Source organism: Cucumis melo, chromosome 4 (assembly GCF_025177605.1).
Source record: "Cucumis melo cultivar AY chromosome 4, USDA_Cmelo_AY_1.0, whole genome shotgun sequence".
NCBI classification, from domain to species: Eukaryota; Viridiplantae; Streptophyta; class Magnoliopsida; order Cucurbitales; family Cucurbitaceae; genus Cucumis; species Cucumis melo.
Genome location: NC_066860.1, coordinates 4,327,673 through 4,399,761, shown reverse-complemented (window position 1 = coordinate 4,399,761; position 72,089 = coordinate 4,327,673). Strand labels below are relative to the sequence as shown.

Sequence of the window (72,089 nt, the reverse complement as noted above, 5' to 3'; positions counted from 1 at the left end):
AACACATAAACAAGTCTCTAAAAAATATCTTCAATTTTTTCCCATAAAAGGTTTCACGCACCTCATCATTTGTACGCTTGTCTGTAATCCAAGCTCGAAATCTATTTAAATCGACGTCAAGTATTTTGTGCATGGGATCATAAACAATTGGTTCACACTGAGAGGTAGTGGTGGTTAATGTCATAGACCGTTTAGGTAGAGTTGTGAATGGGGTTGATAGGTAAACACTTGCACGCTTCTTACGGGCGGGTCGAACGTGTGGTCGTTGAGTGGGAAATGGTTCTATATCTGTGACGTCTGAATCAAAATGAGTACGAAGTCTTTTCCCACTATCCTCAATTTCAACCTCATCGTCAACGACATCGATTGACTTCTCTAACTCAATATTAAACCTGAACCAAGGAGGGGTACCGACGGTGTGAAAATCTTCGTCGCCCTATGGAAGCTCATAATGCATTAATGTGGATAATGATAGAAATTAAAAAATCAATATTAGCAAGAACATGAAACCAAACCTTCTTTTTAAGTTTAATGTGTTTCGCCCCATTACTTGTGTCATCCTCCTTTGGCATCCAATTAGGGGTACCGCCTGTGTCAATATCTTCGGTCTTAGCATTATCCACTTCTTCATTATCTAGTGTATGATCTACTAAGCCTTCAAACCCCTTGCGGTCTCCTTCGTCACCCTATGGAACCTCAAAATGAATTAGTGTGGATAACAATAGAAAGTAAACATCAAGATTAGCGAGAACATGCAACTTAACGTATGAGTAATTACCAAATATGAAACAACTAACGTCAATACAATTAACAATTTGATTCCTAACCTTTCTTTGAAGTCCAATGTGCTTCAATATGGTTGACACCATGCCCTTCAATTCGACAATATCTGATTTTATACTAGTAAGTTGCCCTTCAACAACCGCTACTCGATCTTGGAGATTCCAAATAGCCTTTTTCATCTTAAACTTCGACTTCTGTTTCTTACTCTTTTTGAAGTCACTTTCATCATTAACAACTTCTCTTCCTCTTTTTGAACCACCATTCTTCGACTGAACAATGGTAGATGAGCGGAGGTTTTCAAAAAGTTTACTTGAAGCAATTTTCTATTGCTCCTCTTCAGATGTCATCTCAATGACCGCCTTAATTATCAACTACAAAGAGAAAAGGCAAATGTATTTAGGAAAAAGAAATAAGCACAAAATCATGCGATCCTTAAGTTAGTTACTATTGCTTGCTACTTACCAATGGCGAGCCAAACACCTGACTTATAGTTTAGGACTTTGGTGATTGTTGGCACACCCACCTCAGTATTCGTGATATGGCATCATCGTTTACTTTATCTACCCCACATCCAATGATGGTTGATATAGACTCATATGCCCAAACCTATTCCACATTTGACAAACAAGTTTAGGAAGTGCCACAAGATATATATAGATATATTAAAAAGTGGTTTCACGATCGTTTAAGTATAACTAAACGACCGTCTGAAAACAACTAAACGATCGTTTAACATAACTAAACGATCGTTTAAAATAACTCAACGATCGTTAAAAAACAACTAAACGATCGTTTAACATAACTAAACGATCATTTAAAATAACTCAACAATCCTTTAAACTAACTAAACGATCGTTTAAACTAACTAACCGATCGTTTAAAATAACTAAACGATCGTTTAATTTTAAAGTAAGAAGTAAGAAGTAGCATACCTGTAATGCATGCGGAATTCCATTGATAGTATAATTTTTTGTCTTAGTTGATTTGTTCTTTCCCTTGGCATATTGCTTGTCTAAGGCTCTTTTCAAGGCACTTAGTGTGTGTCCAAAAAAAATTCCGCACCAATCATAATTATTAAATGTATTCCAATCATCAGCAATCTTGAAAAAACCAATGTCGACTTTGGTTCGCCTATCTTTTCCTAACAAAGATAGCTCTATAAAGTAGACTAAAGCTAATTTCACAATATCATTGTCATCATCCTTGTATTCCAAAAATATATCCTCTAAGCCGCTTACATAAATACACTCCTTGTCTTTGAAAAACTTCTCCAATAATCTACTATTCCCAACCAACTGAATAGACTCCTCTTCAGGACCCCATAGACCCGTTATAATGTTAAACTCTCTCTTACCAAAAGTACAAACAACCCCCCTAGTAAGAAACTTATATAATCGTTTCCTTCATCTTCCACCTCCCTTAACAATAAGTAGTGGATGAGTGGCCCATTAAAGACAATATTTAGGTAAAAAAAGTGCCCAAACTTTGTTTTCCTAAATAAGGCTAATTGATCGGGTTTGAGTTTGGCCTTAATATTATGTGTTGTCTTTTCTAAATGAGACAAACAACTTACTAGGGCATAAAAATGATGGAAAAGATTAATCTTGTACACGGGTCTGTCAGTCGATGTCGATGTCATAATTGAAGTCTGAACAAAAAAGAACAAATTCAGAGTTAACGAATAGATCCAAAGAAAAAGGAGCAAAATGTCAACTATATTTAACTTCAATTCATTTCATTACCCATTTAACTTTCTAAGAATCTAAACCAAACTTTGACTAAACTAATTTCCAGCAAATAAGTCAATTAAAAAAAAAACTAAACCAGACGGATGAAACTCACAACAAATACCTAAACAAAACATTTACAACAAATAAATTGAAAATGTGTTAGAGATAAAACTAAGTGAAATAAGAGAAAATGATCAAAGTTGATTGAATGGTTCAAAAAGGAGAAGCGGCGAAATGCACTGGAGGATCGACGAACGACAAGCGACGAACAGTTGTAGTATCTTCGAAGAGCAGAGCGGTAAATTTCAAAAGCCAACAAAAGGAGATTTTTTTTTTTACTTCAGGTGTTCTACGCGAAAGAGAAGGGAAAGCGAACGTGGAAGAGGGAAAGGAAAAGAGAAAGATAAATTTAATGAAGGGCATTTTTGTCCATTCACACCTAAATTGTCCTAAAACTCTTCATTTTGAAAAGTTATCCCAAAAGTCATTTAACCCTCATTTTTTAACCTATTTTTGGCAATTTCCCAAACCAATTTAACAAATTGAAAACACAACCTTTCATTCATAAAATATACAATGTATTATTTCATAATACTATTCATAAATAAATTTAACATATCCTCCCCATTCAACCACTTTTTCATACAATTCCCTAGATCTTCAATTCTTTCATCAAAGTCTCTACATCGCAAACATATTTAGTTTTCTTCAATATTACATATACCAGAGAACATTAAATATATACTATAATTACGTGAAATATATGAAAAACAATGCAAAATAAAAGGAAGAATGGATGGAGAGAGAGATCGGTAGGGAAATTTTTTTTAACAAAATAAAAAAAAAAATTAACGAGTAAATTTGATTATAATATTGCCATAATAGAATTAATCATTTACCATATTTATATAGAATATCTAATAAATCACTTACCATAATAAAATTAATTACTTACCATACTTCACGCCTATGTCCATGCACTTTTATTTATTTATTTATTTCGTATTCTTAATAAAAATCGATACTAAGGTAAATAGGTCATACATTTGTGAAATTTGTAGTCCATTTAGGACTTTTCTAAATTTTTTAACGAAAAAGGTCCATTTTGTAAAATGATATATTAATTTAGGCTATTCTAGTTGAAATGCAGCCTAATATTTATGGTTTGGGTTGGATAATTCGGGTTGGTCCAGTGGATTTTTTTTTTGTGCTTGAGAAATGGAGTAGAGTTTGGGCTTATAAATTTAGGCTCAAATAAGTTGGGCCTGGTTCATGAACGTGGGCCTTGCTCATCGGTGGACAGCACCTCGCTGTTGTTCATGATTCTGCAGAAAATCTCAAGTCCCTACTGTGAATTATTTCCGTTTTTCGGGATAATGGTATCAATTCTTTCTCTTCCATCTTCTTCCTCGTATGTTGTTCATGACAGAAGTTTCTCCTTTAGCTTCTTCCCCAAGAGGTCTGGTTCTACTCTCGGTTACTCTTCAATTTCTGCTCAACAATCAATTTTCTTCATCTCATATCCCTGTTCTTCTTTTGAAGTGACGACGTTAAGTCAATTCTGCACATACTGAATCTTATTTACCATTTCTTATACAAACTTCTACATTTTTTTGACAATACCTCATTAATTTTGTTATCCATAGGTGTTACCGAAACAGAGGTTTCACTGGGAATTCGAGCTACTGCTCAATTAAGTGCAAATTAGCTAGGGTCGTAGATTCTTCCGCCAACCCAGCTACATTGACAAAGGAAGCTCATAAGTATTTTGATCAGGCTATTATAACAGTTCGTTCAGGAGATGGAGGCCATGGTACAGTTCTTAGCATGCCTAGTCAACAAACGAGCAAGTCCCAAGGAAGAAATGGGAAGGAGAAGGAGAAGGCGAAGAAGAAAAGTTTGTACAAAAGGGACTTTGATGGGTCTCTAATTCTTCCCATGGGTGGACGCGGTGGAGACGTGGTAATTTATGCCGATGAAGGGAAAGACTCGCTGCTGGAGTTTCATACCAAGAGCCGGTATAATGCAAAACGTGGTGGCAATGTTGATGCAATGGGCGTTTTGACCTCCCAATTGCATAATGGATTTGCTGCCCCTACTCTGCGTATTCCGGTTCCTATAGGTTTGTTTAACGCATTGTTGATTTGGGTTCAAACTTGATAATGAATGCAAAGAGATGGGATGAATTGAATTAGTTCTTGAAATTCATAGATGTTACTTTTCACTTATTTCTATCCATTTTTTGCTTTATGATTTGCTGGTGAAATGACTACACATATAATTGCAGTTTTTTTCTAACTGTGTGAGTGGGTTTTTATATTATAGGTACTGTTGTAAAACGTAAAAGAGGAAAATTGTTAGCTGATCTGGTTCATCCTGGCGACGAGATTCTTGTAGCTAGAGGAGGACAAGGAGGGGTATGATTATGATGAACCTTTCTTGTTTGTTCACTTTTTACTAATCCGAGCTTAATTTTTTTAAATAAACTTTTAATATAGTTTTGGTTTATTAAATGTTTCCATAGTTTTAATTTGGTTCTTAAACTTTAAGAACGTTATTTCACTCCCTCAAGTTTTAAGAAACTTTAATGTAGTCATTGTGATTAAATATGAGTTGAAAAATATGTCATGGCATTCTGGAATTTCAAGAGATTAAATAGAACTTTTTGAACTTCAGGGACCAAATTTATAACAGGGTGAGCTTCAAAGACCAAATCTTTCTAACAATGGTTGATTATCTTCCTGTATTTGAAGACATTCTATATTTTTATGTTATTGAAAATTCCTTGAATGGGACATGTATCTGTAAGACTCTTGAAGTCTGATAACTCAAGAATAAATTATTATTATTATTTACAGACATTCTCAATTTTATTTAACTTTTGTACAGATAAGCTTGATTGATACACCGGAGAACAGAAGGAAAAAGATGATGTCCCTGACCTCCAATGTGATGAGAGATGAAAGTGATAAGGTTAAGATTGTGAACGTTTATATATTTGTATTAATTCATGTGAGATATTAACAAGTTCCCTACCTTGATAAAGAAACGAAAAATTCACACGAGAATTAGTTAAAATGCAACGATTCTTCCAAAAGAAAACTGTCTCTGCATAGCTTTGATGTTTTTCTTAAATTGCTGTGCTGTCTAAATCTTTGTTCACTTATTAACCGGAAATAATTTATTTTTAGGTTCTGGTTTTTGGTCAGCCTGGGGAAGAGGTCAGTTTGGAGTTGATTCTTCGAGTAGTTGCCGATGTTGGACTGGTGGTGAGTACATCCAGTTCATTTATTCCTATTTTCTATCTTTCTGCAGGGTACATATCTCTGTAATTTCACTTGTAAATACAATACAACTCTTACCCTTTATCTTCAAGGGCTACATTTCAGAAATGAAAGGGTGGTTCGTCAAACCATTTGTGAGGCTCTGAGTCATGAGTTTGAACTACTTGTTACAATTTTTTTCTATTTAACAACAGATGTTTATTCCGCTTTTGTTTGTTGTAGGGACTTCCCAATGCTGGAAAATCAACACTTCTTGCAGCCATTACGCTTGCAAAACCTGATATTGCAGACTATCCTTTCACTACTTTAATTCCAAACCTTGGACGCCTTGATGGCGATCCCAGTTTAGGAGCAGGAATGTATCAATCTGAAGCTACTTTAGCTGATTTACCTGGTCTTATAGAAGGTGCTCATTTGGGTAAGGTATTGCAATGGTTTATTTTGTATTTTTTTTTTCTCAAACAAAGTTTGTTTGGAAGCTTCAAATTTCCAACCTATCAAATTCTTAGGGCCTTGGTCGCAACTTCCTGAGACATCTGAGAAGGACCCGGCTGTTGGTTCATGTTGTCGATGCAGCTGCAGAGAACCCTGTCGATGATTATAGGACTGTGAGAGAAGTAAGTTTTCATCTTTGTTTTGTTATTCAAAATTGCCCTGCTGCCTGTGTTAATGATGCTTTTTGGTTCATTCCTCAGTCTTCTCAAGGTTGTAATGTCTTGTTGTATATTGTCTTATTGTTATCGACCAACGTTGGTTGGTTAATCATATGATGGCAAGGCCGCATTATTGAATAAGATTTATTATTCATGGATTTCTTTGATGAAGTGTAAGTAAATATTCTATAGGAATTGCGGATGTACAATCCTAATTACCTTGGAAGACCATATGTTGTGGTGCTAAATAAGATTGACCTTCCTGAGGTTTGTGCTTTCTATAATCTTCTATCACTTGTACTTGGAAAGTTGGATGTTGGATGGTTACTACAGTTATTATTTCAGTTAACTTTTAAGCCACGCTATAAATGTTTAATTAACCATTTCAGGCCAAAAATAGGCTTCCATCCGTAACTGAAGAAATCTTGAGAATTGGAACTGACGATCGTTATCCTGAGCAAATGGGATCTGAAAACAGTGTACAATCATCAGTTCTAGAAGACGATCTTGCAACTGTTTCGTCTTCGGAAATTCCAGTTGCTGATGAAAAGGATAAAGAGATTGAAGACTATCCTCGTCCTCTTTCAGTCGTAGGCGTTAGTGTTCTGTAAGTTCAACTCAACTTATTTAGTCTTTAGACATGATCACATCATTCCTTTGTGTCAATACATTTTCTTTATGCTTTTGGATTCTTCTAATGCCATTCTTCCAACAAGCAGGATCTGCAAAACTCTCCCTCAACGACTGATTAACACCTTAAAATTCTGTATTCATGTTCACCATGCTGTTTGAGTTCTTGTTCATTTTGCCTTTTGACCAATTAGTTATCACCTCTTAAACCCTAAACACGTTTGTTTGGGCATTGTCATGCTTCACATCTCAACTTGGGTGTGTATATGTTTTTAGCGCAGCACAATTTTAGATACCATGAGTGCTTTGAGACATGTACAAGAAACGATGTTTCAGATATGGTATAATGACAACCCATCTTTAGAACAAATGTGGACTGCACCTGATGAATGATTTAGAGGAGTTATGTTTTCCTGGGCTCATGGGTTTGCTTTTCAACCCATTACAAATTCTCTTCTTTCTGGAGTTCTTAGGAAAAGACTTAAATAGGATTGTGATTGAATCCGTGTTCTAAGTATTCACTACTAAGTACAATGGTTGAAACTCAAACTAACTGCTAAAACGTCATGTTCGGTCTCATGCCATTCTTACCTATCATAAAACATTAGGTTATAAGTAGGACTTCGGAGTGTTGATTATTTTTGCAACATCTTCATTCTTCTCTGTTGCCCTCGTTCTGTCCTGAAAAAGTGACATTTTCATTTGCAGGAAAGGTATCAATATAAGTTTAATGTTGAAAGAGATTCGAGCAGCATTGAGGAAGTGTAGAGATCCTGAAGGCATGTCGATGAATGCAGGTGGTTAACTAAAGTCGGAAGGAACTATAGTTTAGATCAAGAATAACTGAGCTTCCTCGTAATATTTCTTGGTGTTCAATGAGAATGTTGCACATGATTTCACTTGGGATATCAGGTAATTGGGTGGAAAATTAACATTTGGCAGTGTCTTTTCCTTTACCCCATAAAAATGATATCATGAGCGTAAGATTTGTAAGTTCTAATTTCTTAAATATAAAATAACACATACATACATATATATTCTTTTGGAGAAAATATCTAATCCATCTTCTATTATCTATATCTATAGTATATATAAAAGCTTGAATGAGGAGAATTTTTTTTCCCATTTTTGACCTTTCTTTATAAGTAACTTCTAATAGATGAAGAAATGAGGTTATTTTATGAATTGATTAGGCAATTTAATTGTAACTTATGAATAACTAATAGCTAAAAAAACCGAAAATCTTTCCAACTTCTAATAGCTCAAGAAAACGAAAAGTTGTAATTAATAAACAATTTTATAGCTAAGGAAATTCAGAAGTCATCTTCTAATTGGAAATAACTAATAATTCATTTAATTATTAATTCTTACCCAAAATACAATGAATGAACCTTTAGAAATTCTTAAATATGGATGGCTATAAAACCCCCCTTTTTACCTTGGAGTTTGCACACAATTTGGATGGTCTTCCAAATAAAAAGGAATATCTTAGTTCATTTCCTTATTATTCTTTTTTTTTTTTTGGTTTTTTATGCTTTTCTAGATGTGTTTATTTTAAAAATATATCTCTTGAAATTTTTTTTCATTTCATCGATGTTTCAAGTTGATACATAAAACATACACTTTAGAATATCTCCATTAGTTGCTGAGTGTTCGATCGATCTACCAACCTAAAGGCTAGGCTAGGTTGATCAAATCTAGAAGTTATTGGGTTTGATCCAATAAATCCATAAACATCACTAAAAATGAGAGCATATAAGGGCATATACGAACGCCAATACAAACAACGATAGAAAAAGATTCTAGTGATAGAAAAAATATATATTGTTCTTTTTTTAAAAAAAAATTATCTCATCAATTGAAATAAAAATATCTATTATGTACTTACATAAGAAAAAAAACTTAAGGTTTCACCCTCTCTTAATTTGTATTTTCCTATTCACTCATCAACTCTCTTCTTTAAAAGTTTCTAGAATTTAGAATGGTAAAGCGACGTAGTATAGTTAATTTATTTTTCTAATAATTACGCAGAGTAGAATTGTCAAACAATCATCACATTTTAGAACTATTTATGAGTTTAATCTTAAAGAACAATTGGGAGGAAAATTAATCAATTGAAAATGAAGATGCTTAACAAAAAAAATTGTTAGGAAAAAAAAGAATAAGCTAGCAATAAAATGAAAATGAAACACAAATGTCATATGCATGGCACATGTTAAGAACTAGTTGTAAATAAAAACCCTATATGTTTTCAATTTTACTTTTTTTCTTTTTTTGTATTGTAATCCATTATGGAAGACTCCCTCCTTGCCCCTACTCTTAAATAATATGTAAATTAAGAAAAACGTTGGAATCATGCAGATTTAAAAAAAAAAAAACTTAAAAATTGTGAAAAGTTGGAATTTCATTTACTTTATAGAAATTAATTAAAGATTAATGATTAATGCAACTTTAAAGACTTGAAACTATAAAAAATTTGTAACATGAAGAGTTTGTTGATTTTTTTTTTCTACCAACATCATTGAGTATTTTTAGTTTATTATTTTTTCTCCTAAATTGTTTTACAAAAATTTAATGTTTAGCATGTGAACATGGAAACTCATCTAAAAAAGATTGAGTGCACATAAAGAGAAGGTAAAGATGTAGTTCATTTTTTGACACCCATAGCTCAGTTCATTTCTTGACATCCATAGTTCAGTTAGCTATGCTTACTAGAAAGAGACAACCTTATTTTTTACTTTATTTATTATTTCTTTAAAGTAACATAGGAAAAATAAGATGATGGAATGTGTTGGCTCTCACATAAAGCTAATCTTTTTAATTTATATGAATATATATTTATTTTTTCAAAAGAATCGTAAGTTTTAGTTTGAATTTTAAGCATAATTGCAAAATGAGAAATGTTTACAAAATTATACATGGATATATATTTCTTTTTCCAGATTTGTAAGTTTTAGTTTGAATTTTGAGTACAATTGAAAAGTGAGAAATACTTATAAAATTATATAGACATGTTAATCTTTCTTATAAATGTACAAGATAATTTAACGACATAAAAGATGAGAAACAACAGCTTAGCTTCTATTAAGATAATAAGATCTTTTTTATATATAAAAATCAAGGAGTTTAAAATAACAATAATATGTATTACAAATAATAATTTAACATTAACTATAGGAAAGATTAAAAAGTATATGTAAGATAATATATTAAGTGAATCGAGAATTACGTAGCAAATGAGGAGGGAGTTGAGAAAACTTATTTTACATCGATGGGATTTAAAATATAACAACATGCTCACTTCTCATTAACATTATCTATTAACGAAAATACAAGACTTTTGATGAAAAATTTTAAAGATGTCATTATCAAAAAATATTCATCCAATTGTGAGTTCGGAGAGGAGAGGGGAGAAGATAAGCAAACAAGTTGCGTGATATCATTCTAGCGAGATGGCTAGGCGATTAGATCCATTAATCTCCACATATAAACTGCCATCCTAGGAGAGATGGTTAAGAATTTTGTTATAATCGTCACACACTTGCCACCATTGTTGAGATGTAATAATGATATTAAATTCATTTCTTTAAATACAAAATCTTTATGACCACCGTTATAAAACCGTTTTTATACTTAATTTCAAACGTTATCTTATCTTAAATACAAACGTTTCCATAATGAATTTTTCCAATTAATTCCTAACGTCTTTTTTTAGTCTCCTCATCCTATAAAACACAGTTCATTCTCCATTTTGTAGGGGTGAGAAAAAACAAGAAGTTTTCTTTAAAACTTTCTTTGTGAGATTTTCGAGCAAAAATTGTTTATTTGAGTATTGAGATTCCAATTAGTTTCTAGTGCAAGATTGATTGGAAAACATAACCGTTTTATCCTGGGGATGACGAGACTTTATAAATCTGTTTACAAAAAAGAGCAGAGCCGCGAAATGTCTTAAAGAAAGCGAGAACTACGACTCAACCTTCTTTCTTAACTTGTTATTATCTTACAGTAGGTGTGTTAACAAGAGGCTTTTTGACCAGGTGAGCTAATAATTAGGCGAACTAATTAGTATGTGAGAAGTTCCTGTGAGCAGATTCTTAAGTGTTATGATCATAACACAAGGCAAGACATCAAGTGTCCAGACAAGGCAAAATACAAGTTTCACCAAGTGAAATTCAAGGTGAAGAAGCATGCATATAGTCTAGACATTCAGTCTAAGCGTTAACTTTCAATGGGATACATTCAACTATAACAAACTGGACCAGCAACTTTGATTTCATATGGTAGGTGAACGACAAGGTGTATCATTACGTCGAAGAAGACATGTGGAAATATTCTCTCCAATTTACAAAGTGTGATTATGATATTTGATTGCAATTGGTTCAAAACACTTATACGTATCGTTCTTGCGCACAAGTCAGGAAAAAACCACACAATTAAGTAACAACAGTGGATACATTTTTCGGTAGATATGCTCGAACACCAATAGGAGAAGTCAATGTATTAAAATGTGATAGTCTTGTGTTTTAAGACCTAATATTTTTCTGTCTTTGTCATTCACACATTGTGAAATATTAAAAACGAATCCATCAAGAAACTTGATTGATTTTAGAAACTTACAAAATGCAATTTGCTAGCTATTAGTCAACGTGTACGTTGCATGTGGTTTTTTACAAATCTGTTACTGACTTCTCTTAAGTGTAAATCCTTTCTTATTTTCAAATCTTGTAGGTCCAATGGAGCATTTGTGGTATCTTTCATGTTTCCTTCAATATTTAACAATGTACCAACCAAGTTGTCACAAACATGTTTTTTAATATGCATTACATTCAGTTATTATGACGTAATAGTAGTCTGCACCAATAAGGAAGTTAAAAAAAGATACTTCTCTTAGTCCAAATGAGAGTTCGCTTTCTTTTCTTATCTTTCAGGGAGAGACGTTTACTCATAACTGGAAAATTCAATGGATCTAATTGTTCTAAGATATCATCTTCATTCATTGCAACTGGAGGATGCCTACTCTCTACCTTTCCATCATGTAGCTTACTTCTACAACAAATGTAGTTTTTTGGAAGATAACGACGATGTCCCATGAAAGATATTTTCTCTTTTATCCCAAATGACGATTTATCTCTCATGTATATGGGATATGCTTGATAGCTTTTTGTACTCCACCAAGATAAGCCACCATATGCAGGGAAGTCATTAATGGTCCACAACGAGACTGAATATAATTGAAAGAATTGACCGATAAGAGAAACATTAGTATGCATACCAATAGTTCATAACTATTTCAGTTCTTCAATCAACGATAGTAGGTAAACATCAATTTTCTTACCAGGAGATCTTGGACTAGATATGAGCAATGAAATGAAGAAGTTGGCCTCTTACATGCATTTTCAAGGTGACAAATAATATAAGGGATTATCACCATAAGCCACATACTGTAGGAGGTACTTATATTCCTAAACGGATTAAACTCATTTGAAGCTAATCCAGAACGAACATTTCGTGAATCTAAGCGAATTAGAAAATTCACAATCAAAATGCTTCTAGTCCTCTGTATCAGTTGTATGTCTTAATAGATCCTTTGTTACAACTGGTTTATCTTTATGCCATCTCATGATAGAAGAGCCTTCTTGCGATGCAAACAATTGCGTTAATCATTGTATTAACGAAAAGTGGTGCAATATTTTATTCAGGATTTTTTTCCTTTGTTATCATTAACTTTGTACTGAGACTCACAAAAAATTCGGCAATGTTGCAAATCGCCACAGTCCTAATACAATATGCAATCGTGCTTACACCCATGAATAGACTCATATCCTAGGTATAAGTATGCAGTTTTCGTTTAGCTTCGTAGAATGAAGTAGGTATAGTAATACCCATTGAAAATGTTACTTTTAAAAATTTTAGTAACTTGTCAAAGGATTTGTTACTCCAATCGTTGAGAACCTTGATATGCATAAACTAAACTAAAAAGTTCAAGAAGGAAAATTTTGAACAACTAGGGTATAATTCATTACGTGCTTCATTCATTAAATCCTGAAATGAGTTTACTGTATCTTGTTCTACACCATTAAAGGACATTTCATTCTCCAAAACTTCTTCCATTTCTTCTTCATGTTCAATTGGAACTTGTAAATTACTAAGCAGATCCAACATTTCATTTTCTTGAAAAAGGTTGTTAGTTCCTTCTCAACTCTTTCTATACCTTTACGCAAGTTCTCTAGCTCTCCATGATATACACTCAACCTGTATATGAGGGGGATATTCTAATTGTTAATAAATGTCGCTCCACACCCTCTAATAACTCCCAAAATGAGTTCATCATTTCTTGTATGGACACCATGTTCGTCTGTAATTATCCACATGAAACTTTGCAACATTTAAAAATTGGGATACTCACTCTCTATACTCAACCGACAATCTATTTCTAAGTTTAATGCAATCCTTGTTCATCATTAAAGACCTAAAAGATAAATAGGTTTGATTATTGAAAGTTAGAAAAAATGGAGTTGAGAGGATCTAAAATTAAACTATGGATCTCTTGATCTCTAGCACATATAAATATAAGTTTTAGTTAACTTCTAAACATCTTATCTAAACCTCATAGAGTTGTTATTAATTTTCCTAGAAAACAAATTTAGACCTCACACTTATAAGTTCTCAATGACTATTGTGCTTTAGTGTGGCACTCTAAGCATTTTAAAAAACATCGATTTCGTGCCTAAATATTACACCAAAACCAATAAGAGGATTAATTTAGTTTTCAAAATGAATTAATGAATTTTTAGGACGACTTCATCAACAATTCATCAAACAAATTCTAGAATTCTCCAATTCATGAATTCATGAAATTCATTAAACAAAATCAACAATTCATCAAACAAATTCTCCTAACCTAATTATGTCATTTTAGGGAAAAATCAAAATCCTAAACTAAATATGTCAAGCATAAAAAAAAAACATATATCATCAACCTTAAACCAAAATAAAGAGAAAAAAAAAACCAAAATCATTTTAAGGCAAAACAGAAACATAACCTAAATATCCCAAGCATAAAAGACATACATATATCATCAAGCATCTAAGTGTAAATCCTTAAGTTAAACCAAAATAAAGAAGAAAAAACCCATTACCGAAAGAAGGCGGCAGCGGTAGGGGACGACCCGATACTAAACGACAAGCAACGAGCGATGAAAGGCGATAACGGGTGGTAGATGAACTTTGTTGAGGGTGAATGATGAGCAACGATGGTCTCTTCGTCTTCGTCTCTGTGCCTTTTTCTCGTTCAGATCTGTAAATGACAGATATGGAAGATGATTTTATAGGAGAACTCTCGATGCACCATGCTAAACATTGAGAGTTCCCTAACATTCTCGACACCATTAAGAAAACGTCAGAATAGTCCACACAACTCTTAATGCGTGTAGATGCATGGCATCGGGATAAACACAATCATTATTTAAATGATTTCTTTTTGCTGGCGCTATGCATTTACATGTCGGGAGTTGTGTAGGCAGTTTTGACGTTTTACTAATGGTGTCGGGAATGTTGCCCTATTTCTCCATGCATTACACTCGACGTCGAAGGATAATTGATATTTCAACGCTCTTGTTACGACATCAGAAGAGACCCTATCTCCCGATGTGCTAAAGAAGCGTTGGGATATACTGATTTTCTGGTACTGAGTTACTTTTGCCTATGTAAACTTCAAGAAATTCAGTTTTTAGTGCCGTACAAAAAACATTATTGAAACTAAAAAACACTACTAAAAGTATTAGCGACGCCCAGACCCACATTGCTAAAATTATTGTAGTATTCGTGCAGCTAAAAGTTTTAGTGATGCAATAAACGCATGCGCTAAATGTGTACATTTACTGACATAAGCACGTTAATTAAATGCTTACTTGTAGTAACATATGGCTTGTCATTTTTTGTTTTCTAAATATTGTTAATTTTTAGCAACATATAATATTGTTGCTATAATTTATGGCCATTATTACCCACATCTTTTGCAACATATTTAAGCGTTAACAAAATCAATAATTTACGCCATTAAAAATTGGACATTATTTTTTTTTTAGAAAAAGATATGATTTATCGACGGCATAGAAACCATCAATAGAAGTATTTTTTTAATTAAACCTGTTATAAAATGTCAAATATAATAATCCTAGGTACTATCATTAAACTGTAAACTTTAGTTTTATGATTATACAATAAAACCCTAACATTGTATCTAACGATAAGTGTCAAGATCTTTGAACTAGATGATTTTATAAATTAAATTTAGTTAAAGAACAACTTACCTTTATCCATGAATGATCTTCTTGAGGAATCGTGTTTCTCTCACTTGACATTCCTTTAGAACTTAATTTAGGTTTCTTGATGGGAAAAATAAACTACTTAATGAGGCATCGGAAGGACCAATCCCTAAGGTTCTATTTATAGAGACCATCCATCATGATGTTTAATTAGAACATTATCTTTTAACCTAATGGGCCTAATACAATAATAGGCCCGAAAGAGATAGATAACATATAATGCAATTGGGCCACATTAATAATAATATCATATTTAAAATAAATCTAACATTCTCTCACTTGGCCTATTAACATTATTTACCATATACTTCATAGACATAATGCGCAAAATTAAACTTCGTAACATATCATGCCAAGTCAAAGAAACTACTAAAGAATCATGGCGGTCATACATCATTGCATTAACATACTCCCTTCCATGTATCACTAAAATAGTTCCTCTATTAACATGATCTATAATAAAGATAATCAATAATGGTCCAACAATAAGTGTCTTTATCAAAGATGATGTCTTGTTTGGTTTACATAATTTATTTATGTATATACTAATCATAAGAACAGAACCATAAGATAAAATTAGAAACAATAAATAAATGAGCTCAAAGTGTCAAATAACATAATCTTGATTTCAATAATGATATTTACTAATGCCCACACGTTTAACATGATCATTGAATGTCTATGGTAGCAATATTTTAATTAGTAGATATGGAATCATAAGTTTAGTGCTAATGTGTTTGATTGACACTCTTTGTTTCTGAACTTCTTTTTTAACAACAAAGTATTTTACATCCATACGTTTAACACCTTTAGAATACTTGTTATTTTTCTTACAGAAGAAAACTGCTGTAAAATTATCACAATAAATTCTCAATGGTTTGACAATACTATCGACAATTTCAAGTCCTGAGATAAAGTTCTGCAGTCATAAAACATGAATTGTAGCCTTAAAGCATGCTACAAATTCAACCTTCATAGTGGATGCAACAATAATACACTACCTCGCACTTTTTCATGAAACTCCTCCTTTAGCTAATAGGAACATATACTTAAAAGTAGATTTTCGTGTATCCACACATCTGGCAAAATCTAAATCTAAATATTCAATCACCTCAAGATGATCATATCTATTGTAAGTAAGCATATAGACTAAGGATTATAATTAAAATTACTCCTATCGATTAACGATGTTTTCTTTAAAATCAAAAGATGTGATGATATCATTGCACTTAAGATACCATTGTTTGGAAGCTTGTTTAAATCCATAGATGGACCTCTTTAATTTATACATCATATGTTCCTTTCCTTCAACCATAAAACCTTCAAGTTGATCAATGAATATTTCTTCATCTAGATTCTCATTTAGAAAGGTAGTTTTCACATCAATTTGATAAAGCTCTAAATCATAATGAGCTACTAAAGACATAATAATTCTTAATGAGTCCCTTTTCAAGACTGGAGAAAAAGTCTCTTTATAGTCAATGTCATCTTTCTGAGTATAGCCTTTGGCAACAAGTTTAGCTTTGTGTCGTTCGATATTGTCATTTGAGTCATGTTTGGCCTTAAAGACCCAATTACACCCAACTCTTTTACTTTCCTCTAGGTAATTCTACAAGGTCCTAGACTTCATTATCATTCATTGATTTTGACTCATTTTTCATGGCATCTAACCATTTGACAGAATTATCTTCTTTAATGGCTTGTGAAAAAGAACTGAATCATTATTAATACTTAAGTCAAATTCTGACTCATGCAAATAAACCACATAGTCATCAGAAATAGCTGATCTTCTTTGTCTCATAACTCTTATTAACTCTATTTATTGTGGTCCCTCAATTACAAGTTCATTTGTTATGACATCATTATGGGGTGTTTGACCATTAATTTATTCTTCTTGTAGATTGCTAACAGAGTCAACAACTATAACACCAACAACTTGAGAAGAAATTATAGACGAAAGAATTTCCACTCTAACTTCTTGAATTTTCACTTTACGTGGTTTAAATCTTCCACTAATTACGTCATTCTCAATGAACCTTAAATTTTCAATATCAACTATTCATGCACATACTACGGTTAGGACAATAAAATCTATACCCTTTTGATTTTTTCGGATAACCAATGAAGAAATCACTGGTTGTTCTTGAATCTAGTTTCATTTTGTATGGATTATAAATTCTTACTTTCGTTTGACAACCCCAAACATGCAGGTTCCTTAAACTAGGTTTCCTTACTGTCCACAGTTCAAAAGATGTCTTTAGAGCAGACTCACTAGGAGCCATATTTAATAAATATTAAGCGGTTCTTAATGCATACATCCACAAGGACACATGTAAAGACAAATTAATTAACGTACTTCTAACCACATTCATTCATGTACAATATTACGTCTTTTTGCAACACCATTTTGTTGTGGTGTTCATGGTATTGTGTATTGAGCACATATACCATAACTTTATAGGAATTTAGCAAATGGGTCAAAATGATGTGCTTTCTCATCATATTTTCCATAAATTTTATAAAAACATTGGCATTTTCAATATTATAATTACGGACTTGATATTGTTTACTACAATCATTTGCATAAACATTAGGCTCAATTTATTTGATCTTTTTTAAGAATTATTAAAAAAAAAATATCCTCATCACTGCTAGCAGCTCAAGTAAGTGCAGTAGGTTTCTCACCTAAGAGTGTCAAATAATCAAGATTCAAAACTCCAGAATGGAATCAGATTTGTTTGCACCAATCAAAGAAATTGAGTTCATTAAACTTGATTATAAATGTAGCATGCCACTACTACAAAATATACTTTACTTGACACTAAGTATTTTTACAAACTTGACGTTTTTGTTAAAAAAACGTCAAGTATATTCTAAAAAAAAGCAGATTTTCACGGAGTTTTCTGAATTATTTTATGGTAACCTTTACTTAACGTTTTTTTCGTGCCAAGTATAAAGGACATTTTACTTGACGCTTTATTCACGTCAAGTATTACAAACATTTACTTGACACGAAAACAACGTCAAGTATAGTTTAAAGAAGACAAAAATTTCATCTAAATTTTTGAATTATTTTACGTTAGCTTTTACTTGACGTTAACTTGACGGTGTTTTAACGTCAAGTATAGTGCCGATTTTACTTGACGGTATTTTAGCATTAAGTATAGTGTCGATTTTATTTGACGGTGTTTTAGCGTCAAGTACAGGTGACATTAACTTGACGTAGAAATAATGTCAAATATAGTTAAAATTTTGATTTACTTTCAAAATTAATGTTTCAAAATGTGAAGTATAAAAATATAAAATTATAAAATATAAAAATATTTTTTATTTCTCTCATTCTATTAAATAAACTTTTTAAGAAAAATTTATAAAAATAAAGTTATAAAATAAACTTACTAAAATAAAATAAACTTATTAAAATAAAGTTATTAATACAACCTATTAAAATAAATTTACTAAAAGAAACTTATTAAAAATTAATTTAGTAAAAGAAATTTATTAAAATAAATTTAGTAAAAATAAATTTATTAAAATAATTAAATTATTTTATTAAAAACAAATTTATTAAAAATTTCCCTCCAAACCTCTTATCTCCCCCTTTCTCTCCCAAAACCCTCAATCTCTCCATCTCTATCTCCATCTTTAGTCTCTCTATCTTCAGCAGCCGTCCACTACAACCCACGCAAGTACTCCACCGTCGGCTACCATAGATGCAACGTGCTTCAGACGACATCTCCAGGTGCGAGGGGCTTCGTCAGACAGCATCTCCACACGCGACGAGCTTCAGACAACGACCTTAATGGGCTTTGGACGGTGAACCATGATCTTCCAACGGCGGCCCACAGACTTCCGACAACGACCCACATCTTTCCGACAGCGACCCACTGCAGTTCGACCGCGCCCACACAAACTCCGACCCACGACGAGCCCGACCCACATCTTCACATTCCTCGTTGGTAAATCTCATCTCCTCTATGCATTTGCTACATTTAATGCTCTGTCATTCACTGGTATGAGATTCTAAAATATTTGTTGTTCAATATGATTTGGTTTCTAAAATATTCTAAATTTTTGCTTAATGAATCTTGCATTAGAAACTTAAATTAATGGGTAGTGTTGGAAGTAATGAATCTTGCATTAGAAACTTAAATTAATGGGTAGTGTTGGAAGTAATAAGTATGAATTGGTTCTTGGCTTTTGATATGTTTATTTTTTATAATTTTATTTTTATTATTATTTCCACTTTTGGTTTGAATTGGTTCTTTTTGTTCAACTAAATTGAAATTTGGTCAATTTCTTTTGTTAGAGATTAAACACCAACTTCATAAAAGTAGTTAACCAAAAAATTCAATTCAACGGTTCAAATCGAGGTTTAGAACTTAATTAAGAGAAAATCGATTGGAACTTATTTTCTTAAGAAAATAAACCAAACCATTACAACACTTTTTAATTTGAACTTGATTTCGATGTAAATGATCTTACTAACTAGAACACCTAGGCTAGATTGGGATTTGTTTGTTGATAGGATAGTAAGTTGCATGAGGTACCTAATTTTGAATATTGTAAATTTCTTTTGTAGATCCAAGATTATCATATTATAAGTATGGATAAATCATAGATGTCAAATAGTAGATTATCTAAAGAGTTTGAGTTGGGTGTAGAGAACTTCATCATATTTGGATTTTCCAATACAACTAATACTTCTATACGTTGTCCTTGTTTAAAGTGTGAAAATTGTTAAAAACATAAAGCCAATGATATAAGAGATCAATAACATTGATGAAAGTTATAAGATTTAATTTGGTTTTGGTATGGTGAAGAACTTCCTAATTCATCATTCAATGGAGAATCCTCTAAGTGTATGTATGAAGAGAATGATGTTGGTAATATCAAAGAAATGGTTGAAATTGCTTATGAGCAATATTCAAAGGATCCAAGTGGTTTTGAGAAATTGCTTAATGATGCTAAGAAGCCGTTATACGAAGGATGCAAAAAATTCAGTAAGTTATCTACATTAGTGAAGTTGTATAACTTAAAAGTTAGACATGGATACTGTATTAATGTAAAGTAATCCAATCTTTGTAGTAGTGTTCGAATGAATAGAAATAGAAGCAGATGATGCAATTACAAAATACATATGCTTATACATTATTGTTTTGAGAAACAAACATAAAGGTACAATACAAATTCAGATAATATTAAATAATCATTAACTTATACATTGGAGTTCTTCTTTGGAAGGCACAACAATGTACAATATTTATACTTAACCGATACTAGATTTAGTTTCATATAATTGGTAATTTAAATGCCCAAATTAGATAGATTTGTTAGCTTTGGATATACTAATAATATCTACCCAAACACCTCAATTAACCACAATAAGATTCAAAATTATAAAACTATTGATTACACCTTTGGGCAAATTAAATGTTTTATAATAACAAAAATCAATACACTCATGACAAATTAATAATGTTTCATAATATCATCTCATTCATTAGCGCCAAATGAACCTGAGTAATTGAATCAAACTGTTCAAATTGTTCTAAAGATTTACCAATTTTGGCCATTTTGGTGACTAACAAACCGTTCATAACATAGACATCATGATAAAACAATTTCAATTAACCATAATAATTAAGATTCAGAATTATAAAACTACTAATTATTTTTGGGCAATTTAAATGTTTTATAATAATGAAAATCAATATACTCACAATAATATTTTTATGTTTATAATATAATATGATTCATCATCATCACATAAATATGAGTACGTAATTGAGTTTAACCTTAATTTGATATCTATTCAACTTACTAATTTGACTACTTTAGTGACTAACAAATTCTTCATAATATAGATATCATATTAAAATAATTCTAAATAATTATTCCTTAATTTGCAAAACACTATCAATTAAATATCTATAAAACTTACTAATTTGGTCACTTTGGTGACTAACAAATTATCTATACTATATATATCAAATAATCACAAACAAGTACATGCTTTACATTATTTGTGATTTAAACATAACACAAAAGGACAATAAAACATAATTTTGATTGTACCAAACTTTATGAAATTTAAATATGCATAATTTATTATATTTTAAATTCAAGTAACTCAATCATGAGAAAAATAGGTAACATTAATGGATTAATTAAGGACGTAATTAAATTTGAGATAACTTTAAATCCAAAAAAAAAAAAATTGAATATTGGAAAATCCTAACCATGATAATGTGATTATTTTGGGTAAATTCTCTTAATAATATCTTTATCTTCTTTTTCTTTATTTTAGTTTTCTTTTTCATAATAAGAAGATAAAAGATTTTCCACATATAATTTTCTTTTCTTTTTTATAATAAGAAAATAAAAGCTTTTTCTTCAATAACTTATTTGTTTTTCCCAATTAAGTTTAATTTGATATCTATATAACATACTAATTTTGTCACTTTGGTGACTAACAAATTATTCCTAACATATAGATATCGAATAACATAATTTTCAAGTGATTTTAATCGCAAAATTTACAAAAATATTAATATTGGAAATAATTATATCAAAACTCTTATTCAATCTAAACGACATAATTTAAACCACTAAGACAAATAGATACTTTAAGACATAATATATGCATAACACACCAAATATAATTAACATATGATCATCAACTTATGACCTTCCAAATAAAACTTTGAAATTAATATGAAAATTCACTAACAATCTTCTAATTCCTTTATTTAGCTAGGTATATACTCCATTGGATCTTAATGCCTTAAATTACTACTTCTTCGTTAAATTAGAAAGTTTATTTACGGATTAAACATGGAAGAAACGAAATAGTGCAGCCTCCGGTGAGTTTTGTGCACATATTTAAATTACTTTCCTTTCTCCCAGACTTTCAATAAAATTCAAATTCACAATCGATAATTAAAAAATCTTTAATTCAAATGATAATTGATAATTAAAGAATCTTAATTTAAATCTAAGAAAACATGTAGCAAAAACATAAAAACAAACTATTAATCATCCATTTAAAATTACAAGTTCTTAATCAAATCTCTGATACCACATGTAAACTTTAGTTTCATGATTATACAATAAAACCTTAACAATATTGTATATAATATTTATCCATGAATAATTTTCTTGAGAATTTATGTTTCTCTCACTTGTTCTTTCTTTAAAACTTAATTTAGGTTTTTTATGGAAAAAATAAATTACTTAACGAGGCGGACCAATCCCTAAGGTTTTATTTATAGACATCACCCATCATGATATTTAATTAGAACATTATCTTTTAACCTAATGAGTCTAATAAAATAATAGTCTCAACAGAGATAAATATCATATAATGCAATGGGTCACATTAATAATAACATTATATTTAAAATAAACCTAACATAAACAACACGCAATAACACTAACTTCCTCACACAAGTTTACATGAGAATAGCTTTGTCAAAAAATATCTAGCACCATTTAATAAATTTTTAACCAAACTAACAAGCAGCAACAAACAATTCCATCATCCACCACAGCAACAGTTCACTTTGACAAGAAAAAGTTCTCTTGCCCAAATTATCTCCATAGCTCAAAGTTCCTCTTAGAATTTGTACGTCACGAAGTTGTTTATCAATCTACACAAAAAGTTATGTATTGAATACTGATGTGTATTAGTTGAAGTTGGTAGCTGATTATCACTTGGTCAATTAGTCTATTAATCTGCTATTATTCAGTCACAATATCTTTAAGACTTGATAAGTATTAGAAATATCACCACTTATACACGTTAAGTTTTGTGAGATTGTTTTGATACCATAAAATAACTAAGAAGAAGACAGTAATGAAGAAATGATTTTTGCTTGATTATTCCAGGATACATTATTGGTATTTATGCACGTTACATTAGAATATATGTGGTAAAAATTACAATACAATGAAATATATAATTAACGCTCGACTAATGACTAAAGGTGGTAGGTCAAGGAGGAGATTATGGTTCAATAAATATGGTCATTGAGAATATTGGAATATTCAACTACGTACCAGAATAATAATATTTTTTAAAATTTTTATTCTGGCCTTGTGTAGAAATGTGTTTTGGCTTTGCCTACTTTTTGGACTTAATACACTTGTCAATTTCAAAGAAGAGAAAATAAAGAAAGGAGGGAAAAATTCTCCTTTTTCATCTTTGAATTCCATAATTAATGAAAATTTTATCTAGATTTGCAAAATTATAGACATAAAAACGACAGAATTATTTTAAATGAAAAAAACTTCAAAAAGAATATTTACGATGTTGAACAAGAAATTTTGACCAATTAAATCGTGTCACGTCATCACAACAAAATTATGATGATTATAATTTGATTAGATTTGAATAGTCAAATTTTCTCTTATCTAGCCCAATTCAAGCCCCTGATGAAAAATTGCACCAAAGAAATAATATGCTCGAACCCGCTAAACAAGTGGGCTCGAGTCCGAGCCCACCAGGCGCATGGGCCCAAACCCAACAAGAAAATTGGCCTAAATCCAAGCCCAACAGTTAAATGAGCCTAAAGCCATGAAAATTCTCTATAAATAGAGACATTCCCATTCATTTTGAAGATCTTTAGTTGAAGGAAGAATTGAAGTTCTGAAGAGTTGAAGTTTCAAACTTCTAAAAGCTCTCAAGACGTGCAAGTTCTTATCAACCTTGAGATCATCATCTTCTGAAAGATTGAAGGCTTGAAAGATTAAACTTTCTTTGAATTCCAAAAGCTTGAAGCTCAAGTAGACTTACAACCACAACTTCTTGAAAATCGAAGATCAAAAAGTTCTAAGTCTTAATTTGTATTTGAGAGAAAGCATCAAAGGAGTACATATTAGAGATTGTATCCACTATATCAATCAATATACAAAGTTCTATTCCACGAATTACATTTCTCCTAAAATCTTGTGTGAACAGTTTGACACACTTAGTGGGACCATCTCTACCTTTCATCTCTTTCTCTTTTTGAAGAACATTTAAAGAAATCATGACATCTCAAAGCAACACTTCCAAAGCTCTGAGCGACATTAGTAAACGGCCAAAGACTCACAGTCGCTCAAGGGAGACTCAATCATATAAGGATATGTCACCCTTTGAGGTCGCAAATAATATTTGGGAACAGTTTTCAAAGCAACCAAAAGGTGGAATTATAATCAAAGAAAATCTTGTGATTAACAAACACAACTCGTCTTTTGAACTCTCAAATGAGGAGACGCCTCACCCAAATATAATGTCAGTTATGGCGACAGACATGGATACAAGTGAAGATAGAATGACAGAGCTTGAAAAGAAGATCAACATGCTCATGAAGGCCGTTGAAGAAAGAGACTATGAGATTGCATATCTCAAGAATCACGTCGAGAGTCATGATGTTACTGAATCAAGTCATACATATACTACCAATAATGCTGACAAAGGGAAGGCAATTATGCAAGAAAATCAACCACAAAATTCAACCTCAATTGCATTGTTATCTATTTAGCAGTTGCAAGAAACGATAGTAAATTCCATCAAAACTCAATATGATGGATCTGCTCAAACTTTTGCTTTGTATTCCAAGCCATATACGAAGAGGATTGACAATATGAGGATGCCACATGGATACCAGCCACCCAAGTTCCAACAATTTCATAGAAAAGGCAACCCAAAACAACATGTTGCTCATTTCATTGAAACATGAGAAACAGCTGGTACAAGAGGGGATTTGTTGGTCATTCCATTGAAAGGGCAACCCAAAACAACATGTTGCTCATTTCATTGAAACATGCGAAATTGTTGGTACAAGAGGGGATTTATTGGTAAAACAGTTCGTCCAAACTCTAAAAAAAAACGCCTTCGACTAGTACACCGAACTGGAGCCTAAATCCATTGATAGTTGGGTGCAATTTGAGAGGGACTTTCTCAACTACTTCTATAGCACTCAACGTATCGTCATCATGATGGAGCTTACAAACACAAGACAAAGAAAGGGAGAGCCAGTCATCGACTACATCAACCGATGGAGAGCTTTGAGTCTTGACTGTAAGAATTGTCTCACCGACCTGTCTGCAATGGAGATGTGCATCCAAGATATGCATTGGAAACTTCTTTATATTTTGCAGGAAATAAAATTTCGCAGGGTTTGAAGAGTTGGTGACTCGCACCTATGATATGGAATTGAGTATCGCCAACAGAGGAGCAAAAGATTTCTTGGTTCCAAAAATAAGGAGTAACAAGAATAAAATTGATGACACTAAAAATATCGCAAATAGTGTCATGAGAAAATCTATGGTTGTTCATGGAACTCCTTAGAAATCTTTCTCTAAAAGAAAAGAAATAAAAATTAAAAGAAAGCATGATGGCGATGAAAAGCGACGCTCAACTCTTAAAGAAAGATAGGAAAAAGTTTATCTATTTCCTGACTCTGATGTTGCAGACATGTTAAAGCAGCTACTAGAGAACCAACTTATTCAGCTGCCAAAATGAAAATGACCAGAACAAGCAGAAAAAGTAGATGATCCTAAATACTTCAACGGGTCATTGGTCACCCTATTGAAAATCATTATATCCCAATGCGGTTTTATGATCAAAGGAAAAGCTTAATTCAATTTGGGACTTTTGAACCTATAGTTGTCCAATTCCATCAAAGGATCGTGATGATAGACTCTCAAAACAAAGAAGAGCATGTTAAAGATGATGACGAAGGATGCATAGTCGTAACTCGTCAAAAAGGGAGACAACCAATTTCCATTAAAAAAAAGTCGTCATTTCATTAAAATCATGCAAAACGAAACATCTCCCATAAAAAGAAGGAAAAAAAGAACAAGAAGATATGGAAGCCAAAGCCTATCAAAGGAAAAGATGAGGACTTCCTTCGATCTTGACGGTCGATAACTTTGACAAAATTCCTCCTAAGAAGCTCCCTTAATGATCATCTAGAAGAAGTATTACAAGTTAGAACATGTCATGCTGTCAGTATAGTAGAAATCGACAATAATTATGCATATTATGAAGAAATTGACAATTCAAATGAAATTAAGCAAATGACTTCTATCTTTGGTCATATCAAGCCTTCAACTACTCGATCTTCAGTCTTTCAAAGATTGAGTATAACCATGAAAGAAGAAGAAAATTGATGTCCAACTTCTACTTCCATTCGAACTTCAGTTTTCAAAAGGCTAAGTATCTCCGCATCGAAGAAAGATTGACTTTCAATATCTGCTTTTGATCGTCTAAAGATGACAAACGATCAACATCAAAGAGAGACAAAAAATTTGAAGGCAAAACTATTTCATGAAGAAAATAATAAGATTCTCAGTCATATCCCATCACGTATGAAAAGGAAGTTGTATGTTGACATAAATACACAAGGTTCCTTGACCGTGAAGCCAAGACTTATTATATTCACCAATCCTACAAACAAAGAAGATGAACAAATTCTTGATGAAAATAAAAGCTGTTAAATATGCATGCTCCTAGCCCACAAGAGATTAAAAGGTGAATGACAAAAAAAAAAAAAAGTTGAACTACGTTATAACTTGGTCCCTATATTATAAAAAGAATACGTAGGCAGCTTAAAGTTTACTTTAAGTTTAGTCGCACACAAAAGAAAAAAAATATTATGATTCATTGTGATCTCATAATAAAGAATATGGAAGCAATACAAAATGAAATTCAGGAGTAGTCACACCAGAAAAAGAACATTTTCATTACCATTCAACAAAAATCTTGTATTTACAAGAATACAACGAAAGAAAAGAAAAGAAAGGGGGCAAAATCAAAGCTGTCCTTTGGAGTTCTTAAATTCTTCATGTGTAGCCTCTAGACTCTTATGAATCGTAGCTAGGGCCTCGATGGCTTCTTCAGTGATAGCATACATGTTTAATTTTTAACCTTTTTAAGATAGCTAGCTTCGCCTTTCTCAAGAAACTTCGTCATTGCTTCTTCAAGTTCAAGTTAAAAGGCTTTAAACTTCATCGTTGCAGGTGCAGCTTCGCCTCCTCTCCAAAATGTTAACCAACAAACTCTACTCCTCTTCAATGTGTTGCAGTCGAGAGGATCGTCATCTTCATTTTCATCTTCTCAAATGTGTTGCAGCCGAGAGCATCTTCATCTTCATCTTCTCACATGCATTGCAGTCAGAAGGATCTTCATCTTCATCTTTTCACATGTGTTGCAGCAGAGAGGATCATCATCTTTATCTTCATCTTCTCACATGCATTTCAGGTGAGAGAATCTTCATCTTCATCTTCTCACATGTGTTTGCAGCTAAGAGGATCTACATCTTCATCTTCTCACATGTGTTGCAGCCGGAAGGATTTACATCTTCATCTTCTTACATGTGTTGCAGGAGGGAGGATCTACATCTTCATTTTCTCACATGTGTTGCAGGTGAAAGGATCTTCATCTTCATCTTCAATGTGGTGCAACAGTGACAATCATCATCTTCATCGATCATTATCTTCATCTTCAAGGCGGTGCAATCGAGACGATCATCATCTTCATCTTTGATGAGGCACAACCAAGCGACCATCATCTCCATCTTTAATGCAGCGTAGCCGAGACGATCATCATCTTTATCTTCAAGGAGACACAACCGAAAAAAAATGTTTTAAAAAAAGAAAATATGAGTGAAAAAAGAAGAAAAACAAGAAAAAAAGAGCTAGAAAAAGAAAAGTAATTAAAAAGAAAAAAAAGAAGGAAAAGTACAAAAAAGGAAAAGAAAATCAGAAATGGAAAAGAAAAAAAAAGAAATAAAAGAAATAAATAAATTGAAAAAAACTTGAAAAAAGAAAGGAAAAAAGAAAAGGAAAGGAAAAAAAATCTTTTAGAATTAAAAAAAAAAAAGAAAGAAAGAAAAAAAATGCATTAGAACAGTTTTAAAAATATATAAAAAGAAAAGAAAAGAAAAGAAAACTAAAAAGAATAAAAGAGTTTTTTTTCTAGAATATAAAAGAAAAAATAAACGAAAAAAAATGAAAGAAAGAAAACTAATTAATTTCATCATCTTTGCTTCACCTGCAATCCCTGTTCTCCTAAATATGAAGCAAAAAGAAAAAAATAGAAGAGAAGAATCATAAAAGATAGTAGAGGAGGAAGTATTCTGATTTTGTTTTCACCTATTGTTCTCTAGTTATAGAATATGGAAGGTAGTAAATCTCAACCAAACTTCTCAACAAACTTATTAAGATTGAGTTAGGAATTGTGATTGAGGTTGATTAGGCAAATCTCGAACTTATTTTCTTAATTAAATCAAGGATTGAAGCAATTGAAATCGAAAAAAAAAATTCCTTGAATCATTGGTTTTTTGTTGGAGAAAATTTCTCCTCTAACTCTATTTTTTTTACATCTTCCTCCTAATAATAACTTCCTCCCTATCTTTTTTATTTGTTTGTAAAAAACAAAAGGCAAAGTTTTTCAAATTTTAAGTTTGGAACAATTTGAAGTAAGTTTTGCTAAAAATTTAAATTAGCAGATTATGCGAAAAAAAATCGACTTAAATTCATATTTTGATGAGTTGACAATATTACAATTTCATCAATTTTAAGTCTCAATTCTCAAAGTAAATTTAAAAAAAGATCAATTTCATTCAAATTTATTTCTTGCAATATTCCAAATGATTTAAATTAAATTGAATTAAATTCAAAATTTTCTGCAAAATTGACGTTGAATTATATTCCAAACTTCTTCTTATAACATTTTAATCAAACTTATGTCAAATCCATAGTGTGATTAATTTGAAATATTAACGGGAGCCAAAGTCAAGAACAAGGTCACTTGTATTTTTGGTTTCATCTTATCGTTTTCGAGATTCATCCAGCCATACATGTGCATGAATCTCGAAAAGGGGCATTTGTTGAATAAGAAATTTTGGTAAATTAAATCGTGCCACGTTATCATAACAAAGTTATGATGATTATAATTTGATTGGATTTTGGTAGTCAAATTTTCTCTTATCCAACTTAGTTCAAGCACCTGATTTAAAATTGGGCCAAAGAAATAATGGGTCTGAACCTGCCAAACAAGTGAGCTTGAGCCCGAGTCTACCAGGCACATGAGCCCAAGTCCAAGCCCAACAGTCAAATGGGCCCAAGTCCAAGCCCAACAGTCAAATGGACCTAAGCCCAAAACCACCTAAAGCCTATGGGAATTCGCTATAAATAGAGACCTTCCCATTCATTTAGAACATCTTTGGTTGAAGAAAGAATTGAAGCTTTGAAGAACTGAAGCTCCGAAGAATTGAAGTTTCAAATTTGTAAAAGCTCTCAAGATGTGCAAGTTTTTATCAACCTCAAGATCATCATCTTTTGAAAGATTGAAGACTTAGAGATTAAACTTTATTTGAATTCCAAAAGATTGAAGCTTAAGTAAACTTGCAACCACAACTTTCTGAAGATCGAAGATCAAAGATCAAAAAGTTCTAAGTCTTAATTTGTATTTGAGAGAAAGCATCAAAGAAGTACATATTAGAGATTATATCCACTATATCAATCAATATACAAAGTTCAATTCCATGAATTACATTTCTCCTAAAATTTCGTGTGAACAGTCATGATATATATCATATTTGTGATAGAGCATTTTGTTATATTTTAAAATATTCTTGTTTGAAGGTCTTCTAAATATAACTTAGGGTATAGAAATTTGAATCTAGGACCTTTTGTCTTTGAAAACATATATATAGATTCAAGTTAAATTAAATTCATATCAACATTAATTATTATTATTATTTTCCTTTTAATTGAACTACGTTGATGGCATATATTTAAGTAGAACTATACCTTCTTTATTTTTTTGATTCATTAATTTAAAAAAAGTTTGAATCAACAACACTTCTCATGGTCGGTTTCTTTTTCTTAGGAGTGATTTCAGTGAAAGGTTTGTTTATGTTTACACATACATTTCGCAAAATAAAACTACCACAAAGTTATCTTTAGTAATTAATCGCACCATATTTCAATAATTAAATATAATTATAATTCTTATAAATTTAGATATCCATAATCTACCAAAGTTTCCAATTTTCATATGATTTGTTCTATATTGTAACATTCATCATATTGAATTAATATCATAACATGTCTTATAAATAGTGGTGCGTGTTGTCTTTGTAATATAATACACCACTTCTTTCCTTTTTATTATTTTTATTTTCTTGTTTTGCTTAATTGTTATTATTGATCTCTTTTGAAATAAAGGAATATTTTCAAAAAGTGATTTTGTAAAAATAAAATAAAAAAGAAAGAATAAAAATGGAAATTTTCATAAACATAACAAACCACTCAAATTTTCACGGCCCGTATAACAAAGCTCATCGTAAATACCAAGCCAGTTATTTTTTATATTTACTTTACTTTATTTTATTTTATTACTTTATTTTTATTAATTTAAGTTGATTTGAATTTGAATTTATTTATTTATTTTTTAGAAGTAAAAAGAAAACAATAATTAAATTTTATATCTTCTTCCTCTTTTCTCTCAACCACTTCTTCTCACAATTTTTTCACCTTCACTCTCTACGATTCTTCCCACTTTTCTACTCTCACAAACACGATCCTCACGATCTTGCCTTCTTCTGAGTAGTCTTAAAAAAAGCTACAATCTTAATGCTCTATAAGAATTTTTTTTGGAAGAAAAGTGATTTTTTGGAAGAACGGGAGATGGTTAAAAGAAAAGCGAAAAACTATCCTGTCAAAGGGTAATTTTTTTTTCTATCCTTCTTTTCCCGTAGATTGTTTTTCCTTCTTTAGATTTGTTTTGTTTTTAATTTATTGAATTTGTTTTACTTAGCCTTTAATTTTGTTAGGTTAGACCAATTGAATCTATTCATTTATCAAATTTTTTTCTATGTTTTATTTTACTGTGTTTTAATTTTGTTAGTGTGTTTTAATTTTGTTAGGTTTATGGTGTTTTAATTTTGTTAGGTTTAAACCAATTGAATCTATTTTTCATTAAATTATGTTTCTGCTTTGCGTAAATTCCATAAATACATAAAATTTCTCAATTTTTAAAGTTAGTTAGTAAATTATTTTTAAACAAAATATATCAAACAATTTTATATTTTAAAATGGGCCATTATAAAGTCTTATGATGGAGATCAAAATATCAAAGTTTGATATTTTAATATTCTTGAGGTAAATAAAAAATCTTTTTAAATAAAAATTAAATTATATTTTTCTAATGGCTCTCATGCCAACTATATAATCATCAATTCATGCTTAGTTTTTTTTCTTAGATATGAATTGATAACCATGAGACATTTAAAAAATACCAAATAAAAAACTTTGTTTTGTGAACCTCCTTAATTTAGTTTAAAAGACAAATTTTGGTAATCATTTTTATGGGTGTTGTAGGGTGTTAACACCTTCTTTACATACAACTGACTTCCGAAACTTAAATCTGAATTTACGTAGACCAATATTTTTTTTTACCAATCACACCTTAATATGATTCATGGCGACTCCAAACCTTTTAAATATTAAAGATTAAATGAATGAGAACGTCGGCAGCTCCGCGTCGCAATCACGGCGACACCCATGAAGTTAGCTATTTTTAAAATATTTCAGGTTTGTTCTTCTATCTTTCTTCTCTTTTTCACTGCGATTTCTTTCCCCTTTCTTCTTTTCCTCTTCTTTTTTTTTTTTCGCTGCTATTTCTTTCCATCATCTTTCTTCTTTTTCTTTCTTTTTTTATGTAAAAAAAAAGTCAAATATAAAGGATTATGTATAAAGAATCTTAAAAAAATCATTTAGCCAAATTTAAATGATTGTGTAAAATATTCTTGAAAAAATAAACGATCGTGTAAACAAATTTAAACGTTTGTATATCAAATAATAGTCAAATCTAAATAATCGTGTACCAGATATATTGTGAGCATTGTTGACGGAACATTTTTGGTATTTTTTATTGTAGGTCCGTAAATTTTTTTTTGTTTTCGAAATTATTCTATACAGTATAAATATTTTATATTTTTTTATATTTTTTAAATGAAAAAGAGAGGTGTAAAAAATTTAATTAAATTAGAAATTGTCTACAAATATATAAAAAACAAATAATAATAATAATTAAAAAGAAAAGGAAAAAGGATGCGATGAAAGAGAGTATGTACAGAGGATGTGAGAACAATTAATTAAATGGGAATTCTTCAATGAACAGAAAAATGTATCAAATCGATACAAAGAACGGATGATATTGATATGTATCTCTGTATTCATATCCAATTTCTACATTCCCTTTCCATATAAAAAAACAAAAAAACGAAAAACAAAAAACAAACAAATAATTAATAATTTCGAAAGTCCTATCATTATGGGCCCCACATGGATGCCACGCTGTTTTGTTTTTTGTCTTTTTAGTATTCACTCTTTGACTACATATTACTTACACCTAAAAGGACAGTCCATTATATATTGATATTACCTACACCCAAAGCCAAATATTTGCCTAACACCTCACTTACATTTAATTGCCCAATGTTTAAACTATATTGCTACTAATTAATATGTTTAACATCAAATATGTGCTAATAGTTTAAAACAAATATTAACCAATTACCCTACATGATTAAATTACATTACGGAAAGCAAACAATAGATTTCATTATATGTAGTTATATCGGTTTTCTAAATCAAAAGAAAGAGTGCAGTTTCTCAAGCTGATATAATATCTATTTAGTTATTATTTTTTTTTTTTTGAATTAGAGATTGCTTAATAGTTTAGGTTTGGTTAAATAATATTTACATGGATTATTTTACTTAATCTAATAATGTAACAATGAGTCTATTAATACATATGTTAGAAAGCTCTTCAGTTTTGTAATTAAGCACTTGTACTTTTACTTATGAGTTATTTAAGATCTAGTAACGCCATATGTTTTGTATTATGAAAAATTCTCTTTAATACAATTGTTCTCCTTCTACTATGTAGGTAGTTAACACACTTTTAGTGGACTACGTATATCTATGTATCAATCTCTATACGTCTTTTTATATTTCTTAATTGTTGATTTTGTAACAACGTATATTCAAAAGGAATATATTGATCTTAAAAATAATCTACATGAGCATTTGACAACAAACAAACTTATCTTTGTCACTTGTCACGATATGTGTTAGAGTTGAACTATGTTCATATTTATTATTTTACTTAGGTTAATTATCGGTAAAAATATACATATTCAAACGGATTATCTTTTTAACCATATATTAAGTAGCTGACAATAAACTAATCAAAAATCAGAAACACTCTAACATTACATATGTTAGTTAGTCTTAATGTGAGAGCATCTATCAATCCACTAACATGCATAGTATATTCAAAAAAAAATTTCTCAAAAAAAAATTTCTCTAATAATTCAACAAACAAAGATCATACCTAATTTTATAAGGTCAATCAAACTATGTTCATCGTAGCAAGCCCTTTTTACTTACTTCAAACTAGAATGAATTCACTGATACACACTTAAAATGCTCTTCTCTCCCTACACATTATTTGTTGAATAGTATCAAAAAAACCCTTTTAAAAATAGGTCAATTAAGACCAAAAATACAAAAAATATATATGTGTGTGTGAACGAAAAAAAAAAAAGACACACGAACATAACTCAAATTCAAAAGTCAAGAAAAGAGTTTGATTTAAAATCTAGTGATTCACACGTTTTTAGGGATAAAAGAAGGAAAGAAGAATTAGAATTAAGCTAATAGAAAAGCCAAGTGTATGCTTCATAACTCACCACACATTCCACTTGGTGACACGATCCCACCGATTCGTCATCCCTCAACTAATAGACTTTCCTTCACTTCTAGCCACGTCTCTCTCTTTTTCCATTATCTATAAATATTTCTATATATAATCTGTTATATTTCCCGCCCACAATCATAATATTATCAACCAAAAATTCATCCCAATGGATAGAAAGTCCAGAACTAATAACAACGTTGCTCAAGCCAGCTCCCGCAAGGGCTGCATGAGAGGCAAAGGCGGACCAGACAACGCTTCTTGCACTTTCAAAGGCGTCCGCCAGCGTACTTGGGGCAAATGGGTCGCCGAAATTCGCGAACCCAACCGTGGTGCTCGTCTCTGGCTTGGCACCTTCGACACTGCCCATGAAGCCGCTCTTGCTTACGACGCTGCTGCTCGCAAACTCTACGGCTCCGAAGCTAAGCTTAATCTCCCCCAAACTACTACTACTCCTCATGAATTACCTCAATTGGAACACGGCGGTCAGTCTCCTTCTAATAATAATATTATTGCTTCTCCGTCTCCAACCTCTTCGACAACAACGATGTCCTCATCTCCGATAGAGCGAATTGGCGGGCTCTGGGAAAATGAGAACGTGAATTTTGATGAGTCGATATGGAGAGAGGCTGTGATGTCTTTGGATTTTCCTATTATCGAAGATGATCAAGGGATTTTCTTCGATGGGGCTGGAAGTTGGGACACTTTGCAGTGGTGCATGTGATCTTAATTTCATATATCATTCTGTAGATACGTAGAGAGAATTATAGCGTGTAAAAAAAAAAAAAATATATATATATATATATATATATATAGTTTTCTTTTTATATATATACATAAAAATATATATGTACACACATATGCTATATGTGTGTATGTATATATAATTAAATTACGGGGAAATAATTGTGGGTGTGTATTATAAATGTATATACTACTTAGGGAAAATGAAGAAAAAGATACCTATTCCTAGGTTTTTATGGAGCTTTCTCCATCTTCATATTACTTGGTATTGGGATGCTTTCTATTACTTCTTATTATTATAATTATTATTTTTTTCTTTCATTAAAGCTTTATATATATATCAAGTTGCATGTATGTAAAAATAATGAATAAATACGTATTTTTTTTTTCATTTTTTCCCACTCTTGAAGTTTAATGATGTCATAATTTGATTAGGTATATGGAAGACTATATCTTTTCTATGAACAAACAAGAATTGGTGGTAGGTTGAAAAGATTTTGATAATATGTTCATAAATTGAGGGATTGTTTTCCCTACGTAATGCTCCGTTGAGATAATTATTTCATGCTTAGGCTACCAACCAAATGTCAAAACGATCGATCACTCCATATTTATTTATCGACTCTATTTAGGTTACCCCAATTAAATGTTAACGACCTATACAAGTTATTGCCAGTTCAGAGAGTTATGTAACGTAAGATCCTAGAGTTATTGTTTTCCTTTTTCTTTTTTCTTTTCCCTTAAATTATTAGGATCTTCTTAGTAATTTCCTTATAATTCTTTTTCTTTTAATATACTATTCTTTTTCTCCTTTTTTTTTTTTTTAATATGCAATTTTCTCTGGTCCTCTTTTTATTTTCTTCGGACGTAGAAGGCCCCGTACAAGGTGTCTCTCCTGCTTTCTCTTCCGGAGGACGAGAGTGCATACAGAAAAAAGCCTATCCTCCTTTGGAGCCTGATAAACCCCCACGGAGCGGTTTGAAGTCAGAACCTATTGTCACGGAGTGAGCGGTTTAAAGTCAGAACCTACTAAAAAGTTGACTAATTTAAAGGAAGTAAAAGAAAAAGAGGTTCTGATGGAGGAAGAAGAGGTTTTAGAGGAAGAAAAAGAAGAGAAGCCCCACTACTTATACGAGAAAATCCGGAGGAGTTTTATTCCTTAAACCAGCTAAAAAAGCTCATTTGGGTCGTTCTTTAAGAGAAATTAGAGAATTTAATAGATATTGTGAGATATAATAGAAAGCTAATTAAATAGGCACCCACGGTTTGAGGTTTATATATTTGTGGGTTTGTTGAGCTGTCGTTGTGTTTGTAATTTCTAGGGAGAAGGTGTTATAATTTGAAGGCTACATGTGTACGAACGAACGATATAATTACCATCAGTTCATTATGGTAAAATGAAACAGAGTTTAAAGTGAAGGCTAATTATATTGGTAGATGTTAACTTATTTTATGCATGGTGTTCTATTATTTCAGAGTACATGTAGCTCGTCTAGTAAGTAAATACATAATGGTTGTTGGATCCACTTTATTGGATTTAAAGTTTTCGATCAGTTTGAAATTTTCTAATTGGTTCATTGACAAGGATACGGAATTGTAGGGCTCTTATTGTTGGATTGAATGACCTTTTAGTTCAACATAATTGGTTTTAGGTTTTTTATGGGTTTTTAAAAAGTAAGATGTGGTTTTTATAACCGAGTACATGTAGTTATTTGCAATCTCTGCACGTTTAATTTAATTTAATTAAGATTAACCATTCTCATCATGTAACATTAATAAAGTTCCGGGTATGGTGAATCGGTCAGAGAAAAACAAAAATAAAGGAAACAAAAATAAAGGTAAAGGGTATTGAAGTTAGAACCTATACATTATAATATAATTAATCGCTTTAGCTTTGAATAATTGGAGAGAGGAGGAAAAAAGAATAAAAAACAATGATAACGTAGGACTTTTGCCTTGGTAGACAACAAGACAAGCTACCTTAAAAGAGCTAAGAATTGATAGTTTGTTTAGGAATATTTGTGGCATTTGTGCCCTTGAGGGCTTGTTTTAAAGGGAAATTGGATAATATAGAAACTGCAAAAGTAAAAAACTATAAGAATTATTATGGTAAACCAGCGTAGAATGTTTACCGAATCTCAATACACTATGTAATCTAATCTCTTCTTTCAAATTTAATAATCTATAAACTTTTATTATTCAATTTCTTTGTACAATTTTGTATTTATCTTTTTGTTTTTTCGATTCACATTTTTAATTGCAAATCTGTTATTATTTTTTAAACTTTTCATATCTAATTGGCTTCAACAAAAAATAACCAATATTCAAAGAAAAATGGTGATCTTAAAAAGAATATGTTAAGAAAGTGCTTTAGGATTGAAACATGCTCATGTGTGTTTATTTTTGTTAAGTTAATTTAGTCCAAGTTTGTTCCTATTTCTTAGGAATTTGTTATTCATGATTTGTAATCATGGAGAAAGTTATGATGTTAGTGGAGAAAGTTTAGGGTCATGATGTTAGTGGGTAGTTATTTTTAAGACTTTAAATACTGTATTTTTTTTAATGTAAGTGAAATGAATTTGTCTTCAATTTGACATTGCAATATTTATTTTTACTCTAGAAAATAACAATTGGTATCAGAGCTCTCTTCTTAAGGGATCTGTGAGTGTGAGTTGTTGTGTCATGGACGCCATAACAAGTTCCAATTTCACTTCAATTTCTCCATTGATATTTGATGGAGACAACTACCAAGTTTGGGCAGTTCGTATGGAAGCTTATATGGAAGCTTTGGATATTTGGGAAGCAGTGGAAGAGGATTATGAAATTCCTGCTCTTCCAAACAATCCTACCATGGCACAAATCAAAGCGCAAAAGGAGAAGAAGACAAAGAAATCCAAGGCAAAGGCATGTCTGTTTGCTGCAGTCTCATCTACTATCTTCACTAGAATTATGACTCTGAGATCAACATATGAGATATGGAATTATCTCAAGTCAGAGTATGAGGGAGATGAAAGAATCAAAGGAATGCGTGTGCTAAACTTGATTCGAGAATTCGAGTTGCAGAAGATGAAGGAAACATAATCAATTAAAGAGTATTCTGTTAAGTTATTGGACATTGCAAACCAAATCAGACTACTTGGTTCTGAGTTCAAGGACTCAAGAATTGTAGAAAAAATTCTTGTATCAGTGCCTGAAAAATTTGAGGCATCTATTTCTGCCTTAGAAAATACCAAAGATTTGACTCAAATCACTCTTGCAGAGATACTCAATGCTTTGCAAGCGCAGGAACAAAGAAGAGCCATAAGGCAAGAAGGTGCTGTTGAAGGAGCCTTGCCAGCGAAGCATCATGAGAACGTTAGGAATAATAAGAAGAAGAATTTTTTCAAGAAGAATCAAATTTCTACTAGAGAATCTTCAGCTTACAACAAAGCATGAGTCAAGAAGGGATCCTATCCTCCTTGTTCACATTGCAATAAACAGGGTCATCCTCCTTTTAAATGCTGGAGGAGACCAGACGCCAAATGCACCAAATGTAACCAAATGGGGCATGAAGCTGTAATTTGCAGGAAAAATAATCAACAACAAGGTGTAGAGGCCAAAATTGCTGATCAGGAGGAGGAGGAGGATCAATTGTTTGTGGCAACATGCTTCATGAGTGGTGAGTCAAATGAAAGCTGGCTGATTGACAGTGGATGTACCAACCATATAACTCATGACAAGGAGTTGTTTAAAGATCTGAAGCCAACAAATATCACCAAAGTCAGAATTGGCAATGGAGACTACATCTCAGTCAAAGGAAAGGGGACTATTGCGATTGCAAGTTGTAAAGGTACAAAACATACAGGATGTTCTTTTTGTACTTGACATTAACCAAAATCTGTTGAGTGTGGGTCAACTTATTGAAAAAGGTTTTAAAGTTACTTTTGAAAATGAATACTGCTCGATTAAGGATGCAGCAAATCAAGATATTTTCAAAGTAAAAATGAAAGGAAAAATGTTTTCACTCAATCCTTTAGAGGAGGAGCAATCTGTTTTTGCTCTCAAAGAAGATGAAACACAACTTTGGCACAAAAGAGTCGGTCACTATCATCATCAAGGGCTACTGCAACTAACAGAGTTGGCACTTGATTTTCCCAAGCTTAGTAAAGAAATCTCAAACTGCAAAGCGTGTCATTTTGGAAAGCAAAATAGGAAGTCATTTCCCAAGTCATCTTGGAGAGCCACTCAAAACTTGCAGCTCATTCACACAGATGTTGCAGGTCCTCAGAGAACACCTTCTTTAAAAGGCAGTCTCTATTATATTGCCTTTATTGATGACTTCACCAGAATGTGCTGGATTTTTTTCTTGAAGTTTAAATCAGAGGTTGCTCGTGTCTTTTGGAAGTTCAAGGCAAGAGTTGAAAATGAAAGTGGTTGCAAAATTCAAATGGTAAGGTCTGACAATGGGAAGGAGTATGTTTCGACAGAATTTGACAAGTTTTGTGAAGATTCAGGCATAAAACATCAACTTACAGCTCCTTACACTCCTCAACAAAATGGAGTTAGTGAGAGGAGAAATAGATACATCCTGGAGATGACAAGATGCATGCTGCATGAAAAGAGTTTGCCAAAGAAGTTTTGGGCAGAGGCAGCAAATACAACTATATTTCTTCAAAATAGGCTTCCCACAAAAGCAGTGAAGGAAAAGACACCATTTGAGGCATGGTATGGGTACAAACCATCACTGAAATTTCTCAAAGTATTTGGTTGTTTGTGTCTCACTCATGTTCCACAGAGCAAGCGTGACAAACTTGATAGGAGAGCTTCATCGGGTGTCTTTATAGGCTATAGTTCTATCAACAAAGCCTATAAAATTTTCCAGCCAAAAACTGGAAAGATTGTCGTGAGCAGGGATGTTCACTTCGTGGAAGATGAAGAGTGGAACTTTGATGATGCAGAGAAGAAAGGTCAGACCTTGGAAAAGATGAAATTCAAGTTTTTTGATTCAAGCATTGAAGAGGAAGATGACAGGCAGAATGAAATAGTAGATGATGCTTTCGTGAGAGGAACAAGGTTACTTTCTGATATTTATGAAAGGTTTAATGTTGCTGTGTGTGAACCTGCAAACTATGCAAAAGCAAAGAAAGATCAAAGGTGGGTAGCTGCAATGGAGGAGGAGTTGTCAATGATAGAGAAGAACAAAACTTGGACCTTGTTGACAGACCTCAAGATAGGAAGGTAATTGGAGTTAAATGGGTGTTTAGAACCAAGCTTAATGCTGATGGCTCGATTAACAAGCACAAAGCCAGGCTTGTGGTTAAAGGGTATGCTCAAATCTTTGGTGTTGATTACTCTGATACTTTTGCTCCTGTTGCTAGAATGGACACAATCAGGTTACTATTTGCAATAGCTGCACAAAAGGGCTGGAAATTGTATCAGTGGGATGTCAAATCAGCCTTTTTGAATGGTGTCTTACAAGAAGAAATTTATGTTGAGCAGCCCGAAGGATGTGAGAAGCAAGGTGAAGGAAATAAAGTCTATCTTCTCAAGAAGGCTCTTTATGGTTTAAAACAAGCTCCAAGAGCTTGGTATAGCAAAATTGATGAACATTTACTAAGCTTGGGATTTTTGAAAAGTCTATCAGCATCAATCTTATATGTTAAGCACAATGGTACTAGCATTCTTATTGTTTCACTGTATGTTGATGACCTACTGGTTACAGGAAACAATGCAGATCATATTCAAAATTTCAAATGGGAGATAATGAAGATGTTTGAAATGACAGATCTCAGGCTCATGTCCTACTTCCTTGGCATAGAGATCAAGCAAGGGCAAAGTGAAGTTTTCATTTGCCAGAAAAAATATGCAAAGGAAATACTAAAGAAGTTTAAGATGGATGAGTGTAAGGCAGTAAGCACTCCAATGAATCAAAAAAAGAAGTTGTGCAAAGAAGATGGTGCTGACAAAGTTGATGAAGGATATTTTAGGAGTTTAATTGGTTGCTTGATGTATCTTACAGCAACAAGACCTGATATTTTGAATGTTTTGAGTATTTTGTCTTGTTTCATGCATTGTGCAAGTGAATTACATCTTAAGGCAGCAAAAAGAGTGATTCGATATGTCAAAGGCACAAGTGATTTTGGTGTTAAGTTCACTAGGGGCAAGAAGTTCAAGCTGATTGGTTTTTCTAATAGTGATTGGGGAGGTTCCATTGATGATATAAGAAGCACTTTAGGCTACTGTTTTACTCTTAGCTCTGGTGTTTTCTCTTGGAGCTCGAAAAAGCAAGAGATTGTAGCTCAATCCACTGCTGAAGCAGAATTTATTACTGCAACAGCTACTGCCAATCAAGCTTTATGGCTGAGAAAAATTTTACTTGACCTTGATCTGGAGCAGAAGAAAAGCACGGAGATTCTTGTTGATAACAAAGCTACTATTGCTATTTCTCATAATCCTGTGTTTTATAAGAAGACTAAACATTTTAACATCAAGTTATTTTTTCTAAGGGAAGTGCAGAAAAGTGGAGAGGTGATTCTTGTCTACTGTAAAACAGAAGATCAAGTTGCAGACATATTAACTAAACCGTTGCCTACTTGCAAGTTCGAGTTTCTAAGGTCAAAACTTGGTGTTTGCAACTCCTAAAGCAAGGAGGAGTGTTAAGAAAGTGCTTTAGGATTGAAACATGCTCATGTGTGTTTATTTTTGTTAAGTTAATTTAGTCCAAGTTTGTTCCTATTTCTTAGGAATTAGTTATTCATGATTTGTAATCATGGAGAAAGTCTAGGGCATGTTGGTAGTGGAGAAAGTTTAGGGTCATGATGTTAGTGGGTAGTTATTTTTAAGACTTTAAATAATGTATTTTTCTTCGAATGTAAGTGAAATGAATTTGTCTTCAATTTGCCATTGCAATATTTATTTTTACTCTAGAAAATAACAGAATAAAATAAAGAGTCGATGAAGAAGCCGCCATATAAAGGGTTTCGGAAAATATATAAATAGAATTAAAATCACCAATTTTGTATTTTGATGCTTAAGAAGTCACACAGAAAGATTTTGAGCTTGTTTTTGAAGTCATCACGGTAGAGTATAAGAAGAGGTAGGAGTAGAGGACACATTAGTTCAAATACAAGGTAGTTGTGTAGTTCAAATGATTTTATCTTAAGCATGATTTCCATTCAATCATGTGATTGCAGCCTATATATCTTCTACTTAAGTTCAAATATAAGGTAGTTGTGTAGTTCGAGCCATGGACTCCGATTTACCTTAACATTGTTGGACTCAAGCATGGAAGCAATTATATGGTTTTAAACATAGGTACTAGAATGAAACTAAAAGCTTACTTATTAATCTAATGAAGTATGGTGGAATGTGATGGTAAGCTAACTTAAGGAATTAAATTGTGTTGGGTGGTTTTAGACGAGAATGTTTTGGTTACTTTAATATTGCAATGCATACAAAATCTTCTACTTTGTTGCAAATACAAGTTATATGGTTTTTTCTGGATAGGTATATGTGTAGTTGATCATGTTTGAAATTTGTTGTTTTGATTTCTTTGAAATATAGTATATTTATTCTTTTAGTACGATTGAATGACTAATAGCTAAGTTATTTTAAACAGAGTGTTACTCTTTTATAAAAAATTTATTTAGTTTCTTTTAGATGAATTATTTTAAAATATATTTCAAGTTTTTAGGGATACTTGTTCTTTCGGTTTGTGGCATTCTCTCTCATATGAAGAGTTTTTTTAAAGAAGATATTTTTTATTTTTTAATCAACAAGTCTATTTAAGATCTTTGATCAAGAATCTTTAAGGATTGATTTTAACTAAAAAATCTTTAAAGATTACTTTTCCAATTCCCGTTCCAAGTTCATCAATCTCTATTTATAAAAAGGAACTTTCACTCTTCTTCTAAGTATTGAATCAGACACATTCAAGAAAAAACCATAGAAGGATCTTTATCGAAGGTAAGTCTTTACCTTCATAAACATATATTTTAATGAAGACTATGATTTCTTCGAGATGGATTCGAGATATGTGAAGACAAGAGATTAAAAGAACCTTAATAGTTGGAAGTGTTCAATTGTAAAAAAGAGGAGAAGTTGATAATCTTCAATAGGTTCAAATATCAAAATCAGGGGAAGTATTGTTTTAATAAATATCAATTACTAGAAGAGTATCAATCTAGGGAGAGTATCATCTAGATTAATATACTGCTATATAGCATTATTTCAAAAATATACTTATTTAAATTTTAATAAAATTTCTTCTTGTGAACCTTAGAAGCTCTACAAAAGTTGATGATATTAACTGAACTAGGATATCAAAGTTACGTTGTTTCTATTTGTTCTTACTTATCAATTTAGCTTTTAACTAAAGTAACTCAGTTTAAAAGTTGTCGCGACGTGATCGCGACGTGGACCGGCCGACAACCCCAATCATTTAATCTTTAATATTTAAAAGGTTTGGAGTCGCTACCAATCATATTAAGGTGTGATTGGTCACCACAAAAAAAAAAAAAAAAATTGGTCTACGTAAATTCAGATTTAAGGTTCGGGAGTCAGTTGTGTGTAGGGAAGGTATTAGCACCCTACAACACCCATAAAAATGATTACCAAAATTTATCTTTTAAACTAAATTAACGAGGTTCACAAAACAAAATTTTTGTTTGATATTTTTTAAATGTCCCATGGTTATCAATTCATAACTAAAAAAAACTAAGTCTGAATTGATGATTATATGGGTGGCATGAGAGCCATTAGAAAAATAGAATTTAATTTTTATTTAAAAAGATTTTTTTATTTACCTCAAGAATATTAAAATATCAAACTTTGATATTTTGATCTCCATCATAGGCCTTTAATGGAAAATTTCATGTATCTAAAGAATTAATGAATTCTAAAGAAAACACTACTCAGTCTCATTCTAAAATATAAAATTGTTAGATGTACTTTGTTTAAAAATAATTTTATTAACTTTTAGAAATTGAGAAATTTCATGTATTTATGGAATTTTAACCATAAAATCCATAAATGAACATTACTCTTTCCCATAAATAATATAATATAAAATAGTTGGAAAATATGACAAATAATACAGTATAAAATAGTTGACAAATATGATAAATAATACAACCAACAATATATGTTGCCAAATAATACAAGTTAAAGATAATATCTACATATTCAAAAATAAAATATTGGAAATAATATACTACATTAGAAATATATAATGTTTGAGAAATAATATTTGGAAAGTAAATAATATACAGTGCTGAAATAAGTACTCTGCCATTCAACCAATCTAATCAATCAATATCAAACATACATAATAAACAATAAAAACAACCAAATTAAACCATACATTTAACAAATTTTAATCAAATGGCTTACTTTAAATCAAATTTAAAGCATAGGTAATTTGATTTAACAATTTTTAAATGACCTAAACCTAACAAAATTAAAGCACACGAGATAGTATTCCTAACAAAATTAAACACAGTGGCAAATTTGATGTAACACTATTCTATTGTTATTTAATTGGTTTAACCTAAAGAGCCATAATTTAAAAAAAAAATTAAACACAGTACGGTCTAGGCAAAATTTGATGCAATAATATCCAATTGGTTTAACTCAACAAAATTAGAATACAAAACAGATGCTAATGAGCAATAGACTCAATTGGTCTAAACCTAACAAAATTAAAACATCCTAAACCTAAAAAACAATTAAAACAACCTCGATAAAATTTGATGCAACAATATCCAATTGGTTTAATCCAATAAAATTAGAATACAAAACAGAGGCTAATGAGAAATAGACTCAATTGGTCTAAACTTAACAAAATTAAAATACCTTAACCCTAAAAAAAAAAAATTAAACACGATCTAGATAAAATTTGATGAAGAACAAAATCAATTTAATGAATTAAAAACAAATTAAATTTGAAGAATGGAAGAACAATAACAAAAAAAACTTACCTTGGCTGAATAGTTTTTTTGTTTACTTTTTCCTTTTTAACTGATCTCTCCTTCTGGTAATAAAGAAATCTCTCTTTCTCTCTCTTTTTTCTCTGTTTTTTATAGGGCACTGAGATGGTAGCTTTTTTTTAAGATTGCCAGGTCATGAAGATCGTGTTTGTGATAGTGGAAAAGTGGGAAGAATCGTGGGAAGAATCGTGGAGAGGGAGGGGGAAAATTGTAGGACTGGAAGTGGTTGAGAGAAAACAGGGAAAAGATATGAAATTTAATTACCGTTTTCTTTTCTTTTCTTTTTTTTTAGAAAAATAAATTCAAATTCAAATAAACTTAATTTAATAAAAATAAATAATTAAAATAAAGTAATAAAATAAAGTAAAGTAAATATAAAAAATAAATGGTCAAAATATGGTATCTACAGTTTCCCTCTTTGTCCATCCTGAAAATATTTAAAGGTGGACAAAAGAAATAGATAAAGTATTTGGGCAAAAATTTATTTTTTAGAGAGGGAACTAAAAAGATTATCAACCCTAACTCTAGGGCCAGGTTTGATAAATAAAGGAACTGATAGACAGGCTTCGGCCTCAGCTTCAGATCTGGGCTCGATTTAACCAAATTCAAAAAGACATCAACCTTAGCTCTAGGACTAGGTTTGATAAATAAAGGACCTGATAGACAGGTTTCGGCCTCAGCTTCAGATCTGGGCTCGATTTAACCAAATCTAAAAAGACATCAACCTTAGCTCTAGGACTAGGTTTGATAAATAAAGGACCTGATAGACAGGCTTCGGCCTCAGCTTCAGATCTGGGCTCGATTTAACCAAATTCGAAAAAGACATCAACCTTAGCTCTAGGACTAGGTTTGATAAATAAAGGACCTGATAGACAGGCTTCGGCCTCAGCTTCAGATCTGGGCTCGATTTAACCAAATTTAAAAAGACATCAACCTTAGCTCTATGACTAGGTTTGATAAATAAAGGACCTGATAGACAAGCTTCGGTCTCAGCTTCAGATCTGGGCTCGATTTAACCAAATTCGAAAAGACATCAACCTTAGCTCTAGAACTATGTTTCATAAATAAAGGACCTAATAAACAGGCTTCGGCCTCAGCTTCAGATCTGGGCTCGATTTAACCAAATTCAAAAAGACATCAACCTTAGCTCTAGGACTAGGTTTGATAAATAAAGGACCTAATAGACAGGCTTCGGCCTCAGCTTCAGATCTGGGCTCGATTTAACCAAATTAAAAAAGACACCAATCTTAGCTCTAGGACTAGGTTTTGTAAATAAAGGAGCTGATAGACAGGCTTTGGCCTCAGCTTTAGATCTGGGCTCGATTTAACCAAATTCGAAAAGACATAAACCTTAGCTTTAGGACTAGGTTTGATAAATAAAGGACCTGATAGACAGGCTTCGACCTCAGCTTCAGATCTGGGCTCGATTTAACCAAATTCGAAAAGACATCAACCTTAGCTCTAGGACTAGGTTTGATAAATAAAGGAACTGATAGACAAGCTTTGGCCTCAGCTTCAGATCTGAGCTCGATTTAACCAAATTCGAAAAGACATCAACCTTAGCTCTAGGACTAGGTTTGATAAAAAATGGACTCGTCCTGCTGTGGACTTGGTAAAGATTTAATTTGAAAATAAAATATTGTCATTTTCAAAGAAATAAATAGCTCATTGCTCCATTCATCAATCCTATTAACAATTGATCAGTATGGCCATCAGATAGAATAAAACACATATATCATGAAAGCTTTTTAAGTTGTCAAATTCGCCACTCTTTGAATCAAAACTGCGAATGACTGCACTATGTTGTAAAGATCCAATATTGTTTAGTCCTTGGACATCACAAAACGTGAATCCCTTTACGATGTAGACTTCCAATTACGATAACTCTCATCATAGCAAAATTTGTCTGGACTTGTAGACACCTATATTTCCTTAAATCTTATCAAAAGAAAAATCATAGCTTTTACTTGGTTTGCAAATACAATAAGTTGTACTGGATTCTTGCTAATTAAAAAAATGTAGAATAATGGACTAATGAATCATGAATGTTTACTGTCTTTTAGAAAGGATAAAAGAAAAGATTGGCAAATAAACATATGTTCAAAAAATATAATAAGAAATTTGAAAAAAAAATGTGACAACAATGCTTGGAATAGGAGTACGAAGAGAGGGGTGAAAGAAAATTTACACATCTGGAAATAACATTCTAAGAACTAAATGTAAGTTTCCTAGAAATACCCTTGACTTCTTTCAACATTACGAAACCCTCTAAGAAAAGGCCTTATGCATAATATCTTCGAACATAATCTGAATTCACAAGATTTTTTAACTCAACGCCATCCATATTAGTCAAAAGTAGAGCTCCTCCTCAAAAAGCGTTTTCACTACAAATGGACCTTCATAATTAGGAGTCCATTTTCCTCGATGATCCTTTTGAAACGGAAGTATTCTTTTTAATACCAAATCTCCCTCTCGAAAGCTTCGAGGATGCACTTTCTTATTGTATGCTCGCATTAGTCTTCTTTGGTAAAGTTGCCTATGATTTAATGTTGCCAACTGTTTTTCTTCAACGAAATTCAACTGCTCATAACGACCTCGTATCCATTTAGCTTCATCTAACTTAGCTTCCATGAGAACTCTCAATGAAGGTATCTCAACTTCTAAAGGTAAAACAGCTTCCATACCATAAAATAAAGAAAATGGTGTTGCCCCTGTTGAAGTACGAACTGACGTGCAATATCCATGCAGTGCAAATGGTAACATTTCATGCCAATCTTTGTGTGTTATTGTCATTTTCTCAATGATTCTTTTAATATTTTTGTTAGCTGCCTCAACTGCCCCATTCATCTTTGGGCGATATAGAGTCGAATTTTTGTGATTGATCTTGAACTGCTCACAAAGTTCGTCCATCATTTTGTTATTAAGGTTCTTGACATTATCTGTAATAATACCCTCTGGGAGACCATAACGACATATAAGCTATTTCTTGATAAACTTGAGCACTACTCCCCTTGTAACATTGCAATAAGATGCAGCCTCTATCCATTTAGTGAAGTAATCAATAAGGTTCTTGGCATTATCCGTAATAATACCCTCTGGGAGACCATAACGACATATAAGCTCTTTCTTGATAAACTTGAGCACTACTCCCCTTGTAACATTGCAATAAGATGCAGCCTCTATCCTCTCGGAGACCATAACCACAAGAATAAAATGATGGCCAATTAAGGCTTTAGGATCAATGGGTCCAATAACATTCATTCCCCATAAAGAAAATGGCCATGGTGCTGACAAGATATGCAATAGAGATGCTGCTACATAGATCTTATCCATATAAATTTGACACTTTTTACATTCCCTTGCATATTTTATGCAATCTGATTCCATCGTTGTCCAATAATAACCAGATCTATGTATTTGTCTAGCCATCATATGTCCATTAGCATGTGTTCCACATATTCCTTCATGAATGTCTGTCATAATTTGTTTTGCTTCCTCTTCATCAACACACCGAAGGAGCACCATATCGTGGTTTCTTTTATAAAGAACTTCACCACTTAAGAAAAAGTTCATGGCCAATCTCCTTATTGTGCGTTTGTCATTCTCTGAAGCTTCATATGGATATTCTCTACACTTTATGTATTGCTTAATGTCAAAATACCATGGCCTGTTATCATTTCCATCATTCATGCAATATGCTGGCACATCTCGCTTTGTAATTTGGATTGGATGAAGCTCAAATTCAAGATTAAGATCAAACATCACTGCCAGAGTGGCTAATGCATCCGCCATTTGATTGTCTTCCCTAGGAACATGGTCAAATGAAATCTTCTCAAAATTTTGAGACAATTTTGTAACGTATTGGCTGTAAGGTACCAATTTAGCATCTCTTGTTTCCCATTCTTCCTTGACTTGATGTATCACTAACATCGAGTCACCCAAAACTTTCAACTTTTTAATACTCATATCGCATGCTACTTGAAGTCCCAAAATGCAAGCTTCATATTCAGCAATGTTGTGAGTGCATTCAAAACATAACTTGGCCGTTAAAGGGAAAACCTTTCCTTCGGAGAAATTAGCACAACTCCAATCCCATGTCCTAACTCATTTGAGGCACCATCGAAAAGCATAGTCCATGTCTCATGATCTCTAGCATTCTTTTCAACTAGAAATATGTTTTCATCTGGAAAATCAATCCTCATAGGTTCGTAATCTGCTACTGGTTGAGCAACTAAATGATCAGCAACTGCGCTTCCCTTTATTGCTTTTTTAGTAACATTAACAATATCTTACTTTGACAACAAAACTTGCCATTTTGCAATCCTTCCAGATAATGACGGTTTCTCAAAAATGTATTTTATTGGATTCATTTTTGAAATAAGACATGTCGTGTGGTATAACATATATTGCCTCAAACGATGAGCGGTCCATACCAAAGCACAACAAGTTCGCTCTAACATTGAGTATCTAGATTCATAATCGGTAAAATTTTTGCTCAAATAATAAATGGCATGCTCCTTCTTCCCTGATAAATCATTTTGTCCTAGAACACCACTCATGGAACTTTCTAATACTGTTAAATACAAGATTAACGGTCGCCCTGGAGCTGGAGATATCAGTACTGGTGGGCTCTACAAATACTGCTTAATTTTGTTGAAAGCTTCTTCACAATCCTCATTTCATTTTCCTAAGTTGTATTTACGTAAGAGCTTGAAGATTGGTTCGCATGTTAGTGTTAAATGTGAGATAAATATGGATATGTAGTTCAATCTTCCCGGAAAACCTTAAATTTCTTTTTCTGTTTTAGGGGATGGCATTTCCATGATAGCCCTTACTTTATCTGGGTCCACTTTGATCCCTTCTTCGCTGACGATGAATCCCAATAGCTTTCCCGAAGTTGCCCCAAATGTGCATTTGGATGGATTTAATTTCAATTGATATTTTCTCAACCGATCAAATAATTTTTGGAGTGTGGTGTATGATCTTCATCTGCCTTGGATTTTGCGATCATATCATCAACATACACCTCTATTTCTTTATGCATCATATCATGAAAAAGTGTAACCATTGCTCGCTGATACATTGCCCCAGCATTTTTCAAACCAAAAGGCATTACTTTGTAGCAGAATGTTCCCCAAAGGGTAATGAATGTTGTTTTTTCTCTATCTTCTTCAGCCATTTTGATCTGATTATATCCTGAAAAATCATCCATGAAGGAGAAAGTTGAGTATCCTGCGGTGTTATCCACCAACATGTCGATGTGAGGTAAATGGAAGTTATCTTTTGGACTGACTCGATTTAAATCTCTATAATCCACACACATTCTCACTTTTTCGTCTTTTTTGGGCACTGGAACAATGTTTGCCACCCATTCAGGATATTTGGAGACTGTGAGGAATCCTGCTTTAATTTGCTTTTGTACTTCCTCCTTTATTTTAATCAGTACATTGGGTTTCGTTTTACATAACTTTTGTCTCACTGGATTGCATTCTGGTTTTAAAGGAACTCGGTGTACTACAATATCCGTACTTAATCCCGGCATATCCTGATAACTCCAAGCAAAAATATCTGAATACTCACATAACAAATTGATTAGTTTTTTTTTTTCCGTGATTCACTGGTCAATGATGTGCCAATTTTTACCTCTTTTGACTCCTCTTGAGAACCCAAATTGATTGCTTCAACTAGTTTTTGGTGAGGACCAAGAACCTCATCTTCTTCTTCTACCATTCTTAACAATTCTGAGGATATTCCCACATCATCTTCATCGTCACTTTCCTTGTCAGATTCCATAGTGTATATTAAAGCATCAAGGGTAGAACTGAAATTACTAACATCTTCATTCTTATGAATATTGTCTATGAAAGGGTTTAGACTTTTGTGTTTAATTTGCAAATGCAGGAAAGAAAGCAAAGAGAAGAAAAAATTAGAATGAATGAAATGAAAATGTGGAAATTTCATTAAATAACAAAATGTGAAAATGTGCCATTCAACCAATCTAATCAATCAATATCAAACATACTTAATAAACAATAAAAACAACCAAATTAAACCATACATTTAACAAATTTTAATCAAATGGCTTACTTTAAATCAAATTTAAAGCATAGGTAATTTGATGTAACAATTTTCAAATAACCTAAACCTAACAAAATTAAAGCAGATGATGTGATAGTATTCCTAACAAAATTAAACACAGTGGCAAATTTGATGTAACACTATTCTATTGGTATTCAATTGGTTTAACCTAAAGAGCCATAATTTAAAAAAAAAAATTAAACACAGTACGGTCTAGGCAAAATTTGATGCAATAATATCCAATTGGTTTAACCCAACAAAATTAGAATACAAAACAGAGGCTAATGAGAAATAGACGTCTAAACCTAACAAAATTAAAACACCCTAAACCTAAAAAAAATTAAACACAGCCTAGGCAAAATTTGATGCAACAATATCCAATTGGTTTAACCCAATAAAATTAGAATACAAAACAGAGGCTAATGAGAAATAGACTCAATTGGTCTAAACTTAACAAAATTAAAATACCCTAACCCTATAAAAAAATTAAACACGATATTTTTAACTGATCTCTCCTTCTGGTAATAAAGAAATCTCTCTTTCTCTCTTTTTTCTCTGTTTTTCCCCGTGTAACAAAGCCCATCAATTTAGCCATTTTTTAAATATTTCAGGTTTACCCTTCCATCTTTCTTTTTTTTTTCTCGCTATTCGTCTTCCTTCGGTTATTTCGTCTTCCCCGTCTTTCCTGCGATTTCGTCTTTCTTCTTTTCTCTTTTTATTTTCTGAGAATTCTTTCCATCATCTTTCTTATTTTTCAATTCTTTATTTATGTCGTTTAATCTTTCCATCGTTTTTCTTCTTTTTCTCTTCGTTTTTTTCCCTTCGCTTTCTTTTCATCGTATTTCTACTATTCCTCTTCTTCTTTTCATTGCGATTTCTTTCCATCATCTTTTTTTTACGCGTTTACATTTAGGTAACCAAATCTAAACGACTGTGTACAACAAAATAGAAAAATCTAAAAGATTGTGTATAAAGAATAAAAAATCATTTAGAATGAAGTAGCAAATTATAAACGATCGTGTAAAAAAATAAAAGATTGTGTATAAAGAATCTTGAAAAAAAAATCATTTAGATTTGAGTAGCCAAATGTAAACGATCGTTTATAAAAGTAAACGATCGTGTAAAAAAAATATCGTGTATAAAAATTTTTTAAAAAAATCATTTGGATTGGAGTAGCCAAATGTAAACCATCGTGTAAAAAAAGTAAACGATCGTGTAAATAAATCTAAACGATCGTGTAAAGAAATCTAAATGACCTTGTACCAAAAGAATTAAAAAAACTGTGTACCAATTTTTTTTAAAAAAATCACCCCAAATCTAAACGATCGTGTAACAAAATTAAACGATGGAATTAAAAAGATAAATTCTAGCCATATCTAAACGATTGCGTATAAATTGTAGCCATATGTAAACGATCGCATATAAATTGTAGCCATATTTAAACGATCACGTATAAATTGTAGTTATATCTAAACGATCACGTTGTAGTCATATCTAAATGATCGTGTATAAATTATAACCATATCTAAACGATTGTCTTGTAGCCATATCTAAACGATCACGTATAAATTATAGCCATATCTAAACGATCGCGTATATATTGAACCATGTCTAAACGATCGTGTATATATTGAACCATATTTAAACAATCACGTAAAATTGTAGCCATATCTAAACAATTGCAAATATATTACGCACGTGTTATTGACGGCGTGGTTGACGGGATATTTTTGGTATTTTACACGGTGGGCCTATGGGTTTTTTCCGTTTTTGGAATTGTTAATATTTTTGAAGAGACCCACATATTATATGCTATGTACGTGTGTTTATATTTTTCTTCCCGTAACTGTGTGAAGACATAATGTATTTTCTTTAGCCCTATTTGATTTTTTAAATTTGTGAAAAAAAAAAACAAATCTCAATATGTTCAGTTTTGCAATCGAGCTGTGATTTTTTATTATTATGTATTTTATTTTATTTTATTTTTTCTTTTGTAGATAATGTGATTTAGGGTCTGTTTGGATTGGTTTTTAATGTGTTTAATTTTTAAAATAATTCATTTTAAGATAAATTGAGGTGTTTGACATTGGATTAAAATAATTTTTAGAAAAATGAGATTATGAAATAAATCATTTTAGAGAAAAACACAGTCGATTAAATTTTAGAATAAATGTTTATATGGTGTTTGATGAGAAGTCTCTCCCAAATATCTATTTTTCTTCCTCTATTTTTTATTTTATTTTTTTTACTATCTAATTTTCACTTCGTCATTCTTTTTGTTTTTTTTAAATACTTTGAATATTTTTTAATGTGTGATCGTATACATTTAAATATAGGGATTTGCAAATGTTCCTCTCTTAGCCAAATCTACTTCACTTTTAACACCTGTGAAAGAAATCATGAGAACGTCAAGAAGAACATGATCATTCGGTTCGTGAAATGAAGATGAATGAAAAACGTGATCGAATTGCACATCTTCTTGTCTAGTTGCTATTATATTGTATAAGAAAAATTATTTATCTTATGAATATTTTGTTGTTAGAAATCAATTATTTTTCTTTATGGTTATGTATTTATTTACATTTCAAAATATTTGTGCTTTTAAAATTGAATTGTAAAGAAAAAACATAAAAACAAAGAAAAATGAAATTAATGTTTAGTTTCAAATAACTAAAAAATTAATAATTTAAAGATAATGTGCGATTAATTTTAAACTATATTTGTGAAAAAAAGATTCAAAATGTGTGTATTTTTTTATGAAATTAATTCATAATGTTTAATAGTCTTTTATTTTAATTTGACATAAGTATAAACATTGTTAGTATAAGACAAACTAAACACAATTTTTCATATAAACATTTATAAAGAGTTCAAACCAAACATGTAAATGTTTAAATGTTAAACTCATTTTACAAAAAAAAAAATGTTTTTTAAAAAATATATTCTTAGAAAAATATTTTTTTCGTAGGCAATCTAAACGGATCCTTAAATTGTTAAGATTTTAATTTTTGGAAAAGTGATTTAAGTTGTTAAGATTTTAATTTTTTTAGGTATTTGTTAAAGGTTACTTTAGCACATTGAAAATTTGTAACTAATAATTCAACAAATGATTTTCCCATTCATCTAATTCTAATTTTTTTTGGGGTCTTTTCAAAAATATAAAAAGCGGCAAAATATTTATAGTCTATAGAACAATTCAAAAAACGGAAAGAGTCCAAAGGCCCACCGTGTAAAATACCAAAAATGCGCCGTTAACCACGCCGTCAATAACGCGCACGTAATATATTTGCGATCGTTTAGATATGGTTCAATATATACGCGATCGTTTAGATATGGCTACAATTTATATGCGATCGTTTAGATATGGCTACATTTTATACGCGATCGTTTAGATATGACTACAATTTATCTTTTCAATTCCGTCGTTTTATTTTATTACACAATCGCTTAGATGTGGAGACCCAAATCTAAATGATTTTTTTTAAATTTTCTACACGATTTTTTAAATTCTTTTGGTACACGATCGTTTAGATTTATTTACACAATCGTTTAGATTTATTTACACGATCGTTTACTTTTTTTACTCGATCGTTTATATTTGGTTACTCTAATCCAAATGATTTTTTGTTCAAGATTTTTTTCAAAATTTTTTATACACGATCTTTTATTATTGTTTACTTTTTTTAAACGATCGTTTACATTTGGTTACTCCAATCTAAATGATTTTTTTTCAAGATTCTTTATACACAATCTTTTATTTTTTTTTTACACGATCGTTTACATTTGGCTACTCTAATCTAAATGATTTTTTTAGATTCTTTATACACGATCTTTTAGATTTTGCTATTTTGTTGTATACAGTCTTATACACAGTCGTTTAGATTTGGTTACCTAAATGTAAATGCATAAAAAGAAAAAAAAGAAGAGAGACTATGGAAAGAAATCACAACGAAAAAAGAAGAGGAAAAGTAGAAAGATGATGGAAAGAAATCGAAGCGAAAAAAAACAAAGGGGAAAAGAAGAAAAATAATGGAAAGATTAAACGACATAAATAAAATATTGAAAAATAAGAAAGATGATGGAAAGAAATCGCAGAAAAGAAAAAGAGAAAAGAAGAAAGATGAAATCGCAGGGGAACACGGGGAAGACGAATCGCGCGAGTATGAAAAGAAAGATGGAAGGGCAAACCTGGAATATTAAAAAAATGGCTAACTTTTTTAGCTTTGTTACACTGGCCCTAAATAGTTTACAGTTTTGTTATATTTATGTACGTTTTCTTTTCTTTTTTTTTTTCTACCATTTTTCAAAATAAAACTCCCTAATCTACTATTGTTTCTTGTTAGCCCTAACAAATACTCTCTAGGAAATGTGGACCAAGCCCAACCCAATTTTACTTAAATGATGAGAGATGGGTCTCTTAAGACTGAAAGTATAAGAAGTAGGCCTCTAAACTAGGGATAGAAAGAAAAATAGCAAGTTTTAAAAGTTCATCGGAGAAAATAACAAAAAAGTTTCAAAATAGGGTTTTTTTTAAAAAAAATAACAAATCAACAAAATATTTATGCTGTATTAGAACAATTTCGAAAACAGAAAAAACTCACAAGTCCACAATGAAAAATAAAAAAAATGCTCAATCAACATCCGATTAATTAACCACTGGCGTAAATATATTTTCACGCATGTAATATATGTGGTTGCTTAGATTTGGCTAGACGATCGTTTAGATTTAGCTACCAATGACTTTATCATTTGAAGTGGTCTTTAGGGAGTAGAGAGAGGACTCAAGAGAATCAAAGTCCTTTTTGTTTGCTACTTCACTGATGAGAGAGCTGAGCTTTTGCCAGAGATGAATAGTAAATTTGCAATTCAAGAAAAGATATTTGATGTCCTCACCTTTTTCCATACACAAAGTGCTGATGCTTGGATTGAGGCATGAGTTGCGAAGCTTTTTCTGAAGGATGTCCACGATATTGATTTTCTTATGGATCAAAGACCAGAGGAAAAATTTGATCTTCATCGACAGCGTGGATTTCCACAAGGAGGGGAAAACCTGATGGAAGCCGATCACTTGCTGATTCCGAGATGTGTCGTCAGCTAAGATATGTTTGATAGATGCTATTGAGAACGAGTGATCCTTATTTAATGTCCAGATTGCCTTGCTTACACCCTTGTCTTTGTTTGCATTGTCGAAAAGGGAATTGAAACTATTCCAGATGTATTTTTCCCTATCATTAAGGAGTTTCCTATGATTTGGAATCCATGATTTGTTTTCCTCATCCCATCTTTCCTTTATGGTTGCTTATTTATTGGTGACTAGCGCGAACAATCTAGGATAGACTTTATGAAGGGGACCCCTGGTAGTCTAATTAGCAAACCAAAAGAAAATGTTTTCGCCATTATTTATCTCCCATTTGACCTTACTTTTGAACCAAAGTAAGCCCTTCGTGATAGAGAACCAAGGCGCATTTATGCTTGTATATTTGCTTTTTGTTGGATTTTCCCCAAGGAAGAAGATTGGTATTTTGCTGAGATGACTTTCCTCCAAAGAGCATTATGTTGGGTTTGAAAGCGCCACAACCATTTGCACAGTAAAGCAAAATTAGTGTCTTTGACAGAGGTGATGTCTAGGCCTCCTTTGTCTTTTGGTCTGGTGATATCAGTCTAATTGACCAGGTATGTTGATTTCGATTCTTTCTTGTTTCTCCAAAGAAAATTCCTTCAATGCTTTTCGATATCCTTATAAACAGAAACGAACGCTTTAAAAACCGATAACTGGTAGGTTGGAATGCTTAAAAGATAAGCTTTGAGGAGAGTGAGTTTTTCACCTTTGGATATATGTTGATATTTCCAGCCATCTAGCTTTTTGTGTATTTTCCCAGAGATAGAACCCCAAAAGCTTTTAGATTGAGGTTTACCCCCAAGAAGAACTCCCAGGTAATTGATCGGGAAAATGGAGCAGGGAATATCCCAAGTGTTTGAGATGTTGTTAACCCTTTCCCTTGGGACATTGATAGGGGTGAAAGATGACTTTCTATGGTTGTTAAGCCTCGATGCTTTTTCAAACAAAGAGAGAGCCATTTGTAGGTTTCGAATTGAGTTATTGTCGTCTTCGATGAAGATGAGAATGTTGTTCGCAAAAAGGATGTGGTTAATGAGGGATTGGCCATTTATCACGACCCCTTTGATAGTCGTTTGGTCTTAAAGAAAGATAAGTAAATTGCTCAGGTAGTCCATGGCCAGAATGAAGATGAAAGGGGAGATTGGATCACCCTGTTTGATACCTCTGTTTGGTTTAATCCTGCCATATGGCTTCCCATTGATAAGCACCGAGTATTGGACACTTCTTATGCTTGCTTTGATCCATTTTCTCCATTTTCTCAGGAAATTTTTCTTAATTAACATAAAGTCAATGAAATCTGAATTGATTGTGTCAAAAACTTTTTCAATATCTAACTTGAGAACAAACCCTTTAGTTTTTCTAACTTTCCAATAGTCTATAATCTGATTTGCCATTAGATTGGCAACAGTGATTTGCCTCCCTTTGACAAACTGTTAGGGCTATTTTAGACCTAATATCATTAGACTAATTTTTCCTAACTTTTATCCATTTACTCACTAAAATGTTATTTTTATGTAGAATATGAAACTTCACCCCGATATGAGTCCAACACCACTAAAATCACTTAAATCGGAGTTATAATGAAGTAGAACGATCAAAAACAAGTTCAAGGGCAAAACCGAGAAATTGGAAAAGATCAGACGAACCAGATCGCACCACGTGGCATCACCAGATCACGCCATGCGTCCGCCTCAAAGTCGCATGATTGAACACCAAGCGCACTCCTATTTTTCATTTCATCTTTTCGCACGATCCGGCAACCCGATCCACGAACCAGTTCGCGACGCGCGCCTAGTCCGCCAGTGTTGAGCCCTTGTCCGGCGCGCCTCTCCCCTGTCGTGAGTTCGAATCTCAGCAGCCGCATTTCCTTTTTTTATTTTTTTCTTCAATTGGGCCAACCCAAGACCCGACCCAAGCCCACTCGTGACCCAATTCATCATCTTCCCCAAAATTAACTGCAAAATGGCAGTTTTTAACATAGTTCCATTTTTTCTCCCATTTTCTCTTCTATAAAATCCCTCATTTTTTATGGGAGACAAAAAAAAAAAAAACAAAAAAAGGAAAAATTCAAATGTAAAAAACAAAATCCTCTTTCTCATTCAATTCTTGTAGCAAAATTCTTGAAACTTTATCAATAAAAGATTAGTTTTGTCGAAGAAATGGATTCTTTCCTCAACAACTCTTTAAGAATTTGATCGATCTTCATGGGCTAAGGTAATCTTTTGAGACTTTTTCTCGGGTTAAATTACCATGTTTTCTTTTTGAATTAAATTCTTTCCTATATCTTTCAATTTTTTATTTGATTGCTTGTTTCCCTTGGCAATTTCTTTTGAAATTTCAATAAAATAAATAAGTTTTTCCCATCAAATTTTCATCGAAATTTCTTTACAAACTCTTAAAGTGCTGAACTTAAATTTTGATTTGCAATGGTTTGTTATGATGAATTAATTGTTGAGATTGTCTTTAATTTTCTACTAATTGATTCTTGCATAACAAGTTTGAAGTGGGCATTAATTTTGCTAAGGGTAGTGGCTATCCCCTCCTTAGCAAATCTTGAATAGGATGAATTTTGCCTCAATTTGAACATGCTTTGGTTGCTGAGATTGATCATGTTTTAATAGAGATTTGGTTACTTTCTTTTTGTAAAAATTCCATTCTTGCATATTCAAGAAAAGATTAATTGATATTCTTTCTTTTTTCATGATAAGAAACATGGTAATTGCCCAAGAAAAAGTCCCCCTACTAAACTTAAAAGAAAAACTTTACTAGAATTATTTGTTGTCACTAATCATCCCTTAATGCTTGTTCTTTACTATAGTTCAAGAATTACTTCCACAAACGATCCCTCCTTTTTGTGTTTCTAATTTTCTTTTAGATCCTAAAGCTACTAATCGACCTTGTTTGTAAATTTTGAAGTTCTGGATCCTAAGTGCTCTCTAGGGTTCGACATCCTTCTTCCCCATACTACTCTCAATTTCCACAAACGTAAGAAGGGTTAAAAAGATAACTTTGAAAGGTAATTGAGGTAATCCCTAACCCTCATATTTCACCTAGTCTTTCTCTATTCTTGTATTCTTTTATTTTAGACTAGGAATAAATTCTTGTTTTGCATACTTACATCCATAACAACCCATCATTTTGATTAAGAAAAATTACATCATTTCAGAAATGGCGCCGTTGCCAGGGAGCACGGTGTAGTTTTCAAGACTTTTTGATTTTAAACTTTCTTTTAGAGCTTCTTGATTCTTATATTCATTTTGTAAATATATAGGCATAAAGAGATCGTGTAGAATTTTTTGTGTTCTATCTTCTTCTTTCTTGCATGACCCGTTCTTCAAATTTAGAATTTCCTTGCTTTGAAGATTTAAATAAAGAGGTTCGTAGAATTAGAAGAGAAAGGAGAGAAGAGAATAACATCCCCAATCTTTCTAACCAAGAACCTTTAAGAGGTTTAGAACCTAGCCTAGATTCTCCTTTCTATCCATACCTTGGTAGAGGGAATATGGGTGAAGTTAGAGAAAAGACCCTTAGAGAGCTTGCTGAACCCGATGAAGACCAAAGACCTCTTTGTATAGTCATATCCCCAACCACTCAACCTTTTGAATTAAAACCGGGACTTATCCATCTTTTGCCCATCTTTAAAGGAGGACTCACGGCATCTCGGAAGAACAACTAAATTTACGAGCCTTTCCTTTTTTCCTTATGGATGTAGCAAAGAGATGGCTCTACTACTTAGAACCGGGTTCCGTAACCACTTGGGGTAGTCTAAAAAAGAAATTCTTAGAGAAATTTTTCCCCGCCTCTAGAGCAAACAATATTAGGAAAGAAACTTATGGGATAAGACAAGACTTTGGAGAATCCCTCTCGAAATACTGGGAAAGATTAAAAGAGTTTTGTGCTAGCTTTCCTCACCATCAAATTTCTGATCCTTCTTTAATTCAATATTTTTACTCCGATCTTTTGTCTTCTGGTAGGAATACTATAGATGTCCCGGCGGGAGGAGCTCTAACCGACAAGATCCCCATCGAAGCACGGAAGCTCATTTCAAGAATGGCGGAAAATTCTCAAAGCTTTGGGAATAGAGCATCGGAGCTTGACAATTCTCTAACAAAAGAGGTAAGTGAATTAAAATCACAAATGTTAAATATGACTACTCTTCTTACTTCTTTTGTACAACGTACTCCTCTTAAAGTAACCATGTGTGGAGTTTGTGGCTTGGTTGGTCATCCAAATGACAAATGTCCCGAGGTGATCGAGGATGTAAACATTGTTCGAAAATATGACCCCCACGGTAATACATACAATTTGGGGTGGAGAGACAACCAAAACTTAAGATGGGGGAATGACAACCAAAAGCATACACAAGCACCACCCACCTCTTCAAACCAAGGTACGAATCTTGAAGATATTATCAAAGCTTTGGCAACTAACACTCTTTCTTTTCAACAAGAGATGAAACAACAAATGACTCAACTTACTACCGCCATAAGCAAGATGGATGGGAAAGGAAAACTTCCGGCTCAACTGGACCATGCTAATGTAAGTGCCATTTCACTAAGGAGTGGTAAGACTCTTGACACCTCCACCACCAAAGAGAAAAAGGTAACTTCCAAACCCTTACCTCTTAATAGTAAGAATGAGTCCAAGGAAGAAAAGGTTGAAACAAACCCCTCACCATCTAATTCTAAAAATGATAAATCTCCTCTTAATGATTTTACTCCTTACATACCTAAACCTCTTTTTCCCTCTAGGTTGGCACCAAAAAAGAAGGAAACACCCAAGGAGGAAGTGCTCTTGGAGATGTTTAGAAAGGTGCAAATCAACTTGCCCCTTCTCGATGTAATCCAACAAGTCCTGAGGTATGCAAAGTTTCTAAAGGAGTTGTGTACCAACAAGAGGAAAACAAAAGAAAGAGCAATGGTAAGTCAAAATGTTTCGGCTCTTCTAAAGAGTAATATTTCGAAAAAATGCAATGACCCCGGTATGTTTTCTCTACCTTGCGTAATAGGAAATAGGCTAATTTATCATGCAATGCTTGACTTAGGAGCATCCATAAATGTCATGCCATACAACGTCTTTAAAGATCTAGAACTCAATAATTTCCAAAAAACTAGTGTATGCATACAACTAGCGAATAAATCTTTTATTTCACCATTAGGAATAGTTGAAGATGTCCTTGTGAAAATTGACAAACTAATTTTTCCGACAGATTTTTACATATTAGAAATGAATGAAGCATGCCTAAAACCATCTCACTCTATTTTATTAGGAAGACCTTTTCTTAAAACTGCAAAAGCCATTATAAATGTTGATAAAGGTTCCTTGAGTGTAGAGTTTGATGGAGACATTGTCACATTCAATATTTTTGAATCCATGAGATATCTGTATGAATGCTTGTCTTTATGTTCATTCGAATTGCATGATGAAGTTGATGAATTGTCTATACATGATGAATTTTTTGAACAAGAAATGGTTGAAAATAGAGAATTGTTAGAACCCAATGTTGGCTATGCTTTAGAAAAAATTAATTGTGATAATCTTTTCTTTTCTCCACAGAAACTAGAGATTGAGCTCAAAACTGTCCCACCACACTTGAAATACATATTCTTAGGAAAAAAGAATACATTTCCAATAATCATCTCAAGGGAACTAAACCAAAAACAAGAAGAAAGACTTATCGAAGTTTTGAAGAAAAAAAAAGCAAGTCATTGGTTGGACTCTTGACGACATCAAGGGCATATCTCCCACTTTTTGCATGCACCATATTATCTTGGAGGAGGGAGCAAAAGACAAAATCCAACCATAAAGAAGGCTTAACCCAACATTGAAGGAAGTTGTCATGAAAGAGGTACTAAAGCTAAAAGATGCCAGAATTATCTACCTCGTTCTGGATAGTACATGGAAAAGTCTAATTCATGTGGTCCCAAAGAAGATCGGGATGACCGTTGTAAAGAAGGAAAAAGGTGAGATGGTTCCAATGCGAATGCAAAATGGTTGGAGAATGTGCATAGATTACCGGAAACTCAATGAAGTAACAAAAAAGGATCATTTCCCCTTACCTTTTCTTGATCAAATGATAGAACGCTTAGCGAGTAGATCATATTTTTGTTTCTTAGATGGATTTTCCAATTTTTACCAAATTCCTATAGCATGTGAACACCAAAAGAAAACAACTTTTACTTGTAATTATGGAACTTATGCATTTGGCGTATGCCATTTGGTCTTTGTAATGCACCGGGCACATTCCAACGTTGCATGATGAGCATATTTTTCGACTTTATTGAAAAATGCCTTGAAGTTTTCATGGATGATCTCACAGTTTATGGTGATAGTTTCGATGCATGTTTATCCAGTATAGAATTAATTCTAAATAGATGCATAGAAACTAACCTTGTCTTGAATTATGAAAAGTGTCATTTCATGGTGTCTCATGGTATAATTTTAGGACACTTAGTGTCTTCAAAAGGAATAGAGGTAGATAAAGCAAAAATTGACGTTATACAAAAATTGCCATATCCAACATGTTTAAAAGATGTTAGATTCTTCCTTGGTAGTGTCGGCTTTTATAGACGGTTTATAAAATATTTTTCTAAAATTGCTTTGCCTCTAACTAATCTCTTGCAAAAAGATGTACCATTTCTGATTGATGACAATTGTAAGAAGGCATTTGATGATCTCAAACAAAGGTTAGTCTCTACCCCTATCCTTCAATCTCCTAATTGGAATTTACCTTCCGAAATAATGTGTAATGCAAGCAACTTAGCATTAGGAGCTGGTTTAGGACAAAGGATAGATAAAAAATTGCATGCTATATACTATGCATTTAGGACCCTTAACCAAGCACTATTTAACTACACCACAACTGAAAAAGAATTTCTTGCTATCGTTTTTGCTTTAGATAAGTTTAGAAGCTACATTATTGGCTCCCCAGTAATTGTTTACACTGATCATGCAGCAGTTAGGTACCTTATATCAAAAAAAGAATCAAAACCAAGGCTTGTTCGATGGGTTTTACTTTTGCAAGAATTTAACCTAACCATCAAGGATAGAAAAGGAGCCAACAATTTTGTAGCCGACCATCTTAGTCGAATTGTACAAAAGCAAGAAAGTATGCCAATTCGAGAAGACTTCCCTGATGAACATCTCTTTCAAACAAATCATCAAGCACCATGGTATGCCGATATTGTAAACTACTTAGTCAAGGGTAACTTTCCTTAATACTTTTCTTTTTCACAAAAAGCCAAATTACGTAGTGACGCTGAAAACTATTTTTGGAAACTACCATGCCTTTGAAAATATTGTTCTGACCAAATCATTAGGAAATGTGTTCCCGAGCATGAACATGAATCAATTTTATCATTTTGTCATGATCATGCATGCAGAGGTCACTTTAGTCCTAAAAGAACGGCTAGGAAAATTTTAGATAGTGGATTCTTTTGGAAAATATTATTTGTAGATTCTTTTTCATTTTGTAAATCATGTGCAAACTGTCAAAGAACCGGATCTCTATCTAGGAGAAATGAAATGTCCCTTCACCCCGTTATTACTTGTGAAGTTTTTGATATTTGAGAAATGGATTTTATGGGTCCCTTTCCTTCTTCTTTTGAATATCTTTACATTTTATTAGCCGTTGATTATGTATCGAAGTGGGTTGAAGCAATCCCCACTAGGACTAATGATTCTTCTGTTGTCTCAAGATTTCTAGTTTCTAACATATTTTTTAGATTTGGCATCCCAAGGGCAATCATTAGAGATCAAGGAACACACTTTTGCAATCGAACCGTTGAACCCTTCATGAGAAAATATGGTGTTCAACACCGTATTTTCACACCATACCATCCTCAAACGAACGAACAGGCCAAAACTTCTAATCGAGAGATAAAAAATATCCTAGAGAAAACCCGTCAACACAAAAAGGAAGGATTGGAGCCTCCGCATCAATGATGCACTTTAGGTATACCGAACGGCCTATAAAACTCTAATTGACACATCTCCGTTCAAGCTTGTGTACTGTAAGCCTTGTCATCTCCCTGTAGAAATAGAACATAAAGCATATTGGGCAATAGACAATGCAATTTATCTCTCTTAGAAGCCGGTGAGAAAAGATTCCTAAATTTGCTAGAATTAGAAGAATTGAGATTAGAAGCATATGAAAATTCTAGGATTTACAAAGAAAAGACTAAACTTTTGCATGATAAAAAAATCCTATGAAAAGAATTTGAAATAGGGAAAAAAGTTCTTTTATATAATTCTTCTATTAAACTCATGCCCGAAAAGTTAAAATTTAAATGACTTGGTCCTTTTGTTGTGATTGATTTCTCTACTTTGGTATAGTTTCCATAAAAAGTCTTGACATAGGAAAAAGTTTCAAAGTGAATGGGCATAGATTGAAAATATTCCATAAAGGGCAATCCGTACAACAATTTTATATAAAAACACTTTCTCTCTCCCTCTACACATAAAGCCAAAGCACGGTCGAGCAACCGACCTTAAAAAATTTTGTGCTTCCTGGAAGCAGCCAGGCATCAAGATTTTATCGCTTTTCGTCTTTACTTTTCTTTAATTTCCGTCTTTTTAGTTTTTCCTAAATTAGTTTTGTATTGAATAAAATTGAGACAAATTCCTTTTTTTAATATGTAGGGCAATTTCACTTGAAGAAATCAAAGAATCATAAAAGGAAGCAACCACTTCTCTTTGAAGCAAGCTTTAAAATCAAAGTCCTCAAATCCAGGGGAGTTTTCTGTTCCTCGGTATTTTCATATATTTTTTATATAAATATGCTTTGAGGACAAAGCAAAGTTTTTAACTTGGGGGTGGGTACTAGTTAAACTAGGTTGCTAATTTTTTTTTCTTCTTTTAAGCATTTACATGACTTGGGTAGATTAAAATTGACCAAAATTTTTTTTTTTAGTATTATTCTGAATGCATGAATGAAATGAATGTTGTTTGCTTGAATGAATGCTTGCAAAAGAAAATGCATGGATGTTAGCTTTTTTTGCAGAGTTTCTTATGATACACCTCTCTTAGTAATTTTTGTTTTTATTTTAAATAGGATAAAGAAACATTTATGAAATTGAGGTTAATTTTTAAACTTTTCATCTCTTTGACTCATGAATTAAAGAAAAAAAACCCTCATTTTTCGAGCCATGACGAACCTAGAAGTCTTTAGAAAAGGATAAAATGCTTAAATTCGCTTGTTGTAACCTCGAAAGAACGGTCAATCATAAAACCTAATAGATTAAATCCAAGATTAGAGTTAGCCAAGTCGGAGCTAAGCAAAAAGCTTGTTACCAAAAATAGAATCCCAAGAAAAAAAAAAGAGTACGATTAAGTCGAACGTTATGATTTTTTTCGTGATCAGTTAGGATTACCCGATGTTAGTGAGGTACGAATCCCTACGAAAAAAGCCTATCCTTTGCCTTACTAAAACCCGTACAATTCTATCTAAGAATTTTTTAGCTAGTTTCAATGTTTTGACCGAGGGCCGAGTTTAAGGAGGGATTCTTCCCGCTTCAGAGTAGAGGGAAAACAAGCGTGGGCCATTTTTGAATTCTTTCGAAGCATGTCTAGTGAGTCGAAATAGCAAAACTTACGTGTTTTATCTAAACATGATTTCAATAAATGAACTTTATTAAAAATCAACCTCAAATTGACTACTTGCTTCTCTTGAATATTTAATTGATAATAAAAAATTACTTTGTTGAATTGTTAAGGCATGAGTAACATCCTTTGCATATTTGTTTGAAAACATCATCAAAATTTTTGCATGATTGTTTGAGTTTAATTCTTGCAAAATAATGTGTAAATCCCTTGCATGATGAATGACTGAATGTTAGCACATTTTTAATTTTCTTGCATGGGACAAACAAGTCTTAAGTTGGGGGTATTTTGTTAGGGCTAGTTTAGACCTCACATTATTAGACTAATTTTTCCTAACCTTTATCCATTTACTCACTAAAATGTCATTTTTTATGCACAATATGAAACTTCACCCCGATACGAGTCCAACGGCACTGAAATCACTTAAATCGGAGTTATAACGAAGAAGAATGATAAAAAAGCAAGTTTAAGGGCAAACCCGAGAAATTGGAAAAGATCAGACGAACCAAATCGCACCACGTGGCATCACAAAATCACGCCACGCGTCCGCCTCAAAGTTGCATGTTTGAACCCCAGGCGCGCCCCTATTTTTCCTTTCATTTTTCGCACGATCCGACAACCCGATCCACGAACCGATTCGCGACCCGCGCCTAGTCCGCCACGTGTCAAGCCCTCGTCCGCGCGTGCCTCTCCCCTGTCGTGAGTTTGAATCTCAGCAGCCGCGTTTCTTTTTTTTATTTTTTTCTTCAATTGGGCCAACCCAAGACGCGACCCAAACCCATTCGTGATCCAGTTCATCATCTTCCCCAAAATTAACTGAAAAATGGCAGTTTTTAACCTAGTTTTTAACTGCAAAATTAACTCCCATTTTCTCTTCTATAAAATCCCTCAGTTTTTTTGGGAGACGAAAAAAAGAAAAAGGAAAAATTCGAATGTAAAAAAAGAAATTTTCTTTCTCATTCAATTCTTGTAGCAAAATTCTTGAAACTTTATCAATAAAAGATTACTTTTGTCAAAGAAATGTATTCTTTCCTCAACAACTCTTCAAGAATTTTATCAATCTTCATGGGCTAAGCTAATCTTTTGTGACTTTTTCTCGAGTTAAATTACCATGTTTTCTTTGAGAATTAAATTCGTTTCTATATCTTTTCAATTTTTTTATTTGATTGCTTATTTCCTTTCGCAATTTCTTTTGAAATTTTAATAAAATAAATAAGTTTTTCCCATCAATTTTTCATTGAGATTTCTTTACAAACTCTTAAAGTACTGAACTTAAATTTTGATTTGCAATGGTTTGTTATGATGAATTAATTGTTGAGATTGTCTTTAATTTTCTACTAATTGATTCTTGCATAACAAGTTTGAAGTGGGCATTAATTTTGCTAAGGGTAGTGGCTATCCCCTCCTTAGCAAATCTTGAATAGGATGAATTTTGCCTCAATTTGAACATGCTTTGGTTGTTGTGATTTATCATGTTTTAATAGAGATTTGGTTACTTTCTTTTTGTAAAAATTTCATTCTTGCATATTCAAGAAAAGATTAATTGATCTTCTTTCTTTTTCAATGATAAGAAACGTGGTAATTGCCCAAGAAAAAGTCCCTCTACTAAACTTGAAAGAAAAATTTTACTTGAATTACTTGTTGTCACTAATCATCCCTTAATTCTTGTTCTTTACTATAGTTCAACAATTACTTCCACAAAGGTAAGAATGGTTAAAAAGATAACTTTGAAATGTTATTGAGGTAATCCCTAACCCTCAGATTTCGTTTAGTCTTTCTCTATTCTTGTATTCTTTTATTTTAGACTAGGAATAAATTCTTGTTTTGCATACATACATCCATAACAACCCATCATTTTGATAACAACTTACCTGAAGAAAAATTACATCATTTCACAAAGGCGAGTTGATTTTCAACTATTGTGTCTGGAAGGGTGACCTTTATTCTTTCATCCAACATTTTGACAATGATTTTATAAAGAGATGTGGTTAGACTGATAGGTCTGAAGTCTGTTGGCTTATTAAAGCTTTGTCTTTTGGCTATAAGGGTAATGAAAGTGTTATTCATAGCCTTGTTGACGAAACCTTTCGAATGGAAGTCCTTGCAAACTTTTAAGATATCGGCCTTATGCAAGTGCCAAAATTTTTTGTAAAAGGTAATCGAGAAGCCGTCGGGACCGAGGGCTTTGTTATTGATAAAAGAGAATATTGCTTTTCTTATTTCATCTTCCTCGAAGGCTGCACATAGGGCGTTTTTTTTGTTGTTGTTAATCGGCCTCCAATTGAGGTTGTCGATGAGAAATCTAGAGGATTTGGAACCAATATAAATTTTCTCAAAGTGGAAAACAAAAGTTTCCGCAATGGGGATGTTGGAATTATGCTCTGTACCTTTGTTGTCAAGGATTTTTGAAATCAAGTTTCTCTTTTGCTGGAAAGAGCAGATTCTGTGGAAAAATGCTGAATTTTCATCCCCTTCTTTGATTCAAAGCTTTTTTGCTCTTTGTTACCAATAAAGGGTTTTTTTTTTCCTTTCTAGATCTTCTAGTTCAGCTTTAAGAGACTTCCTCTTCTTGTTGTGAGTGATACTAATTAGGTTTTATGCTTCGAGAAGGTCAATGGAGTTGATTTCATCAACCAAAACTTCTTTTTGAGATTTTGAGAAAACCAGCTTATTGTTCTGCCAACCTCTAATTGTAGATGCTAGCTGCTTGAGCCTTTGTATTAAGAAAAAACCCGGTGACCTTCATGAGTCGTATTGTTCCACCAGCTTTTCATATTATTCTTGAATTCCACCTTATTTGTGTAAAAGTTATTATGTCCTCACCTGATCTCAGATGATTCAAGAACCAATGGAAAATGGTCAGACGTTGTTTTTGAAAGTGTTTTGGAGTATTGGGCATTGAAAGCTTTTTCCCATTGGGGATTGTATAAGAAATGGTCAAGTCTAGAGAGCACGACATTTATCTTGAAGTTTGACCAAGTATATTTGTTATTGGTCAAAGGCGGATTGGAAAAATGATTATTTTAAATGAAGTTGTTGAATCTGTTCATGCTGAAAGTAGTTGGATTTTTAGCACTGGTTTCCTTTTTCCGTCTAGTTACATTGAAATCTCCTCCAATGAGCCAACCATTGGAATGTCTGGAGGAGATGTTGTTGAGCTCAATCCAGAAGGCATTTGTCTGTGTTCTTTTTGCTGGGCCATAGATTGTTGTGAGAGTCCAAAGAGGGATGTCTTGGTTGTTGAAGTTTGCCGTTAGAGAGAAATTTCCTTAAAAGAGATTGACCAAATTGTGCTTCATGTCGTTCCAAAGAATTAAGATGCCTCCTAATTTTCTTCTGATTTTTTGTATATGAAATTTGAGCATTTTAACTTCCATATACATTTGACAATGGACTTACTAATGTCAGGCATTTTAGTTTCTGTGATTAGAAAAAAGTCCGGATCATAGTTGGATATAACTTTATTTATAAGTACTCTTTTGAGGGGTGAGCATAAACCCCTTACATTCCATTCAAGTACTTTCATAAAAGGCAGTTATTTCCCCCAAGATCTTTGTCCCTATCATCCCCAATCCCAAGTTGATCCGTAGGAGTTCCTTCCGATACCTGTTGTGGGGCATCCATCAAAGATGTGGCAAGTTTTAGATTATTGCCTTTAAGCCATTGAATTAATTTGACTTTGAAAACTTCTTCTTCCTTCCTTGTATACTGTCACTGCCATTGAATTGCTCTGCTTTTGGATTGAAGTTGTCAAATTCAATTGCATCTTGTCTCTTAAAGGATCCATGGATTTTCACATCCCGCTCTGCTAACCATTTGCCTGAGCAGATTGTGACCGTGTGTACCACAAAGAAGTGACCATCTTTGTCTTCGATTCTAATGGTAGCTCGGATGAAACCACTATAGTTGTATCTGACCTTAATCTTTGCCTCAAGGAGGTTGTCCATGTTCATCGTTGCTTTGTCGACTTCTAGCAGACCCCTACATGCATTTCCTATTTAGAGAAAGGTGTCCATGTTCCATGCGTTGATAGGTATGCCCTAAAATGATATCCAACCGCCATAACTTGGGATCAATTTTTGACTGACATGTTTTTCAATGGACCAAAATTCAAACTTTACCTACTGTTGTCCATCCAGTGTTGCTGCATAGAGACTTTTCATTCCAGGGCTCGGAGAAGATGATCATGGCCTTTTCTGTGTGGAAAGGGTGGTAGGTGAAGGATGTTTCTTTTTGCCTCTTAAGACTATTCATGATAACTTTCCAATCATCATGAAAGAGTCTCCTTGTTATCACTACTGCGTTTTCAAGAGGAAACAATTTAACTGATCTTTGATTTTTTTATTCTGAGCAGGAGGTCGAGTCACTTGAATATCCTTCATAAACAACCCTTGCATACGACTTCCTACATGAGTCTGAGTCTAAGTCAGCAGATGCAATGCTCTTACCCTTTTTGTAGAAATATTCTAATGGAGGATGCGCCTTTGGTTCAGTCTCTACATTTGGGTTAACAATGGACAAGAAAGAGACCTAACCACTAGTTACTTCGCCTTTGGGAACCAGAACACAACATTTCCTGCCTTGTTGATCGATGCTAAAGAATTTGGCAATGTAGCCATTTCTGTTCCTCGTCTTTCTGACCCAATAGCAGAATTCATGAAACCTTTTCTCAATGAAAAATCTATTTTGTCTTGGTGTTTTTATGAGAGTTTTCATAGTGTGTTTCACCCAAATTAGTGCATCCAGTTAGAAGAGGATTGAGAATGATTTATGGGTCCCCATTTCCATTATCCAAAAACGTATTGCATTTGTGTTTTTGTCCAGCGAAAGTACAAACTCCTTTCTTTAAATTTAACAGTTATGGGGTAGGTGCTTGAAAAAGGCCATTTAGTTGTCGTAGAAAAAAAGGGAGAGACTATTTGTGTTGTTAGCAGGGGAGGGTGTATGCAAGAAAAAGTAAGTGATGATTACCTTTTAAAGAAGTTGGTAGCTGCCTGAAATAAAAAATGAATGTGCCTAACTGCTTGCTGCATGATCCAATAATGGAAGCCGCTGCCATTTTGTTATCAATGCTGGGTGCTTGATTGCCTCCGGGGGGGGTAGAATAGGCGGGCAGTTGAAAGCAAAGTTCAGAGAAAAACATCATCCATTTCGATCTCACCTCTTATCACTATAGTGATGCCAACAGAACAGATATGATTTGTCTTAAGTTATTTGATTTTCATTTCCCTTTAATTTCCATATTTAGGCTATAGTAGTTAAAAGCCCATTATTATTATTTTTTCTAACAAGCAATATTCTTAAGTTGCAAATTTTATTTTTCCTATTTTATAATTCCCAACTGATTATTAGTTTTGCAAAGTTATTATTCCTATGTTATTTTTCCAATAATTTCTTTTCCTAACTTAATTTTCCAAAGTTCTTTTTCATAAAAAAAAAAATTGTTCATTGTTTCCTATTATTACAAAGATTCAGGGCATTCCTAACATCGTAGCGCATCGGCATAAATAGGAAAGTGCATTGGCACAGGCTTTGCTGACATCGAAAACTTCATCAACCAGAACTTTAGAAATAAAGCATCGGGTGACATTTTTCCGATGCGCTATGGGACGATGTAGGCATGGGCGCATCCTCGACGCCGTTGACGTCGACATCTGACGCACATTGACAATGAACTATATTCAACGCTATTTTCGTGTGTTGGAATTCAACTAATTCTAATGCAATGTCGATAAAAGGGTCCTCGACGTCTTTCCACGACGTCAAGGAAACTCCATACCTCGACATAGTTTATGCGTCGTAATTAATTTATTTAATATTTTTATTATTATTTTGATTATTTTTTTATGTTATTCTTAAGTTATTATCCTCGGTTTTGCTTCGGAAGGCAACAAAATTAACTATTAAAATAACAAACTATTAAAATAAATTGAAAAACAATTTATAAATAATTAAATCAAAGTAATTCATCTGACTGTCTAATAAAAATTACAATTAATACTATTCAACTTGTTAAAAAAAGAGTACATTAAAATAATAAAACTACATCAATCTATTCTAAAACCTTGATCATACGCAAAGAAAAATCTTTAGACCTACAAATAACATAATAGTATAGTTAGATATATTTCATACATGAGAAATTAAACGAATTAAAAGTTGAAAAATATGTACCCCAAAGGTCTTCATGGTCTTTTTTATGCCCGACTCATCTCCTTGATCATATGTCTCATCTATCCCATTATTCAACGGCATGTCATTCTCCAAACCTTCCTTCATTCCTTCTACGTGTTCAATTAGAGCTTGCAGATCATTAAGCATAACCAATATTTCATTTTTTTCAAGAAAGGTGTTACTCCTAGTTCCTTAATCAAAAGGGTTACTATTACTAGTTCTTTCATCAAATCTTTTGTATA

The 72,089-nt window shown here is 32.5% G+C and overlaps 3 protein-coding genes and 1 pseudogene across 4 annotated transcripts; 3 read left to right on the top strand and 1 right to left on the bottom strand.

Moving 5' to 3' along the window:
• Positions 1-3,681: 3,681 nt before the first annotated feature.
• LOC103503905 (probable GTP-binding protein OBGC2) lies at positions 3,682-8,157 on the top strand. 2 transcript variants are annotated; one of them, XM_008468293.3, is made up of 10 exons: positions 3,682-3,972; positions 4,160-4,635; positions 4,839-4,930; positions 5,403-5,486; positions 5,705-5,782; positions 6,020-6,220; positions 6,307-6,414; positions 6,643-6,717; positions 6,840-7,057; positions 7,789-8,157. In XM_008468293.3, exons 1-10 carry the CDS (start codon positions 3,833-3,835, stop codon positions 7,883-7,885), a joined length of 1,569 nt encoding a protein of 522 aa, XP_008466515.3. In that variant the 5' UTR covers positions 3,682-3,832; the 3' UTR covers positions 7,886-8,157. The 2 variants fall into 2 exon arrangements, with proteins under 2 accessions (XP_008466515.3, XP_008466516.3); XM_008468294.3 differs by lacking the exon at positions 6,643-6,717 and having other exon boundaries at positions 3,807-3,972.
• A 26,144-nt stretch (positions 8,158-34,301) lies between these two features.
• LOC103504026 (dehydration-responsive element-binding protein 2D) lies at positions 34,302-36,207 on the top strand. Its single transcript, XM_051083709.1, has 2 exons — positions 34,302-34,652; positions 35,783-36,207. Exons 1-2 carry the CDS (start codon positions 34,337-34,339, stop codon positions 35,917-35,919), a joined length of 453 nt encoding a protein of 150 aa, XP_050939666.1. The 5' UTR covers positions 34,302-34,336; the 3' UTR covers positions 35,920-36,207.
• Positions 36,208-47,157: 10,950 nt separating this feature from the next.
• LOC107990304 (uncharacterized) lies at positions 47,158-50,612 on the bottom strand (annotated as a pseudogene).
• Positions 50,613-59,775: 9,163 nt separating this feature from the next.
• Positions 59,776-68,930, top strand: LOC127148816 (uncharacterized). The gene is made up of 2 exons (XM_051083178.1): positions 59,776-60,932; positions 68,675-68,930. Exons 1-2 carry the CDS (start codon positions 59,776-59,778, stop codon positions 68,928-68,930), a joined length of 1,413 nt encoding a protein of 470 aa, XP_050939135.1.
• Positions 68,931-72,089: the final 3,159 nt, after the last annotated feature.

Coding starts and splice junctions, on each gene's coding strand:
- LOC103504026 (XM_051083709.1), top strand. CDS start 34,337: ATGGATAGAAAGTCCAGAACTAATAACAACGTTGCTCAAGCCAGCTCC. Junction 34,653..35,782: donor ACCTCAATTGGAACACGGCG/GTCAGTCTCCTT, acceptor CTTCGGACGTAG/AAGGCCCCGTACAAGGTGTC.
- LOC103503905 (XM_008468293.3), top strand. CDS start 3,833: ATGATTCTGCAGAAAATCTCAAGTCCCTACTGTGAATTATTTCCGTTT. Junction 3,973..4,159: donor TTTAGCTTCTTCCCCAAGAG/GTCTGGTTCTAC, acceptor TGTTATCCATAG/GTGTTACCGAAACAGAGGTT. Junction 7,058..7,788: donor GTCGTAGGCGTTAGTGTTCT/GTAAGTTCAACT, acceptor TTTCATTTGCAG/GAAAGGTATCAATATAAGTT.
- LOC127148816 (XM_051083178.1), top strand. CDS start 59,776: ATGGATGTAGCAAAGAGATGGCTCTACTACTTAGAACCGGGTTCCGTA. Junction 60,933..68,674: donor GTAATCCAACAAGTCCTGAG/GTATGCAAAGTT, acceptor TATTGGTCAAAG/GCGGATTGGAAAAATGATTA.